General features: G+C 31.2%; 4 protein-coding genes and 1 pseudogene across 5 annotated transcripts; 1 reads left to right on the top strand and 4 right to left on the bottom strand.

Moving 5' to 3' along the window:
- Nucleotides 1–19,343: 19,343 nt before the first annotated feature.
- On the bottom strand, nt 19,344–20,117 carry LOC131615098 (calcium-dependent protein kinase 10-like; annotated as a pseudogene).
- A 310-nt stretch (nt 20,118–20,427) lies between these two features.
- Nucleotides 20,428–29,254, bottom strand: LOC131615099 (putative F-box/LRR-repeat protein At3g59160). The gene is made up of 4 exons (XM_058886603.1): nt 28,265–29,254; nt 28,017–28,178; nt 27,663–27,930; nt 20,428–20,807 (listed from the first exon to the last, which is right to left on the bottom strand). Exons 1-4 carry the CDS (start codon nt 29,252–29,254, stop codon nt 20,428–20,430), a joined length of 1,800 nt encoding a protein of 599 aa, XP_058742586.1.
- Nucleotides 29,255–30,480: 1,226 nt separating this feature from the next.
- LOC131615100 (F-box/FBD/LRR-repeat protein At3g14710-like) lies at nt 30,481–32,103 on the top strand. Its single transcript, XM_058886604.1, has 3 exons — nt 30,481–31,446; nt 31,546–31,710; nt 31,795–32,103. The coding sequence occupies exons 1-3, from the start codon at nt 30,481–30,483 to the stop codon at nt 32,101–32,103; spliced, it is 1,440 nt and encodes a 479-aa protein (XP_058742587.1).
- Nucleotides 32,104–35,334: 3,231 nt separating this feature from the next.
- Nucleotides 35,335–39,396, bottom strand: LOC131610730 (jasmonoyl--L-amino acid synthetase JAR4-like). Of its 2 annotated transcripts, none has more exons than XM_058882758.1 (5): nt 39,106–39,396; nt 38,156–38,458; nt 37,951–38,052; nt 36,779–37,581; nt 35,335–35,974 (listed from the first exon to the last, which is right to left on the bottom strand). In XM_058882758.1, exons 2-5 carry the CDS (start codon nt 38,446–38,448, stop codon nt 35,433–35,435), a joined length of 1,740 nt encoding a protein of 579 aa, XP_058738741.1. In that variant the 5' UTR covers nt 38,449–38,458; nt 39,106–39,396; the 3' UTR covers nt 35,335–35,432. The 2 variants fall into 2 exon arrangements, with proteins under 2 accessions (XP_058738741.1, XP_058738742.1); XM_058882759.1 differs by having other exon boundaries at nt 38,156–38,481.
- Nucleotides 39,397–51,045: 11,649 nt separating this feature from the next.
- On the bottom strand, nt 51,046–52,002 carry LOC131612918 (uncharacterized). Its single transcript, XM_058884658.1, has 2 exons — nt 51,616–52,002; nt 51,046–51,419 (listed from the first exon to the last, which is right to left on the bottom strand). Exons 1-2 carry the CDS (start codon nt 51,942–51,944, stop codon nt 51,401–51,403), a joined length of 348 nt encoding a protein of 115 aa, XP_058740641.1. The 5' UTR covers nt 51,945–52,002; the 3' UTR covers nt 51,046–51,400.
- Between the last annotated feature and the right edge of the window lie 3,251 nt (nt 52,003–55,253).

Raw genomic sequence — 55,253 nt, forward strand, 5'->3', positions numbered from 1 at the left:
TATATTGTTAATAGTATTTTTTATTTGTTATTACTAATTATTAATTTTTTAATAGCGATAGTTGATTATATTATTATGATTATTTTAATAGTGTTAGCGAAATATTATATTATTATTATTATTATTAGTTATTAGTAATGTAGAATCAATTTTAAAAAAATAGAATTTGGGTTAATGTTAGAGTAGCTATGAAAATGACATGTGTCTGTTGCAATTATTAATAATAATTAACTAGTGGGATACCCGTGCGTCCGCACGGGTACTGGTGTGGACTGCGCAATTGTCACCAATTTGTTATAGAAATTTAAACAAATTAAAAAAAATCAAAATATTATTGAAAAAAAGAAAAAATGTTCGAAAAGATAATTGTATAAATTTTTAAAAACAACTATTATTAAGAAAAATTATTAAAAACATACTTTGTTAAAAACAATTGTGAAAAATAGAAAGGAAATTTTTTTTTGGGTGATAGAGATGTAATATTAAAGTTTATCAAAGTAGTTTTATTTTTTTTAAAGAAAGAAATATTTTTAAAATAAAGACGTCAATAATATATATTTCAATTATTCATATATTATCTTTAAAATTATTGTATTTAAAATAAAAAATTATTTCAAAATTAAAATATTAGATACATAAATAATTAGAAAACAACATATTTTTCCCGTGTTTGAATTCATACATTATTTTTTATATTTTTATTTTTATTTTTTTAATTGTACAAATTTTGGCCTGATTACCCGTGCGTTCACACGGTATTGGTGTGTTACTCGTGCATTTGCACATATTTTTTTCAGCTACCTGTACGTTTACACGATACTGAATTCATACATTATTTTTTTCCCGTATATGAATTCATACATATTTTTTCACTTATAGTTCATTAACTTAATTTTATTCAATTTAATGTTATTCCATTTATAAGTTTAAATAACTAAATTACCTTTGCTTTTATAATATTAGTAATCACTTTCTATAAGTCTAAATAATTAATATAAAAAATAAGTGTAATAGTAATTGCAGTTCAAAAAGTTATAGCCAAAGAGATTAATATTTGAATGGAGCTTATTGTTTATATATTGAATGGAGTATATTTTTTTCGTTGGTGTTATTTGATACTGCATGAAAATTTAACAATATTTAATTATTTCAATAACAATAAAAATTGATTCTAAGAACCTAGTTCAGTTAACAATATCTATATATGGATAGATGTTTGTCACTTTGTTTTATAAACCAAAATAATAATAATAATAATAATAATAATAATAATAATTGATCTTTTAACTTTCTACAGTTTTGTAGTGCTTTGGACAATCTTGTGAGTGTATGGGTTTGAAACGGTATAATGGCTCCCACAGGGGAACATATATCATGCATCTTAACATCCGTTTTAGAATCAATTATTTGACCAGCACCATTTAACTAAAACCAAGAAAGTAAAAATGGTTTGCTGGACCAAATAGATAATAAGAAAATAGGCCATTTGATTACCAGCAAACTATGTAATGCATTTGTATAAAAAATCAGTCTGGTACAAACAGTTCATTTGACAATAACATAAAGCATATCACAATTTCATCAGGAACATTTAGACATTTCACTCAAGTTTTCCAGTTACAGTTACAATATGTTGTGAACACAAACACTAATTTCAAAATTAGATGGGGTATTCAAACCATGTTTGTGGTATCGTTAGGTCCAGTGTCATTCTGTCCAGATCATGCTCGAAATTTGCAAACAGGGCACATCCCTTGTTGCCGCAACCAAGGATCAATGCAATTAGTATGAAACTGGTGCAGGCAGGGCAAGCTAAGAACAGAAGCAGACGACGACGCTCGTGGCATTGATGAACTTATTTCTTTGGGGAATAGAGACCTTGAATTTGTGAACTGGAGGGGTGTTTATCTATTCTTTAGTCATAGAAGGTGCAGTAGAAACCTTACCTGGTAGATGAACACAAACCAATCCTGCTGCGGTTCCCAATATGGTCATACACGTAGGGATTCCTTCCGACAACACCAACCGAATGCAGTAATCGTGTTAGCTTGATGGACTGTCTAAAATTCTACAATACAAAAGAAGATGGATGTGAAAATATGAGTTTCAATATCATATCATGAAAACAGTCCACAAAATCTCAGATCCAATGCAGTATATTGTCATGAAAATCAAAAGAGTCCAATTCAAAATCATGTTTTTTCCCTTTTTGATATTTTGAACCAAGTGAAATAGAAGAAAACATACCAGAAAAATTCAAGTACATAGTGCCATGGTTCACACTCATAATTCCTGAAAAATAGGACGTTTAATCCACCTCACCAAAAGTCCTATTGTTAACATTTGAATCCCATAAAAGGCTATCATACATGGTATGATAAACCATGTCAAACCAAACCAAGTTGTTACAACAAATAACAGTAGATGTAATGCTTTCTCAAGCCTTTTGTTTGGGGAATTTGTTACAAACATTGAAATGAAATAAGGATATTATAATGGAAAAAAACATTGGTTCAAGTAAAGCACAAAATTGTTTATTTTTGCACAAATATATACATACACCATACACAAAAACACCTGTAACAGACTCAAAAGCTTTAGAGGTTGAGTATGATACCAAAATTCCATTACGTGCAGATTTTATCATAGTTATTACATTAGGGGAAATGACAATGTTCATACTACCATGACATATCAGTCCCAAAGAGAAGTTCAAAATAGATATGAATTCAGTTGCAGACACTGTTTATATATCCTTACATTACCAGAAGATGAACATGTTTATAAGGACATATAACATGTTTAAATCACTTGTTTTGCTTTTCAAGAGTTCGTTGAACCGCTGAAACACCGTCTACAAATTTTGTCCGAAAAAGAACATTTGCATTATTAAACATGCCTTCCTTTAGTGATACAACAATAATCACCTATAAGATTTCAAGCATTAAATATCAATTCAAGAGTTCAACAACAATCAACAACAATAAATGAAATTTCAGCATAACAATGCATACCACAACATAAGCGAAAAGAGAAAAGAAACCAGTTGAAACATTTTGTCAAACACGTGACGCGTGTCAAAACTCTTGTCAAATTAACATCCTTAATGTTGGTGTATAGCTCAAGTTCAAGGATGTTAAGTTCCAGGAAAGTTACTTCCAAAACTCTTGTCAAATTTGTTATTGACCTGCACTAAGAATGTTATTCTTGAGCTATGCATTGGTATCAATCAAAATTGAGATAATTGAAAAATGATAAAATACCCAGATAATGAATCATTCCATTTCTATTCCATTTATGAATCTGAAAGTGTTTTAATATATGAAATTAAACACCACCATCGCTCATACACCAAAACCAACAATTTTACATTACAAAAAGTAACCATACAAAATAACCTGCATGAACCAGCAATGTTTTTACAATGTTTTAAAACACCGACAACATTGTAAAAACAGTGAAACAACGACAACATTCAAGGTTTTAGTTAGACAATAGTATACAATCAAAATCTAAATTGAAGTAAAATATTTTAGATACCTATGTTATTCTCCAGTCCATGGTGTTCTTTTATTTGTCTCGTTACGACCGCCATGAAACGGGACCGGGTCTTTCAAACCTCAGACCATGAAACGCAGCAACGACAACCACTATGTCATTCCTGCTTTTCATCAAACATATGGAGGGCAAGCTCAGACATGCCTTAAATCGGGAAACTGAAACTGAACAGGTTGTCAATATTGCAAAAATAAACAAAATAGCAGCTCTCTTTCACCATCTCAACATGACCAAATCCAAAAACCATTCAGCACATATTGGAATATTGGTTAGGTTTGTCAATGATAACATAAAATCTGCAGATTTGAACATTTTCAATATCAAACAATATTCAAGGTAATCAACATGACATCAACCAACGAAAAAAACCCACATTATAAAAGGTCTAATCTATGTACTAACGTTTGAGTTGTCCATACCTCAGAGACCACTGTTCACCCGAAATCAGCCACAGAGAAACAAACAATGAAACTCTAAGATTTTCATTCTTCATTTTCCAGAAACCCTTCTCAAATTGTTGCAAAAACAATAACTGTTCACACAAACACACAACCATAGCCATAGAGATCATAATGAAACCCTAAATGTTACCGTCATTTTCCAAATACATAAAATCCTTTAGAAATTTTTGTAGAAGAAGAAAAAAAGACAACAGATCCGTAGATCCAAAAACACAAAGAACAAAAATCAGAAAAATCTCACCGAAGTTCTGGAACCATAACATCACCTTCATATCCTTCAACACATCAGTAAACTGAGAACATCAAAACCCTCTTCATCACCACTTAGTAACAACAAAAAACCCCAGATCTGAAGAAGAAGATGCTCACCTTATGTTCAGATAACCGCACCGTCGGCGAAGCTTCCCTCTTCCGCGTGAGTCAACACCACCAAACCTGAAACAACAAACACCAAAATCAAAATCGAACATGTCTGAAACTCAATAATAACAATGAAGAAGGAGATGGAGAAGGAAGAAGAAGATGAAGGAGGAAGACGAATAGGGAGAAGATGAAGAGAGGGAAGAGAGAAGAAAGAAGAGAAAGAGAGGGAAGAGAGAGAAGACGAATAGGGAGAAGAGGAAGAGAGGGAAGAGAGGGAACATTTCTTCTCTGCAACATTTGTATTGATGAAAATTTTATGGTTCAATTACATTACAATGCAAATTGGATATTGTACATATGTGGCCCAATTAGGGGTGGAAATAGGCTAGGCTAGGCTAGGCTTTAGAAGGCCTGGGCCTGGCCTACGATAAACTTAAAAGGCCTAAGCCTGGCCTAAGGCCTATCATAGGCTCAGTTTTTTGGCCTGGCCTGGCCTTTTTAAAAGTCTGGCCTGGCCTGAAAGCCTATTTAAAAAGTCTGTATCTCATTAAAGTTTTCAATTAATCTATATAACTTAATAAGTCTTGTAGGTCGGCCTATATATACATATATAAGTGAACCTATTTAGCATTTGTTATATATATATATAGGGTAGCCTATTTAGCTTTTTTTTCTTTCTAATATATATGCATACATGAACCAACTTATTTAACATATCTCTAATATATATGAAAATATAGGCCGGCCTATAAGGCTTCATAGGCTTTTTTAATAGCCTAAGCCTGGCCTATTAAATAAAATAGGCTTTTAAAAAAGCCTAAGCCTGGCCTCTTTATTAAATAGGCCTGGCCTGGCCTATGCCTATGTAGGCTGGGCCGTAGGCCCCTGTAGGCCGGCCTGGCCTATTCCCATCCCTAGGCCCAATGGTAACACAAACAGACCAAACCATTAGTTTCAATGTAGCCAAATTCTGAATTTAGTTACAAAAAGTAATTTGTAGACACATTTTGCCCCCAAAACAATTAGGTGTAATTTTTTAACCAAAGGGCATATTAGTATTAACCAGATACTTGTGTTTTCTTATTTTATAGATATGTAAAAATTAAATTAGACAAAAGTGGAATAATAAAAATAAAATAATAGTATAAAACAATATAAAAATTATTAGAATGAAACAAAAAAATAGAAGAGACGGAAGATTAGTGAAGGTGAAAAAGAAAAAACAAAAGAGTTGAGAGATTAGAGAAGAAGATGTGCGATAAAAACGAAACTAAGATAGGGAACATTTGCATAAAAATGAGAAGGTGAAAAAGAAATAATATAAGAGAGTAGAGATTATAGAAAAAGAGAAAAGATGTATGTGGCAAAGAAGGCGCGATGATGCTATTAGAGATTTGAGAAGATCGGGACTAAAATCATATGTGTAAGGATGAGAAAATTGTTCGTAATCATAAGGCTAAGGTATAATAGATTTAAGTTTGGGTTGGATGTGAGTTAAGCAAAAGTTACGTTGTAACATAATGCGGTTTGATTTGGTTTGGTTCGGTTTACAAAATACAAACCGCAAATCGAACCGGACCGTGCGGTTTTGTTAAAAGATGACCCAAACTAATCCGAACCAAATGCGGTTTTTTGCGGTTTCGGTTTGGTTTGGGGGCCAGCTCCATAGATTCACGTGACATATATGTCATCAATAACAATGTCAAAAAAATCTAATATTAATTGTTATTTATTATAAAATATTTTAAGGGGCTTTTATTAATATGATACACGTATATTTTCTCCTCCATATCATAAGTTCCTAATAAGTTCAAAATAATAAAATCAAATAAGTGATTATTTTGAAAATATTGCAATTTTATTACTTTATTTGTTAGTTGTTTTCTTATACATGTATAAATAACTCATATTGAAAATCAATTTCTTTTATTAAATACTAAAATTAAGTCAAGATTACGATAAATTAACTTATAAACTATAATTATTAAATATTTATATTAAAAAAAGGTTTGTAAAAAATAAATCTATTTTTGCATGACCGCTTTATACACACAAATTAATTCCAAAACAAAAATTAATTTCATTTTGAAAGCTTGAATTTTCTTATATATTATTTTTCATTTTAAAAGCAAGAATTTTGGAAACTCCGGGCTAGAAAATATTGAAATAATCTATTTCGAATAACTTTGGTAAATGTAATAATGACATATATATATATATATATATATATATATATATATATATATATATAAAATATATATATATATAAAGGGCATATCATATGAGAATGCCTTCTTTATATGAGAATGTGAGAATGAATCTGAACCATTAGATTTTAAAATAAATGGTGGAGATTATGTGTGAATTTTTTTTCTCTTCAATCTTTTATTTTAATGATGGAGGAGAGAGAAAAAATATTCACACATAATCTCCACCATTTATTTTAAAATCCAATGGTTCAGATTCATTCTCAATTCTTATATAAAGAAGACATTCTCATATGATATATATGGAAAACACTCCTGGTTAGTTCTAACCTCATGTCTTTCATAAATTTTACTAATGTTGATACATCAAAATATTATAGTACTACATACTCTACATCATCACGTGAAAGAGGATTGCTTGTCATATCATGACTATAATAATGCAAAGGGGCTGTGAGATAAAATGGAGAAAAATATTTGCAAAAATAAATTCAAATTTTATCATTAATTTAAATTAAAATTTTATGAATCATATTTGATGTGTAATAAAATTATTCATAATTGTAGTTAATGTATTATATCTTTTAAAATCATTTTAAAAAAATCAATAACATGGTCCACTTATAAGATTTAATCAGATTCAAATATAAAAAACAAATATTATAAATTAAATATCTTACTTTTTATGTAATAATAAAATATTGATTAAAATAGTAAAAATAAGATAATTGAAAATATAAGGTGAAAAATAATAAAGCATAACATGATAAATAAAAAATTAAGTCATTATTGTTTATAATATAAAAAAAAGTAAAAAATGATTAAAAAATCATAATATTAAAAATTAATGAGACTGGATAATAATATTATATTTTGCAAACAAAAATGGAAGAGTTGATTAGGATTTATGTTAGAGAATAATTAATAAAAGAAAATATGAAAGTAAAAAAAATGCATAAAATTGAGAAAATAAAGAGAGAGAAGGGAGAATAAGAGAGAGATAAGAGGGTTGAAAAAGATAATGAAAAAGGTAAGAAGTAGTATATAGGTTGAGTATGTGGTTAGATAATCTTGCATTGGGAAGGTAATAAAAATAATTTAATATTATATTATGACTTTGATATATAAGTTTAAAAAAATAGTGTAGAAACAAATAAAAAATAATAAATAAGCTTATACATTGGGTAACAAATAAAAGGAGTGCAATAACAGCATCCATGTGGCAGCCTAAATGAGTAGCTGGGCATAATTGGAATTTACAGAACTATCAATTTTCTTATATGATAGATAATATGAGTGTGTTCCAAAATGACAAGGAAAATATGCTATGATTTGAATTTTGAATTCGGACGGTGACAAACCATGTTGTGGGCCAAAAGTCATAACTCTTGGAAAAGAAATTGTTTCACCAAGGGTCGCTACCTTGTGAAACAATATCAGCATGGCCTATAAAAGCATAATTTTGGATTCAGAATTCATAACATACAAAAAATGCAAATCCTCTAGAATAATTCCAGAGCACTCTTCGCTACATTCGAGTTTTCGTCGGTCTTGCGCAGACTCAAGAAGGTTGAATTATCCTGGGTATTCCTGCATAGAAACTCTAAGACAATTTGAGAGTGCTTGAAATACTATAAGAAAAGTGATCCTGTCCACGATTTAGCCTCGATTCCATTTGATTGAAATTAATTTTCTAACAATCTTATAGTAATTTCCATAATGGCAATCTAGACTTTCATTTCAAGAAGTATCAAATGAGGAACGGTTGTGCCGTGGACATATTCTTAACACAAGAATAATTGCTATTATCAATCCGGGTATGTTTTATTCTTTCTTCAAGAAATTTATAGAATTGTGAAAATTATAATATCAAGATCAAAATATAAAATTTTATTCACAACCGGTACAGAACCTTAATTATCGATATTATGATTTTTCGGTAATAATTAAGATATATGACATTAATAAAATAGTTTTTTTTTTAAAATAAAAATTGTTGTAATAGTGATTGCAATATATATTATATTTTTTGGGTTGATATAAAATATGGCGTAATGCACCGGAATGAACATAACATGTATGTTTTTTTTAATATTTTGTTCCTGTAAATATAAAATAAGTATGCAGTGTTTTGAAAAAATTTCTTCAGCAATAGTTGAAAATTTTGTTTGAACTGTTGCCTATTGTATGTTGTATCATGAAGTGATGCGTCTTATACGGTTTATCGCTCCTAATATAAAGTGCAGTATATTGGTTTATTATTACAACCGTTTCATAATGCACTGTATGTTTACATTTGAATTTCATAGACGCTACATACTTATTTTGCTCATGGAAAATTTAATTGGATTTAAGGAGGAATTGACTTGTTCTTCTATTTAAAGTTTTAATTTTTCTTTAATAATGACATAGTGTATTTTTAATTTATTCTTCAATTGAATTCAGCATATATTCATTATTTTGGGAGGATGTCACTTGATTTTAAAATGCTAAAAATATCTATGCTTTAATAGGTGTGTCGGATGGATAATTTACAAAAGCATAGTGTACTGCTTTTTTTATTATATTTTATTTCTATTGATTGATTGATTTGTTTTAATACTCTTTATCAATTGCCATTTTTGGAAAGAATTCCACCATATTTTAATCATAAATGTGTAATTAAGATTTTGAAAATCTTTTTAAGTCAATTCAATTATTAAAATTTAGTATCACAACATGAATTTGGTCCTCGATAGATCAAATGTGTCTTTGTACAATATGCACTCAATAGTAAAGTATATAAACTTCTAAATCTGAAGTCTAATTTTGAGATGTAAAATTCTTTAAGAGCCTCATTATGGAGGATAAGGAATCCGATTTTTCCATAAATTAAGAACCCCGTGAGGAAGGTTCTCCGCGGATTGTTGAAACACCAATCGAAAGATCGTTAAACAAACAACTCAAACTTAGAATAAACAGAAAGTCTAAAAGGTTAAGGATCTAGGACCGAACAAAATCGCTTTTCGACTTATTTCTCTTGTGTAGAAGGAAATAGTAAAATTTTTTTGTTCATAATGGCCTTATTCTTCAAGTGGAAGATGATCCTAAGATTTATAATGAAGCAGTAACTTCAATGGAATCCTCCTTATGGAAGGATGATATCCAAGACGAGATGGATCCAAAAATGTCAAACCATACTTAATTGGCTGCGAGTGGATGTTTAGAAGGAAGTGTCATAGTGATGGTACACTAAACACCAACAAGGATAAATTAGTAGCCAAATGGTCCAGACAAAAGGAAGATGTTGATTATTTCAACACATATGCTCTAGAAGCAAGCACAATAAAATTAAAAATTTTGTTTGCATTAACTTCATTGCAAGACCTTATTGTTCATCAAAAGATGGTAAAAAAAGAAATCCCTAAATAGAAATCTCGATGAGGAGATTTACATGGAATAACCAGAAGGTTATATGCTTCCTGGTAATTAACAAAAGGTGTGCAAGTTTGTCAAATTCTTGTGTTGATTAAAATATGCACCGAAATAATGGCACCAAAAGTTTGGTTATATCATTACAAGATTTCCAAATTAAAAGGGAGATGCACAATTTAGGGGAAGACTTTTAATTCTTATCAAAACAAGGATTCAAATAATTTGTCATCATCAAAATGGGGGAGATTGTAAAGAATATCTTATATCTAGTTTTTATGAAGACAAAGGTTATCCAAGAATAAAAGGATCAAAAGTGTCATACATGTAAATAATGAAGTTGACCAAGAAGGTTTAACATAGAAATTCAAGAGAAGATTTGAGAGAAGTAAACATAACTAAGGTACTCATTGCAATTCATACTATTTATTTTAAATTGCTCATAATTTTATCTCTCATTTCATCTAAAAACCTTCTTGCATCATCATGCATGATTATCTAAAAACCTTCTTCATCTTATTCTTGTGATAAGTGTTTGTACACAAAGTTGTGTAAGAATATTGTGATATTCATTTGTCTCTATGTTGATTACATGTTGATCATTATCAAAGAGATGAATGGAATCTTATAAACAAAGAGGTTTCTAGCTTCCACAATCAAGATGAAAATCTTGAAATAGTGGACACTCTTTTCGATCAAAGTAAAGCGAAATAGTGGGGGTTTAAAACATAGTCAAACACACTATATTGAGAAAACTTCCACATTCAAGATGAAAGATCTTGGACTAATTTACACTCTTTTGGGGATCAAAGTAATGCGAAAATAGTGGGGGTTATGAACTTAGTCAAATACATTTTGTTGAGAAAGTTCTTGATAAGTTCGAACTATCACGTTTCAAAAAATGAATATTCAATTTGATCTTAGTGTCAAAATAATTAGAGCTGTCAAATAAGCCCTATATTTGAAAGCCCCACTTATTTAGCCCCATCAAAGCCCTAATATATTAAGCCCTTATTATTAGAGATTTATTTTAGGCCCTAAAATGTTAGGCCCTTTACATAATGCTTTCTTTTTTGGCCCCATTGAAAGGGCCCTATTTTATTCCAAAAACTTGCACAAGATTACTCCATTGTTCTGTTCAGCAAAAAAAAAATTGTAATTATTTATTTGTTAAACAAAAAGTACTTTTATTTCAAAGCATAATCCTTTTATTTTTTCAATCACATTTATAGTGGTAGCCATATCTTAATAGTATCTACATTACGTCGCACGTATACTTACATTAAGAATTTAAGAATTCTAATTATTCATTTGTTAAAAAATACTTAAATGTTCAATAGATTAAGAATTTAAGGATTATAAATGTTTATTTGTTAAACAAAACATACTTTTATTTTGAAGCCAAATTAATGAAAGAGATTAAAAGTACATTTGTTAAAATCAGTTTTATTTTGTTTTTGTTTATTTATATCTTTTAATCTTATTATGAGTGAAAGTAATATTTGTATTATTTTTTATTTGTATAATTGATTTGCTATTAAAAAAGGCTAATTGATATTACTTCATATAATATGATTATTTTATCGTAATTTATTATGTTAGTGAAGTTTTTTATTGATAAGATAATAGTGAGATTATCTTTATAAGTTGATGATAAATAAATATTTAGTAAATGCATACAAGATTATAACCGTACGGTTAATGATAATCTATAAAATATGAGCTTTATTTTATTTTTTTGAAAAAACTTTTTCTAAATCTTTTTTAAAAAATTGTTTGATTTTGAAATTTTTAATAGTTTTTTTTATTTAAAAAAACGGTGCCATCTAGAGTGAACCACCATCCAAATAGTTCATGGTGAACCATGAAAAATAACCATCAGATTAAAATGTTCTAGGATATCTTACAATGTTACCACACACATCATATAGTCTTACTTTCTTTCTATCTTACTCAGGTTTCCAACCACCACCACCATGACTCACAAATCATAATTTTACTCCTACTTTTTTTTTCTTTCTATTTAAATTGATAAAATTGAATTAAAATTTGTACTTGAATGATGTTAATTAGACCGGGATTGTACCACTTTTCTCTTCTATTATACATCTTAATTTTTTTTTGTTGTAAATTTACTAATAAAAATTGAAAATTGTGTTATTATAAGTATAATTGAGTTTTGAGGGATTATGCATTTGATGTAAAGTTTTGTTCAAGGATATGATTGTGTTAAAAATTGATTCAAATACCAATTGTGTTAATAAGAATTGTTTTCTTAAATTAATTAGTTAAAACATCACATAGGATAAAGTTGCTTTTTTTTCTATGGTATAAAGTGATTTTCTTTGTATTCCTCTGTGATGAGAATGGAAACAGTGATCATATCGTTTAATAGATTCAGTGGAGAATTGAAAATAGCAGTTTAGAAAAATATGATATAACCACTACTTAATGAAACAGATGACAACAAATAGAAAAATATCTCTCAAAGTCACCATGAACCATTTGGATGGTGGTTCACTCTAGATGGCACCTAAAAAAACTATTAAAATTTAGTTTTATTTTTCGATTTTTTTTAATTTTATTTTTCATAATTATGTTTTTTAATTTTATTTTGGCCTTATGGCCTCCTTTTGATTTTAGGGCCTTCTAACTTTAGGCCTTATGTATTTGAGGGCTTACTATTGTTAAACTTTTTTAGACCCTCTTAATATTGGTGCTGAGGCCCAAATTAATTGGCCCCTTAAATTGACACCTCTAAAAATAATGATGGAAGAGTTATGGCTATAATGAATACACAAGTGAAATTGGTTTCCTAATGCAATGTACTATATGCGATATAGCAGTTGCAAATAGTAAATGAGTAGATTTACTAGCAATCCAAATGGTGAGCATTCGAAGGACATCACAAGAATTTCGATTATCTTTTAAAACCAAATCTTGACTTCCGTTATGGTAGGTTTTCTGCCATAGTAGAAGGAAATACCAATATGAGTTGGATATCGAGTGTTGGAGATCATAAATTTACAACTAAATGGATATTTACACTAGTTGGGGTGAGATTTCTTGTAAGAGCAAGAAACAAACATGAACCACTCTCTTGACTATGGAGCCATAGTGTGTGGATCTCACTTCCACTACTCAAGAAATTGAATAGGTGAAGGACCTTCTGTTGGAAGTTCCATTGGCTAAAGACAATGTTTCAAAGGTGTTAAAACAATGTGATAGTCAAGCCATTTAGCAAGACAATTCAGATAAGTGTAAAATAAAAAGTCTGGGCACTGAGGCCTTAGACATTCTTTCGTGAGAAAATTGATTAAAGATGTAATCATTTCATTCACATATATACGATCGATCTATAATTTGAATGATTCATTTACTAAACTACTTGCCAGAGATTTAGTAAAGACAACCTCGAGAGGTGTGAGGTTGAAACTCCTTAAATAAGCGTTCCGACAATGATAGCAACCCAATCTGAAGTTAATACATCTTAACCTAAGATTCAATGGGTAACAACAAGTCGTTGATTTGGAAGTTAATGCAACATTTTGTGACAATGTTGACTATTACATAATTGAGGGTTGAGTTTTCTAAAACTCTTAATGAAGTTCTATATCAAGGAGGATATGTATCTCAAGAAATAGATACAAACTGAACTTCACCTATATGAATTTCAAGATGGTGTCGTCTTAAAGTGAGAGTTGGAGATTCTCTCATGAAAAATTCATGAAGAACAGGAAAAGCACATGGCCATAAATAGTGCTAGGCGAGATATGTAGGCGAAGAACCTTTAAAGAGTGTGTGTATAGTAACGCCGGTCTGATCACATGGGATAACGGTTCAAAGCATAGCTACCTAACATTCTGATTAGGCTTTGCGTTGTCTTTACTAAGGTTAAGTTCAAATCGAAAGATAGCTAACAGTATTAACACTCTTTTGCTTTCTATATTCTGGAATTAGACTTGTCATTATTAGAACAAGTGGGGGATTGTTGCAAATTATTTATAATAATTAATAATATGAGTGTGTTCCAAAATGACAAGGAAAATATGCTATGATTTGAATTTTGAATTCGGAGAGTGACAACTCTTTACGAAATGTTGCAGAATAAAACATGCAACCGTTGGTGAACCATGTTGTGGGCCAAAAGTCATAACTCTTGAAAAAGAAATTGTTTCACCAAGGGTCGCTACCTTGTGAAACAATATCAGCATGGCCTATAAAAGCATAATTTCGGATTCAGAATTCTCATAACACAAAAACGCAAATCATTTAGAGTAAATTCCAAACACTCTTCGCTACATTCGAGTTTTCGTCGGTCTTGTGCAGACTCAAGAAGGCTGAATTATCCTGGGTATTCCTGCATAGAAACTCTAAGACAATTTGAGAGTGCTTGAAATACTATAAAGAAAGTGATTCTGTTCACGATTTAGCCTCGATTCCATTTGATTGAAATTAATTTTCTAACAGTGTCTAGGGTTGTCGTCATGACAACCTTAGATTTAGATTAAGTAGATTAAATACTATACAATTAATATATTCAACATTCATCAAAACTTAAACTATTAAATTTTCATTTTATTTTCTAAAACATGTACTTATTTCAATAAAAAAATTAAATTAATCATTTATTTCATGACTTATCCTCTTGTATTACTCTAACTAAAAATCATTCCATATATATTCCATGACTTATCCCCTTTTAACCAAAAATCATGTATATTTATTGATTTATGTTGGTTGTTTCTTCATTCCACATATATTCCATGACTTATCCCATCTATTTCTCAAACTAAAAATCATTTCACATGTATTCATTTATCTCATTCTATTCCTCTATCTAAAAATCATTTCATATATATTCTTTATTTATTCTGTTATATTCCTCTAACTAAAAATTATTCAATATATATTCCATGACTTATCCCATTCTATTCCTCTAACTAAAAATTATTTATACTTATTGATTAATTTCTTTTGCTTCTTCATTCCAATCTAACTAAAAATCATTCCATATATACTCCATGACTTATTTCATTCTATTTCTCTAACTAAAAATTATTTATACTGGTTGATTCATTTCTATTGCTTCTTCAATTCACATATATTTCACGACTTATCCTCTTCTATTCCTCTAGCTAAAAATCATTACATATATATTCCATGGTTTATCACCTTCTTTTCCCCTAATTAAAACTCATGTATATTCATTGATTTATTTTGGTTTCTTCTTCTCATATTCATATATATATATATATATATATATATATATATATATATATATATATATATATATATATATATATATATATATATATATATATATATATATATATATATATATATATTGTACCACCACAATATTAGTCATTTTCTATAGCTTTAGTTCATTAATAATCATCAAGTACCTGAACCATATCATGATCCATAAAATTTTGAATTCTTACATTATTAAAAGTCAGTAAACTATTTATATTTTTAAACTTTCATTTAATTTAAGAGAGGTAGATGTGTAATTATTGAATAACCGTTATTTTCCAAACTTTTCTAAATATGTTTCTTTAAAATAGTCAAATAAAGGATAAATTTTCAATGTTTTATTTACTTTTGTTTTTCAGAATTAGGTACAAATGAAAAACAACTCTCAGAAAAGGCATTTAAGTCAACAATGTGCCACAACATGATTTGAAGTGCACCTTATTATTTTTGACGTTTTGACGCATAATAAGAACCATAATTGGTGATGTTGTTTCGGGTCTTGAAATAAAAATGAGCTACCAGCTAAGCTCAATTAAACTTAATAAGTGGGGTTAATCGGAATAATCCAGTATGTTATCCGAATTGTCCCACCCGCAATGGGTCTTTTGGGAGGATAGTAAGCTCAAAACAAAAAGTCTCCCAAAATTTTCTAGCATAATACATCAATCTCGTCTCAAGGCCTTTGTCTCGTAATGACTTACTCAAGGCCTTTGTCTCGTAATGACTTAGGAAAATGCATGCAAAGCAACGTAGGCCATTGTCTCGTACTACTTAGGAAAATGGATGCAAAGCAACGTAGGCCATTGTCGCGTAATTGTTTATGACGACATTTTCTATCGTTTTGGAAACGTTGACATAGACGGATTCATAAATTTTGATAAGTGGGGTCAATACTAATTATTAAAAATACTTATAAAAAATTATAAAAATGTATATTATAAAACCTATGAAACCTACATTTTTGTATATCAAAAAATTGAAGAGATTTCAAAATTCAAAATTTTTAATGGATTTCTAAATATATAATAGTAAAATTTGATACCTAAAACTGATATAAATTTGATATTGTTTCAATTTTTCTTCTTGGACTTCCTTTTGGGCTATCCATTTTCACTTATAATTTTACTATATTGGGAAGGGATCAGACTTTTTTATGATTTGAGATCGTCAAGCCATAATATGTGGGGCAACACTTTATTTATTTTTTTTTTTTTGGCGTTAACCGACCGGTATCCGCGGGGGAAAGGGGCCCCACGTGACTAATCCGGACCCGGGTTCGGAGGCGACGGCACCATGGCCCCAGAGCGTTTTTTACTCCATCCGGGATCGAACCCGGGTAGGGGCAACACTTTATTTTAATTGGGGTCAAAATATCAAAACAATTAATTATTTATTAAAATCAAATTAAACATGTGGGATTAAATGCCCCCAATTCTCAATACCTAGATCCGTCGTCCATGGTCTACACACAAAAAAATTATGTCAGTTATTCAACACAAGTTATTCAACACAGGACAAAAATGCGAGAATGGAGCCTTTAAAAGAATATACATAAAATTTCAAAGGGTGCAACAAACAAAAACAAGCGGATTAACAATAAAAACAACACCAATTATCAATCAAATAGTTATATAAGTGAAATAGCATAACACCTCTTTCAAAATTATCATTATAATTCAAATAGTTATATAAGTGAAATAGCATAACACCTCTTTCAAAATTATCATTATAATTTCACATCCACTATACAATAAAAACAAAATAAGAGTAAACAAAATGCCGTTATAATTTCACATTAAGTGTTCATAAATAAAGTCACAAACCCAAGGACAAGTTGTACTTGATGAATACATGAAATATAAGAAATGAAAAACTATGTCTTTTTTTACTGCTTTTGTTCATTAATAATCATAAGTCACTTAACCATACCATGATCCACAAAATTCTGAATTTCAAGCTTTAACTATAAGAGATGTAAGGGTGTGTGGTCATTAAATAACAATCATTGTGCTAGTGTTCAAATAATTCCAAGCTTTTTTAAATATGTTTCTTTAAAATAGTTAAATAAAGGATAATTTTTAGTATGGGAGAAGAATTAAAAGAGTTTAAGTAAAGAGGTACTTCATTTACTTTTAATAAGTAGTTTCATTTACTTTTGTTTTTCAGAATTAGGTCCAAATGAAAAACAACTCTCAGCAAAAACAATTTAAGCCAACATGCAACATCATGGTGTGGTGATTTGAAGTGCACCTAATTAGAATAATGTTTTTGAAGCAACTTTTTAAACTAGTGTAATTTGGACAATGACTAAAATATTATATGAATTATTAAAGACAAGAAGTTTAAGAGATAGAGTAACTAAATTGAAGACGAACCAGATCACGAAGAACACTCCTCCTAAACTTTTCAGAATTTGACTATCACTCTCAATATAGCCCGAAAGGAAAATGGATGGTTGTAAATTCAAGAACAAATTGAAATGACATGATCAGAGTACGAAAATGATAGGAAGATTCTATCAAAGCTAATAAAATTAGGGTTTCAACAATAAAAGAGAAAAGACATTAAAAATAAACTAAGAAAATAGATTGATCTCAAATGTCTCTATAAGACTACATTATATAATATTCTTAATGGGTAATAAACTAAAGGCCCAAATATTAATAAGAGCCCACTAAATAACAATACATAAAAATATTAATATAAATACTAAATTAACTTAAATAATATAAGAGCAATGCTATTTGACGCGAAAGAATTTTTCACGAAAGCCTCACGAATTACTGCCCAGCCAATGAATGTGAATGTTAGCCGAAAAATCATGGAAATTCCTATTCTTAATTTTATGGTTGAAACAATCATTTATTTTAATATGGCATGATAATTGATTCTAGTTCAATTTAATTATAATCAAGTGAGAGGAATAGTAAAATCTAATGAATAGTATACTGCCACTTCATTCGCGTGATTTTAACGAACTGTATCTTCGTGCTATATATCATTATTCATAATATAATTCTACTCTCTATCATTACTCACCCCTTAAAGAACAACCTTGAGTTGTAGACAAGTAACACCATTAAATACAAGATATTAGCTAAATTCACCTTCATTGTAACCCAATAGGTATGTGGAGTAAATCCCTATGGTTAACTTTTCCAAAGTAGAAACTATTTTACTTTATCAACCCACAGAGTAAAAATTATGTTATTGACTTAGAAAAAAAAAGAGCACACATGTAGCTACCATTATCCAGCATCTGCTCACATGTGTTTATTCCAAAAACTTCTTTCAAAATATCTTCAGTGACCTTACCAATGCCTCTAATCTGCTCACAAGTATAACACCAACCATTGCAATGAAACATTGGTAAAGTCCAAAGATAAACTACCCCTTGATTCATTCCCCAAACCATTGTTGCACTACGCGACATGAGATATGCTCCGCGATGATGCAATACCATGCCTTTCGGACTAGAAGTGGTTCCTGATGTGTAACTCAAAGTAAAGCTCTGCCACTTATCCTCGGGCGTTGTCCAACTGAACTCGGGGTCACCATTGTTAAGAAAATCCTTGTAATCAATGGCGCCGTTGCTCAACGTGAATCTAAGTGATTTAGTGTCCAATTTTTGTCACCAATCACTATTAGAATTGGAGGCTTGAATGATTTTGTTTTCTTAAACCATATTTTCAATGCTTCTTCTTCCAATGTAAAAAACTCTTGATCCATAAGCTATTGTGGATGCATTTAGCATAATATTCATTGTGTTTAACACACACCCTGCCATTGGAATTGCAAAATGAGCTTCAGAAATAGCTGGAACATTTGGTGAAATGACATATACCTTAGAAGGAGGTTGTGGAGGAGTGATGGAATTATTGATGTCGAAATTAGGATCCGGTGGCTTTGATGGCGGCGGCAAAGTGAAACATGATTTTTGGTTATCAAACATGGGAGCCACATACAGACACTGAACAACGAAAGTTACTGGTCCCAGTTTCAAATCATTGCGGAGCGCAAGACAAAGTTGTTCTTTAAGTGTGCAGAACTTCACTGTCGCCTTACAATTGCCATAATAATAACATTATGTGAGCATGAACATAAACACCACATGTGAAACATATGCTGAATCATAAAAAGTATTTTTGCACAAGGTCCATCTTTGGCAAGCACTATCCTCTGCTAAATTCCCATCAACACCAGCCACATCCATCAACAACTTTATCTCTGGCTCGGCTAGTTGCGAATCAACCATCTGCAAATCAGCCTTCAGTTCCTCATATGTGACTCTTCCATTTTTATCAGTGTCCATCAATGTAAACATGTCTTTAATTATTTTTACTTCTTCAAGAGATAAATGTTCTACAATTACCCGGAGAGATCTCTTTTTGAATTTATTCATCAACGAGAACTCCTTAAGCCTTGTCCTCACAATATCTCCTAATGGAACGTTCGCAGCTTTCTTTGCATTTTTTAGCCTAGGATGTTCAAGCACCTGTTCGGCAGTCAAGCGTACTTTAGGACCAGGTTCCAACATCTGTCGCACGAGGCTTTTGGAACTATCAGAAATCTAAGGCCAAGGCTCCCTCTTAAAGTTAATTACTCCCCTCAAAATTGCCAAAGCAATCCCTTGTTCAGTCTCATCCCAAAACGGAGGCACCCCGCATAAAAAAAAATATAGAATCACCACTGCACTCCATATATCAACCTCTGGACCATATTTCCTCTTGAAAACCTCTGGTGCCATATAGTGAGGACTCCCCATAATCTCTGAAAATTTCTCCCTAGTTTGAGGTGACACTGAAGGTGGTTTAGGTGTAGAACATTGATGCAAGTCTAATTGAAAAAACAACATCATATTTATGTAGTCTTGACTCAATGTGCTATGAGGAAAAATTCGTTCTGACTTGTGTGGGCTATTCAGAAACTCAATTTCCTTAGTCGCAAGTGATCATGGATCGTAGGTCATAGAGATGATGCGCAACACCTCGGCGGCAAAAAATCTGGAAGCATCTCGTTCCAGAATTTCATCAAATAGATGGTGAGTTGGTTTACCGTGATTGAATCAGGTGGCTCTGGAAAGGGAGACAGTCGTGACAATAGTGAAATTAGGAGCTCGAAATGCACTAACAGGTTCTGAAACCACAGTCGTGGGAGAAGGAATGTTTTCACCACTCAAGTGATGCATCTTTAGATCCACCATTATCAGCTTTGCTTAAACTGCCCTCTTTCAAATTAAATTCCAATTTCTTAATCAACTCAGACACGATCTGTTTCTCTTCCTCTGGTGACATCGACAAACAACTCGGGTCATTATCATTCAGGAAATCCGAGTCAGAATCCAACTCCGAATCAGATTTTGAACCCGAGGCTTTCTCTTTGTACTCATCGCCTTCCTCGTCGCCTCCTTGTAGGAAATCGTCGGCTAAGTGATCATCCCCGTCGGAAGACAAGTCTGAATTGGAGCCTGAGTCGTTACCGCCATTGTCGAGTTCGAGGTGCTGTGGTGGTGCTTCTTCTTCGTATTCGGAGGAGGAATCGGCTATGACTGGAACGATTTGTTGTTTTTTTTAGCTTTTTGAAGTTTGTTTGGTTTCGAGGATTTATTCTTAGTTGCTGGTGCCATTGGAGATTGGAAGAGTGTGAAAGATTTGTCTGTGTTTCGAGAAAACAACCGAGAAAGGGTTTTACTAGGGTTTTGGAAAGATCGTTTCTTAAAACTAGGACGAGAGACTTGCAAATGATTATTAGAGCCTCTTATATTTCTAGAATGGATTTGATATTGATGACAAATTGTGGAAGAAGTGTTTTTTGGTTGGAATGGTTGATGATAATTATTGTGGTCATATGAATAAGGAGATAATGAATATGAGTTAGGATTAGGTGGATGTGGGGAATACCCATTTGGATACAAATTTGGTGATGATGATCAAACATGAGTGTAACAAGGTGTAAAAAGTTCCCATGAAAAAAAGATGGAAATGAAGATGTGGTAGGAGATGTAAAAGAGGGGTTTGTGGGATAAGTAGGAGAAATACTCCATGAATGATATGAAGGTGTATGCTAAGGATAATCCATAGGAGGATTTGAGTGCATGGATGAAAGCACCAATTGATAGAAAGATTCCTATCAAAGCTAATAAAATTAGGGTTTCAACAATAAAAGAGAAAAGACATTAAAAACAAACTAAGAAAATAGAGATAAAAGATAACTTTGATTTTCTTTGATTGATCTCAAATGTCTCTATGAGACTACATTATATAATATTCTTAATGGGTAATAAACTAAGGGCCCAAATATTAATAAGAGTCCACTAAATAACAATACATAAAAATATCAATACATAAAAATATCAATATAAATACTAAACTAACTTAAATAATATAATTCTACTCTCTATCAGAAAATATGAGAAAAAACAAGAACACAATTCAAGAATTTATCAACAACAACTAATCCAATTTCACGGCTTTCTTGAGTCACATGAAACCACTTACTCAATTAATGGCTATCTTGAGTTAATGATTGTTATCATATTCTTGCAAAGTCTAAAAACCAAAAACAAATCATCTTCCTCAAAACAAGAACAATGACAGTACAATCAAGAATGAAACAATGATTTGCAATGAGGAAGAGTTTGTTGGGCTTGCAATTCGAATAGCTTGCGATACACTGAAAATTTGAAAGATGAAAAGGTTCACAGATGAACAGATTGAGAATGGTATTGTGTGTTTATTAAAATCTCGAAGTTTGCATAAAGGGGTTTGAGTCTATTGTTCAAATTTTCGTGAGATTGGAATTTGCAATTTTGCATATGAATATTGAGTTTCTCTGGCTTGTATTTAACTAAACTCAACGGATTTTAAATTTAAATTTTAGTTAAACAATAAAAAAAGCGGGAAGTAAAAAAATTGGGGAAATAAAATTATTTTCTTAATAAAGAAAATTAAAGGATAATATTAAAAAAAAATTAATTTTGTTTTTAAAAAGTTGTTGATATATAAATATCAACAATTTGTTTACGTTAATATAGAAATATAAATTGACGTCGTGGTAAAAGATCGAACCTTAGAGAAGTAGTTTATACCTATTGACAGTGTAAAAATATTTTATATATTTAGTTAATCATACTTGTTAAAGTTTTTTATGATTTTATAATTTTTTAATTTAATTGTATTTAAAGTATCATCTCTGAATGATTGTGATGCATCAGTATGTAAAATATTTTACATTGACGGTAGATAACAATTAATCTCATTACAAAATTGGTTAGATAGAATATTTAGTTTAGTTATTTATTTTAATTTTTTATATTCATTTAGAGAAAGTTTAGGTGGACTCTACTTTTTTTTTGAAATATTGAAATTCGGTCTTGCATTGGTTTAAATCAAGGAGATTAATAATATTGTTCACTTGCGAAAGAGTCATTTAAAGTCAGAACAAAGTCTTGTATGGACATAGCCCAAAACTAGAATAATTTGCATCTAGCCGAATTTGAACCTGAGAATTTAAGAGTACATTATCAGGACTCAAGCTTTTACCGCTATTAATAAATAAATATGAATATTAAAGAAATTTTAGTCTAATAACTTGCGATATTAATATGTCTTTTTTTTTAATAGGCAATGGAATTCAATAAAGAAATATAAGGGATACTCTGCCCAACCAATAACAAAGCGGAAAACTCTTTCTACTCGAAACAAATGACCGAAAAGATATTCCAAGAGTGAAAATTACAATTAACCACTAATTTGTAAAAGGACATATGCCAATTCCACGAAAGAAGAACAATTTCCGACATACATTCTAAGAAGCTAAAAGTCTCATTTTTGAAGATAATAGCGTTCCGCTTTAGCCACAAGCTCCAAACCGTAGCTAGCCAAATAACCACCATAATGTTCCTTCTTTCTAGTTAGCTTCTCTTTAAGGTCTATTTGGTTCAACATATGAGATGAGATAAGATGTATTTTAATGAATGGAAGGGAGGTGAGAGAAATATTTTAACTAAATATATGTTTTGTTCAAAAGAGGTTGGAGGATGTAAGGAAAAATTTTATTCAAATATATGGTTGATTTACAAGGAGATGAGAGAGATTTTAAAATTAATTTACCTTTTCACACTTAAAATCTTATAACATTCATCCAAGATAAAATAAAAAGAATAAACGTCACCAATTTTTGTAAATTCATAAATACCCACACCAAACCGATCCCCATAGTCCATGCAACAACACACCATTATTAAGGTAGTCTTAAAAATTAAAGTTTAATGAATAAAATCAGAGAATTTTTTCACCCACCTCCTAACCTTCTTGCTCACCCCTGGTGAATTTACAACACTACCCCTTGTTTCGGAAGTTCATTTTCGAAAAGGTACTTTTTTTTGAAAAAAAGGTGTTTTCGGAAATGAACTTCCGAAAACGTGTTTTTTTTAATAAAAAATATTGATTTCGGAGATGCATCTCCGAAATAAAGTTACATTTTCAGAAAATGTGGTGTTTCGGAAGTTCATCTCCGAAGTCACCCCCTTGGAGGAATTCGGAAATGCACTTCCGAAAAAAGGTCTGGACAGAAGAAAAATAACAAACAAGAACGATTCGTTTTATTTAATCGGATGAAGACGATGGAGGAGACGCTGCAACAGGTTAGAAAGTCCTGATCCTCTAGAAATCCATACCACATTGTAACTTACCAACATAATAAACAACAACAAAAAACTTATGAGCAAACTATACTTACATCATAGTGGTGTAGATCCTTATCAGCCACTCGCAACTGAAAATGATTAGCACGAACTTGAATTTTCCTTCCCAATTTTCCTTCCCAATTTTCCTTCTGAGACGACGGAGCCGACTCTAGAGTAGCCTTCTGTTTAACTTCGGCAGTCAGGCTCTCGATGGAGATCAGAGCCGAACTCAAGGAAGCAACCGGCGCTGCGACAGATGGAACAAACGGCGCTGAAACAGATGGACGAACAACCGGAGCTGCAACAACAGACGGAGGAGAGGTGACCGGGGCCGGAGCATATGACGGAGGAGGTGGATGTCCGGAGGAAGAAGGATTGGAGGTACGTCCACCGCGAGAGCCACGGCCACCACGGCCACGTCCTGATCCTGCAGCATTGATGGATGATTGTTGAGAATGTGCAGGAGATGGTTAACTCCGGCGATTTTCGGGATGATTTCCTCCACCGCGGCGAGACATTGTGATGAAAGCAGTAACAAGAGATAGAAAACGTTAAAGCAAAGAAGAAGACTAACGATCGAAAATAATTTGGGATATGATTGAAAAAAAAATGAGTGAGAGAGCGGTTTATAAATAAGAAAGTGTTTAGAAGGTAACCGTAGAGTGGTGGGGAGAAGGAAAGGCACCTCGAAATTTAAAAGATTTTTTTATTCTTTTAAATAGGGCGTGGCTGTGGAGCTTCCCAATTTTTGTTACGTAGGCTTTTAAGTAGGAAAGTGTTACCACATTTCTTAGAAGGTAACCGTCTTAGAAGGCTTACGTAGGCACATGTGTCCACATTTCTTACCTGATTGTAAAAAATAAATGAATTTTGATGCATTTCGGAAATGCATTTCCGAAATATAAAAAAATTTTAAAAAAAAAACTTCGGAGATGAATCTCCGAAGCAGGGGTAAGTTGGGAATTTCGCTGGGGGTGACCCCATAGGGAGGTGGGTAAAGGAATTTTCTAAAATCATTAGAGTCCACCTACATAACGCAAAGTTGACTCTATGGCCGACGTTAATGTTTTGAAGCTACATCACACTTTTTTGTATTGAACAACTAAACTTTTTTTCCAATAAAAGATTGATACCATAGCTGAAGTAGACCATAATGATAATGGAGGAAAAGCCAAAAGAAGAGCATGATGCCAAAGTATATAGAAGATTACATAACAAGAGGTGCACCAAATTGAGTTAGGAGGAGCCGAGCTAGCAACCCCTCATTGAATAGCTTAATGAAGTTATTATATGGAAGTTAGGCATGCTATTATTAGAAGTTCAATGAGCATCGACAGGAAGTGATCTGAGGACTTAATGTGATGGTATGACGACAACTTGAGGTTCTTAGTAAGAACCTCACTGGAAATTTAGTACTCACCCTACATAGCTTATTATTTTATTCAGGGACGAAATGAAGCAAGCAATGAAGGAATCAAAGACAAAAGATTAGAATTCATGGGATGTGTTGATCTTTATGCACGGTGCATAAATATTTAAATATTGTTTATATTATTCAAAGTATTATATTTATTATTCAAAATAATATACAGATTACTCAAAATAGTATAAATATTACTCAGAACAATGAATATATTATTCAAAATAGTTAAAATTCGATATTACTCAGAATAGTGTAAATATTACTCAGAATGGATTATGATATTATTGTTTCTAACTAAAATATTACTCAGAACAATTTAAATATTACTCGTACGAGACTTATGCACCGTGCATAAAAATATACCTTATGCAGATTGATCGATCACCATTTCTACCTAGTTTGGTAACACTTTGAGTTGTTTATTAAGAGTTTTCATTGATTTCCCTTTGTTTTGTTAATTAGCTTGCATTATGTTATTTATTTTATAATCACGTCTTTTTAGATGTTTTTGATCTCTCTACTTGGTGGTTGTAGTTTAATTCTAGATCAGATGGAAATTTCACAAGTGTTGGTGTAAAAAAAGCTGAAAATCGTGTAGTATTTTGATCATAACTAAAGCTTCGTAACTCGGAATGACGCGGTTCCGGTGGCAAAATTTCGCTAACGAAAAGGGCTACAACTTTGTTGTTGAAGTCAAAGCCAAATTATGAAGTCAGAGGCTGACACGGGCTGCCCGTGTCAGATGACACAGCCGTGTCAGACCTTCTGAAGAACTCTCCCCAAAGTGGCAGAAGCTGACACGGTCTGCCCGTGTCAAGTGACACGGCCGTGTCGGCTGTGCGGGACAGAAATTCTGATTTTTCTGTTTTGTTATTTTTAAAGTACCAGTGGCATTTTGGGTGTTTTGTCTGGGACCTGAAAACCTAGAACAAATTAAAAGTGATTTTGAGACAAGGGAGAAACACTTTTTGGCAGAATACGATAGAATTCCAGAGAGAGGGGAAGATAGCTTCATCAAGGGTTTCGGAGACGGAGAGATTCAACGGTGGACACCATTGAAGATCAAAGTTTCCACTCATCTTTGTAATGTCAAAACTATTTGATTTGTGTTTCTTGAATATTATGAGAGGTTAAACCCTCAGTGCTAGGGGGTGTCCCTGATTTCATTTGTAATAACTCTGGATTTCGTATTTCGTTAATCAAATGTTCGTATTATTCAATTCGATTGTATAATGTTTTTAATGCTGTCTTTATCGGTACACCCCGATTTCATTTGTAATAACTCTGGATTTCGTATTTCGTTAATCAAATGTTCGTATTATTCAATTCGATTGTATAATGTTTTTAATGCTGTCTTTATCGGATCAATAAGGATTGTTCTATGGTTAACAATTTGTAGGACTACGATTGTTAAGGTTTGTATGCAATTGAACCGTATAGTTATCACGTAGGACTAGGGATACCATATGATTATTTAGAAATTCTTGATTAATAAAAGATTTGGTTTTCTCCTATGTCTCTAAGGACTTAGGTAATAGGATTATAAACCAAAAGGTTTTCACTAAGGACTTAGGAAAAATATCCTTAAGAATAAATATCCTTAAGAATAAATAATTGAATTCTATGAACTTGTTAAAGAGATCTTAATCCAGAGGAGTTATAGAGTAAATCACACACCTTACCTTGGCATTTTTCTCATATTATAAAAAGCTCAATTTTCATTTCAACTTATTTGTATTATTTCAACTTATTTCATTGATAATCAAAAGCACCCTTATGCTCTTTTGTTTAATTGACTCATTATAATAACTTATATTTTCTACGCAGTTCTCGAGATCGATACTTGGGATAAACCCATTATAACTACATCGGTGAAAATAATACACTTACTATTTTTCCGATCACAGATCAACCTGACCCAAATTTATGCATTATGTCTTAAAAGTTGAATTGCCGAATTTATGCATTATGTCTTAAAAGTTGAATTGCTAATCATGTAACTAACTCTACAGGTGGCCTTTATTTTTGATTTCCTCTAAGGTGGCCTTTATTGATTGAATTCCAACTGACCATCTCTGAATATGGTTATGCTTGACATTGTATAATAATTTCTTGATACATATTGTACGGTAGCCGGACATATAAATACATCTCAATTAATATCTTTAAAAATTATCAAAAAAAAAATTGTGATTAATATATCAATCACTACAACTGTACAAGTAAAACACAGAGAAAAATAATTATGCATTCTTATATGACTACTAGTTTTTCTCGTCCAACTACTTGTTCACTTTGAAAATTTTCACTAATCCTTTGACGCCCATTTTGAAACCATGCAAGATCAGAACTCCAATCCAAAGATTCAACAACAACTCTCCAATATGGACTCAAAACTATTCGCTCAAGTTTGTTGGCATATTTCATAACATTCATAGCAAACTCAACTTCATACCAATTGCCAACACAACCTCTCAACTCAATAACTTTGACCTCTTCATGAGAGAACGCTTCAATATCCCTAGCAACTTTCTGATTTTCAATAATCTCAGGATACGTGAGCTGTAAAAAGTAAAATCAAAACTTATACAAATGAATGAAAATCAAAATATCAAAATCAATCGTGTATGTTAACTATGTCCACTCACCATGACTGAAAGTTTCTGCAAAAGTGGAGAAGCTTGTAGGATGGTTAAAATCCCTGAAAGACCAAACTCTAATTTCTGTGGGGTGTCGAACAGCCGGTGAAGAATCAAGTTCAACTCTTTGAGATGTTGGAGTCGTTGAGTTATTTTTAGGGAAGATGGGACCTAAATAAGAAAATATAAGATTCATAAAATATCATTCAAAAGATAAACAATTCATGTTGCAACATTGTATTGTATGACTAACTAACCATTGAATAAAGATCCAAGTGCAGAATCTCAAGTTTAGGAAGAGTTGCCAAGAGTCTAAATGCATTAAGATGTTCTTCCCTATATATAAAAGGGAGCTGAATGTTGTTCAACATAGGTGTATTAAAGTTCATGTTGGGCAAACAATGTCCATCATAGTCCAATGAAATGAGTTTAAGGCAATCTAGTGATGTCAGGTTTACATCCTTCTGGATGTTGCCGAATAGGACATAGCATAATGAAACTTTGAGATCAAGTAAGGAAGAACTCACTATCTTGAGTGTTAATGATTTGAATTCACAGTAAATTAAGTGAAGCTCTTCAAGTTGTTTACAGTTAGATAATAAACTTTCAAAGAAAATTTCATCCACTTTTACCCTTTTAAGTGAAAGGAAACTCAAGTTTTTGAATGAACTAAAGTCATAGTTAGTTGGATTTGGATGGTAAAGAAGACAATATTCAAGACGCAGATGCTTCAGAGTTGAAGCATTAGTCTCTAGAAATAAATGGAAGGGAAATCTATAAGGTCTACGCGGAAGGCCGCGAAGTGTATAAGGGCTTCCAATAAGGAGTAAATCAATTCTTCCAACACCTCTAGCAATTACAAAACTTATCCATTCATCAATGGTGCTTTGTTGTTGAGAATCTAAATAGAAGTTGAGCAAGAAAGAATCAATAGTTGTGGCATGTTTGAGAAATTGATCTACACGTTTCACAAATGGATCCCTACTAATATTCAAATTGAGCCTTCTCTCCATGGAAGAACTATAACTAGTATGGAGAGGGACATCAATAAGATACCCCTTTTGTAGTAGCTCCTCCTCAGTGTTTTCAAGGACATTCAAGACATCAAAGTAAAGATCTCTTCTGAAACTAGAAAGGTTACGCCACCTTTTAGAGAGTATAGTTGTTTTCAAAAAATCTTTGATGGATAACTTTGTGAGAATGTAAGATAAGATGCAGTCAGGCAATTGGCTAATATGATCAAACATTTTAATCTGAAATATATATATAGAAACCATATAAGAAGCTAATAACATGGATACTACGAACAAACATTGAATACTATAAAACCTAACCGATGAAGCAAACGCAGAGAGAGTGGATAATTTACCTTCTTCAAATTGATGTGGGCGAACGTTGGGAGTGGGAGTAGTACCTTATATCGTTTTTCTTCTTTCTCTTTCAAATTAGGGTTGTATTTATTTTCATTTTTTTTAGTGCTTTTTAGGGTTCTATTTAAATAATGTAAGTTTTGAATCAGGTTCTATTTCAATAATGTAAATTAGGGTTCTATTTAATGTAAAATTTTAATTTTGATAATGCCTTCAAACTTTTGAATCGTGGCAATCAAATAATAATAACCATAGTATATAGCTGAGTGGTTTATTTTATAAGCAAAGATGAATTTTGAATTTTTATAATGCTTTTTTAAGGTGCTAAAGAACTTACCTAAAATCAATCCAAAAAATTAGGCAATTTCGGAAATTCTAATTTGCTACACATTTTGTTGCTCAAAATAAGGAATAAAAAGAGTTATTCTGGTAACAAAATAATATTTTTATAATCTATTCATAAAATGATGTTTTGTATTTATATATAATATTGTTATAGGTGAATAAGGCAAAACTACTTTCATGGTTGTGGAATGTAATTGGATCAATATCCATTGCTTTGTGGCGCCAATCTCTATTGGAATTTTTAATTTTAAATCCACTCTAATATTTGGGTGAGTATCCCTTGTGCTCTTAGTGATATTGAATTTCATTGGCTATAAAAATAAAACGATAAAGCCCTAATTTTCGAGAATCAATAGCCCTAACTTTGAGAGAGAGAGAAACGCAAAAGAAAAGGTAGAAGAACCATGTCAGGTGTTACGATGAAATCCAACATCATCGGCAGCATCAATTTGAAGAAGGTAAATCATATACTTTATGTTTATTATGTTGTCTCTGCGCGGTTTGCTTTCTCAGTTAGGTTTTATAGTATGGATAAAGCTAACATGTGTCCCAAGGGCACATGTTAAAAAACCTAAATATAGTAAATTTGTATTGAAAAACGTAATAAACACATTAATTATAAATTTTTTATGAAAACAATGCACAATTTTTTAGAAAAAAATTCTACATTAACATGTGCCCTTAGGGCACATGTTAGCATGATACTATAACCTTATAGTATTGAGTGTTTATTTCAGGTGGGCTCAGAGACCTATGAAATGTTTGATCACATTAGTCAATTGCCTGACTGCATATTGTTCTATATCCTCACAAAGTTATCTATGAAAGATTTGTTGAAAACTAGAATACTCTCAAAAAGGTGGTGTAACCTTTGGGCTCTAACAAGAGATCTTTACTTTGATGTCTTCAATGTGTTTGAAAACACTGAAGAACAACTACTACAAAAAGGGTATCTTATTGATATCCCTAGTCGTTATACTTCTATTATAGAGAGAACCATCAATTTGGAGATTAGTTTGGATCAATTTGTAAGACGTGTAGATCAATTTCTCATGCATTCTCCTGCCACATCTATTGATTATTTCTTGCTCAACTTCTATTTAAATTCTCAACAACAAAGTACTATTGATGAATGGATAAGTTTTGTAATCAAAAGAGGGATTCGAAGAATAGATTTACTCTTTGATGGAAGCCCTTATAAGCTCCGCGACCGTCCGCGCAAATATTATAAATTCTCCTTCAACTTATTTTTAGAGACTAATGCTTCAACTCTAAAGCATTTGTGTCTTGAAAGTTGTATTCTTTCCATTCCCCCTAACTGCAACTTTATTCCATTCAAAAATTTGAGTTTCCTTTCACTTAAATGTGTAAAAGTGGATGGAGTTTTTGTTGAAAGTTTAACACAACTTGAAGAACTTCACTTGATTAACTGTGAACTCAAATCATTAACACTAAAGATAGTGACTTCTTCCTTACGTCGTCTCAAATTTAAATCATGCCATGTCCGCAATTCCTGGAAGGAGGTAAACCTGACTTCACTAGATTGCCTTAAACTCACTTCGTTGGACTACGATGGACATTGTTCGGCTTACATGAACTTTAATACACCCATATTGAAGAACATTCAGCTCCCTGTTTATGATAGCGAACAACATCTTTATGCGTTTAGACTCTTCGTATCTCTTCCTAAACTTGAGATTTTGCAGTTAGATCTTTATTCAATGGTTAGATAATCATACACTATAATGTTGGAATAACATGAATTGTTTACCTTTCTTTGTTGTTTAAATGATATTTTATGAATCTTACATTTTCTTATTTAGGTACCAACTTCCCTAAAAATAATTCAACCACTTCAACATCTCAAGGAGTTGGACTTGATTCTTCTCCGGCCGTTCAACACCCCGCAGAAATTATTAGAGTTTGATCTATCACGCATTTTAACTATCTTACAAGCTTCTCCACTTTTGCAGAAACTTTCGGTCATGGTAAGTGGACATATTTAACATACACGATTTAGATATTTTGATTTGTGTGTTCATTAGTATAAAAATTGATTTTGCATTTTACAGCTCACATATCCTGAGATTATTGAAAATCAAAAAGTTGCTAGGGATGTTGAAGCGTTCTCTCATGAGGAGGTCAAAGTTATTGAATTGAGTGGTTGTGTTGGCAATTGGTATGAAATTGAGTTTGCTATGAATATTATGAAATATGCCAACAAACTTGAGCGAATAGTTTTGAGTCCATATTGGAGAGATATTGTTGAATCTTTGGAGTGGAGTTCTAATATTGCATGGTTTCAAAATGGGCGTCAAAGGATTAGTGAAAAATTTCAAAGTGAAGAAGTAGTTGGACGAGAAAAACTAGTGCTCATATAAGAGTAAATAATTCTTTTTTTCTTTCTGTTTCACTTGTAGTGATTGATGTATTAATAACAAAGTTTGTTTAATAAATTTTAAGATATTAATAGAGATGTGTTTATGCTATCGGTTGTAATACGATATAATAAGTATTTACAAATAACTATATAATGTTAAATATGATTAACAAAAATAATTTTAAAAAAAGTAAAATACATTAGTGGAGTTTTTTTTGACAGAAAATAAATAATATTCATTCATTCAAATCGATAGAGTACATCGTTGCAATACAAATTCAAAATCGCCAAAAACAAAAAGGATGAATCTGCGAATAAATCCACAGCATCCATGTTAATAGCATAAAACGGCAAATTGCATATGCCTACAAATATTAATGTATTGACTGTATTGAGATGTCCGAAATATTCATGCTTCCGGATCTGTAGCGTTGACGACACCAAAGTCATTGATTGAATCTGCACTAGATCGAAACTAATCTTTCAACCTGAAACAAATGAACACCGCACAAAAACGGAAAAACAAAATACCCGCACAAAGACGAGAAATCAAAATACACCACAGAAATATGGGAAATCAAAACAAACGATGACCCACGAAATCACAAAAAAGACAAAAAGAAAAGGTGTGAAAATCACTTATTTAAGTAATAGATAAACAAAAACGATTTGGAGGGGTGATTTTGGATCAAAATTGATCCTCAATCACCCCTCTTTGAGAGAGAGAGAGGAAGGAAAAAGAAGAAAAGTGACGGCTAGGATAGAAGAAAAGAAGAAAATTGATTCCTTACTTGCGACATCTTGACGGTCCTAAATAAAATAATAAGCAATGTGGGGTGAGAACTAAATTTTCAATAGGTTCTCTACTAGGAACCTCAAACTGTCCTCACATTATCAGAGTATTATAAAGCGATTCAAAGGAAGAGAAGATACAAAATTTTAATGATTAGAGAAGATGATGGGGATTGGATTGATATGGCCCCTTGGAAAGGCTTAAGGCAAGTTGATTCAATGTCACCTTACTTTATTGTGATGTGCATGGACACGCTGTCCCATATTATTAGTGATCAGAAGATAAGAAGACAGCTCCTTCACCTTTCAGGTTTCAAAGAAACTAAGGAGATGTCAAAGTATCTGGGAATACCTTTGACTAGAAGAATCCCAAAAGTAAGAGACTATCAATACCTTGTTGATCAAGTCAAAGCAAAATTAGCAACATGGAAAGGGTATCGGTTATCTTTTGCTAGGCAGAGTTTCACTGGCTAAATCAGTTATCAAAGCTATTCCTACATACCCAATGATGAATGGATCAATTCCAAAAATTGTTTTAAAAGATATTCAAATAATTTAGGGAAGTTTTCCATAGGGGGACATTGGAGACACCAAACATATCAATTAATACAGTCAGGTGGAATACTATACTATAGCTAAAGATAAGAAGCAATGTAGCCTAAGATTGGGAAACTTAGAGGACATGAACAAAGCCTGTATCCTAAAACATGGATGGAAGGTCATGAATAATGACAACTCTTTATGGTAAGCCAAGTATGTAACGAATACAAACCAAAGGTCTGTGGAAGCAAAATCAACTGACTTTAGCCTGTGGAAATGACTGTTGGATCACTCCAGGTATAAAACTCAACAGTGGGATATTCAGCTTATCTGCAGAGCTCTCAAACTTGAAGGTGTCTTATTTGGTTGATAATATGGGGAAGTGGAATTGGGAGTGGTTGCAAAATCGTCTGCCACAGGAATGCTTGAATAGGTTGATAGCAATCCCCCCTCCAACACCTGATAATGGAGATAATTTATGCTTATGGAGTGGTACGAGTAAAGGAGAATTCACTGTTTCTAGTGCTTTTAATATGTTATCTATATTTTTTTTCCTTTTAAGAAACCATGTATAAATTAATTCATCATTATATAATTATATATCTTAGTAATCAAAATAATGAGAAAGAAATTATAAATTTGAGAGAGATATTCCAAAAATGCCCCTATATTTCAGAAGTGCATCTCCGAAGTCACTTTTTTATGAAAAAAAATGTGGTTTCGGAGATGCACTTCCGAAAATACCTTATTTTTTCGAAAAAAAAATGTGATTTCGGAGATGCACTTCCGAAAACACCCTTTTTTGAAAAAAGGGAGTGTTTTCGGAGATGCATATCCGAAAAAACTCAATAATAATTAAAAAATTAAAATCAAGGTGAATCAATATAATTAATAGTATAATTAATTGTATTAATTAAAATATATTATTAAATATATATCATTATAATCAAGATATAATAATATTAGTCTAATAAATATTTAAATCAACACCTTATTTTTAAATAAAAATTAATAATTATAATAATAATAATAAAGATATTTATTTTATTTTTTATGATACATAAAAAAAAAATTTCATAAACTAATTTTCAAAAACAATTTATAGTTAAAAAAATCATTTTATAAACAAATTTTTCAATTTTAGAGTTAAAAATTATTATAGAAATATCAACCGTATAATTATCATTATTATTATTCATAACTTATAAATTATATCAATTTTATGATATCTGAATTAATCAATATCTCAAAAAATTTAATTTTTTAGGATTTTCATTAATTATCCGAAAAAACCTCTGATCATTTTTTGGGATTTTTTCGGATATGCATATCCGAATTAATCAAAATTCCAATTTTTTTTTTGGTATTTCCGGTGATGTATCTCCCAATTAACTAAAATCCCAATTTTTTCAAAGATGCATTTCCGAAGGGTATTTTCGAATTTTCAGCAGGGTTTTCACCGTTAGGGGGTCCGTAAAGAAATTTACAAAAGTTTGTTTATAATAGCAACGTTAATCACATAAACAGAGACATGAACCAACAAGCCCACTATACAGCCCAATTAGCAACTATTAGGAAAAACCATATTAACATGTACAAGCCAACAACAATGATGTAACAAAGGCTTTCCAAGCCATCTTTGAGTAATTATATGGTAATATCCTTCTCAAAAAAAAAATATAGATATTATTTTAGTAGTTTCTCTAATATTATCATTTTCAATTTTATTCTATTTATTACTAACACATATTTAACCGAGTATCATTTGAGATTATATGATATACTAGTATCTATTAGCATATCAAATATCATCAATCATCTGCAAAACACCAAGACAAAAAGTTAGACAAAAATTCAAACTATGGAACCATACTAAAAGAGATTAACAAGAGCTAGAAAGTTGCATAAATGTAAATATACATTTTTCTTATAAAACAAAAGCAAATTTATAGATGACATGCTATTACCAATGTCAAATATTATTACTCTTATCGTTATTCAGTTAAAGGCACTACTGAAAAATCTATCAACAACATTTTCACTCAAGATTTGCAACACATTATTGTGTGTTGGGCCTACACATCTTGGTGTCTTATACTGACTAACAGCAGTTCCTAATCCAAGATAATGATCAAGAATCTTCTGGAACGTTCCTTTTCTAACAACTCGAAGCTCCAACGCGCCAATGGCGTTAACTTTGCGCGAACTAGTGTAGCCTGCATCGACGAAAGACTTGTCCAAACAGTTGCAACATTCAGACAACACTTGTTCACTTGCTTCGCCACTGATTTCCCAGAAGATCACGTAGTGTCCTGGTTCCGAGGATAAATCAACATGGCTTGTGAACTCAACAACTTCTAGTTTCTCTTGTACTAATAACTTTGCTGCTGCTTCCACAGCTAACTGTAAATCTTTCTCGGTGTTCTTGTCGATGTTAATATTCAGAAGAAGAGTACTCCTTCGAATAAATTTGAGTTCTGGAGTTGAGTTATGGAATCTCATAACCTTTACCACATCGCCTAACCTATATCTGTATAAGCCTATAGCCACCAAATTTAAATTATTACCACCATTATTAGTTACGAAAATAATAATAATAATAATCTATAAAACACAGACACACATTAATATGACAATACGATAATAATTTAAAAAATATTTAATAAATTAAATATAATTATAAGTGTCGGTGTCTGATGCAGACGTGAACACGTCTTTTTTAAAAGTGCCAAAGATGATAGCAACTAGTTTTATTTTCAGTTTTCCACATGTGATGTATGTAACTTGTTTTATATGTGAAAGCAACATTTTTCTTCCAATATGAATGAAGAAAAAAAGTACAGGTGGTCCTTAATATTGAATCAGCCATTAATATAACAGTACCCAAAAAAATGTAAATGATACAGACACTAATGTATAATTTCCGTCCACTTTTATTTGTCGTTTTTTAAAATAAAGTTCTTATGTATTTATCGTTTTTCAAAGGCCACGATGATGACATTAGACACAAACACTAACAATGTTCAAAGGTCTCAGACCCCAAACACGCTTTTGTTTACGGTGTCATATATCAGATATCAGACACGATTTTGTTCCGAGGTATCAGACATTAGACACCACACATTTTTGTTCAAAAGTGTCAGACATCGGACTCACGTCTTTGTTCAAAGGTGTCAAACACCAAACATGCCTATGTTTAGGGTGTCAGACATTAGATACCAGACCCGACTTTGTTTAAAGGTATTAGACATCAGACATCAGACATCAGACACTAGATACATCTTTGTTCAGAGGTATCGCTAGTAAAATGACGGCTAAAAAGAATCTAAGAAAGTAGTAGTTACCTGAGAAAGTGGTCATAACAATTTCATACTCTTCACCAATCTTCACCTCAGTGAGTCCCACTGGTTGAAGATCAACACAAGAAAAAGTATTATCATTCTCAAGCTGTGCAAGAGGAATGAACTCAAAATAAGCAATTTGAGGAAGCACAGCATAAGTTGCCAATTCAGGTGGAAGTTTTGGATTAACATTTGCAGCTATCCATCCTTCAGAAGCTCCATAATCAGCGGTCAACAAAGGTATCACACCTGCATAATGTCTCAGTTTTTCCAAATACGGTTCCATTGAGCCTGTCATGATTCCATAAATATACTTCGCGTTCGGAAAAAGCTCTGGTATCAAACCATACCAGTTGCTTAATCCCGAACATTTTTTATGGATTACGTTTGCTAACTCTGGATTCGGTTTAAGCAATTTAGACATAGCTGTACGAATGGATGGAACCGTGACTCTGCTAGAAAGAACACCTTCTCTTATATCATTACAAAGGTCTTCCCAAACTTGTTCAAAGGCTCTGAAAGCATGAACAATGCTATGTGCAAATGTTGAAGATACTAACTGAACTTCTTCGCGGAAAATTAGGCCGCATAATAGATGACAGTATAACGATTGGAAAAAATCGCCGCCAAATATCACTTCATCCGGACTGCAACATTGGGATTGAAGTGATTTCATCGTAGGTTTGTAAGATGGATTGCGGAACACGTTTGTTGTAGCAGTTGTTGCTATGAGTCCCCCTTTTGTTTTGAACTGTTTGCTACCATATATAAAGTTTAAAGCCTTTCCATTTTTTATAGGAAACTCTCTGCATAAAGGAATTGAGTCAAAAATCATAGACAAACTCCAACACTGATACATCGACAAAATATAGAACACAGATTCATCGATATATCTAAAATAAAATAAAAATATATAAAGCATTGATATTGATAAATCATTTTTAGAGACACTTATACAAATTTCCCGACACATGTGCTATAGATGTCAGACATCTACATGTATCAGACACTAACGTATATCAGATACAATATCAGATACAGAGACACGCCTAATTGTAAAAATATTTTTAACCAACAAATAAAGATAGTTATGCATTCAATTTGTATATAATTTTGTCCCTAAACAAAAAAGCTATTCAAGAAACAAATATTAGAAATGAAATGAAAATGAATACCTGTTCCTAAAGGCAAAAGAGGTTTTATATATCTGCATTGTGGACTCAAACAATTCATCATTCCATGGTATATACTTTGGCTTCCCCTGAGTAGTACCAGAACTGCAAAAACAAGAATCATCAAAAAACCAAAAAAATTCAAATTCATGGACAAATCAACATGGAAGGAAAAACAAAATTAACAAAAAGTATGTCAAAAAACAACCTTAAAGACATAGTAGTAATGGATTTTCCAGTGAGAATAGGAGAATCATCACCATCAAGAATCCTATAAATAAAAGGCTCCAAATCCTTATGAGTAGCAAGTGGAACACAAGCCTTGAAACTCTCAGGATCAGTTCTTCCATTAAGACCCAAATTCTGCAAATATTCAGCTGATGAATTATTCTCCAAAATTCTTCTCAGTGTTTCTCTCTGAACCTTCTCTGCTTCCTTAGTCATTGACTCAAATTCTTCTATAACTTTCTCCATGTTAATCACTTCAACTTTCTCTAACATTCTCACAAACCTTGAACAGAGATTTTTAGCAATCTTAATGAAAACAAAAGTGTCACAAAAATCATCATTTTAATAGAAGGTGCATGAGTGAGGAATAGTCAATTTTTTGACAGAAAGGATACACAAAGGAGTCCTATAAACAAAGGCAAATGCACGTGCTACACGTAGAAAGAAACTTTGTGATAAAAAAACACCAAAAAAAGAAAAATATATTTTTGAGAAAGTAAATAAAAATTATTAACTAAATTAGGCTTAGTAGAGATCACTCACAAAATAAATTATTTGTCTCATAATTTTTGTTTTATTTTTCCCTTTTTTAAAATTATTTTCCTTATTATGGCAATTTTCATGTAAGTCAACTCACTTTTTACACACAAGAAGTATCAAGCACTCTCCACATAAAAAATTCTATAAAACCAAATCAATATATTTTTCCAAATAAAAATATATTTATTAAATAATCAATAAATCAAATTTATATTTAATCGAAATACATTAATTATTCAATAAATTAAAATAATTCTATGTTATTGCAGAGAAATTTCTACTGTAAAGGTAATAAAAAAGAGACAGAATATAATTCTCTGTGATTTGAAATTTATAGCCATAGGTCTGAAAGAAAGAAAAAAACAGAAGTAAAAGGACAGAGAATTTTACCCAAAGTTTGATAATATGTGGTGTGGCAGAGAATCTTGATGAAAAATTGTGCAGACAAGTGGATGAGAAAGAAGGTTGAGATGTATTTTGGAGAGTTGAAAGCAATTAGGAGTAGTTATAGAAAGAAATAGTGGTTGGATGAAAGTACTATTAGGTAGAAATGGGAAATAATGAAATGAAGTTTGTGACTTGGCACATAGCTAGCTAGTAGAGTGAAGTTTTGTTGGAGAGTGAAGAAATAAATGATGGATTGGGTTGAAGATTCTTTCTTGGGAGATGGAATAATCAAAGTATGGATTGTGGAGTGGTTGAATTAATGGTTTGTTTGTTGTCTCTTGATATTTTTGTTTGGTATGCCGATAATGCCCCTTTTGTGTTGCGATATTTACGAGGGAATATTGTGTTTCTTGTTTTGTTTTTTGTTGGGATATCACTGTCCCTTTTGTTTTATTAAGACGAGTTAATATGCCTTTACCGTCCATTTAATAGATTCTTTTTTCTTTAATGAAATTAAGTACCCTTTAGTTAAATTTATATAGAATGGATTTGATTTGAAAAATCTTTAGTTAAACTAATTTTTAGATAGTTGTGCAAAAATATTTGTTTTAAAAAAAAATTAAATTTGTGCGATATTTCACTGAGTTGTAAATTTTAGTGATTTCACTGAGTAGTATTAAACAAAAAAAAAGTGTAAAAATATTATCTTAAAAAAGTTAGAACATTATTCATCCGTTTAATCCTTTTATTGAAAAAGATCTTGAAATTTGGTTGATGAATTTTGAAAAAATTTGGTGTAGACCAATATTTATTTACTTTTGAATTTTTATTGCGAAAATGATTTAATAAATTTATACAACAAAAATACAAATACATTTACCAACAAATCAAATAAATGTATGTCAAAACCATGATAGTTCTTTATCAAATACAAACAAATTCATATCATATTTAAAATGATAGCTTACCATCAAATACAAATGCAATCTTCGTAAAACTAAGGGTATGCGTGAAATTTGTTTTATTCCTGTAAAAAAAATTTGAACCACCCTTTTGAAATGTAAAAATCTATGTCTTTTGTCCCGTAAGTGCACAAGTTATTCTTTGAAAAAAATATTTTTTATTTATCTCCTCTTATTTAATTTGTATGCTTAAGGGAGAATCCAAAAATATATATATATATATATATATATATATATATATATATATATATATATATATATATATATATATATATATATATATATATATATATATATATATATATATAGCAGGAGACACTGTTTTAACAATCGGACCGGACCGGCTGGTCGAACCGGAAACCGACCAGGTAACCGGTCTGGTTCAATAGTTAGATTGGGAATGTCATTGAACCGATGTGAACTGGATAGCTAGATCGGGAATGGCATTGAACCGATGTGAACCAGTCAAAACTAGTGTAAACCGCTAAAACTAGGAAAACCGACGGTTTTTGTGAACCGGTGATTTAAAAGCATTTTTTAATTTTTTTAATTTTAAAAAATTAAAACAATGTCATCTTGACTATTTTATTAAAAATTAAAATAAAAATAAAAATAATAATAAAATAATAAAATGGTTGTATATGCGGTTGATTTTGTTACAGATAATTTTGATATCAAAGAAGGAAATCCCAACATTGAAACAATTTTTCTTTTATTGAAATTAAAATTAGTAGACAATGGAATTATTTTGTTATAAGTTATTCAATTAAATTATGTTGCGATTAAACTTTTGTTTATATTTTATAATTATGTACTATTTGATTATTTGATTGTGTGTGATACCTATGTGTAAAATTTGAATTTTAATTATGAACTTGTGAAGTTTTTTATGATATCATGTTTTCAAATAAATTTAGAGAATTTCTTCACCCACCTCCTAACCTTCTTGCCCACCCCTGGTGAATTTACAACATTACCCCTTGTTTCGGAAGTTCATTTCCGAAACGGTACTTTTTTTTGAAAAAAATGTGTTTTCGGAAATGAACTTCTGAAAACGTGTTTTTTTTAATATAAAATATTGATTTCGGAGATGCATCTCCGAAATAAAGTTACATTTTCAGAAAATGTGGTGTTTCGAAAGTTCATCTCCGAACTCACCCCCATGATGGAATTCAGAAATGAACCTCCGAATTTATGTCTGGACAGAAGAAAAATGAAAAACAACAACGATTCGCTTTATTTAATCGGGTGAAGATTACAACGATAATATTACTGAAAATTAAAGTTACATATTGTTGAACACGGGTAGGTGGGGATGAGTCAACATTTTGATAACGTCGTCCGCCGATCTTTGAAGGTTGGCGTCCAACTCGATCGGGCCTTTCGAAGAAAATCGGTCGAACGTTGTCCACATAACCGCTAAATCTTCGTCGTTCTTGATCTCAAAAGGTGTGATCATCAACCCTCCCTCGTCATTAAGCGATGGCGAGCGGTACTCGAGCTGACAGTTTGAAAAAACTACCTACGACATCAGGAAATAATGATATACTTCTGGCCGATAAGGAAGATGTTTTTATTCCAGATAACCTTCATATGAAGAAGCTTTTTGAGAGCGAGAAAGTTTTTGTATGGTATCCTAAGCATAACATGACACCATTGTTCAAGAGTAAACTATCTGATATTTACAGAAAAGTTGGTGCTAGAAATATCTCTGAGTCACTATCCAAAGAAGAATCATCTGTTGTGAATGATGATGTTGAACTCGAGCATGTTGATCCAAATAATATTCTCAACTTAAGGGGGTTGGTTAAGCTTATTCTTGGTTTTCTTGCATGTTGTAGCCTGAAAATGGAACAAAGTAAGAGACATGAATCTGTTCAAAGTCTTGTCAACTTGAGTTTCCGCGAGACAAAGGAGCCAATCAATGTAAGCTATAGTTTATCATTATCATCAGGGGACGTCATTACAAAAAAATCAAACAAAGGGGTGCGCTGGGAAAGTCAAAGTTCTATGTTTATAATCCAGAAGATGGATAGTGTTCGCGGCGATGAAATGAAACATGCTTCAAATTTCTCTGAAGCAATATCTGAAGGCGTTTTACGCGAGAATCATGATCATGTTCCTGCACTCGCTGAACTAATCACATTCGGTTTCTTTCTGAAATTTAAAAGCGAAGAACTTGATTTTCTAATGGAATCCAAGAATCTACATATTGAGCATGAAGATGAGATGTTCCTCAACTCTGCCTTCTCTTCTGGCTAACTCTATTGCCGCTGCTTACTGGTTTTTCTGTTTGAATATGCTTTTCGGAAGTTCATCTCCGAAGACACCCCCCATGAGGTGTTTTCGGAGATGCACTTCCGAATTATGGAATTTTTTTTAAAAAAAAAAGCGCTTCGGAAGTTCATTTCCGAAGCAGGGGTATTTTGGGATTTTCGCTGGGGGTGACCCCCATAGGGAGGTGGCTAAAGAAATTTTCTAAATTTAAGTATTAGTTATGTTTTGTAGGACTAAATCATCTGATTCGACATATTTTATACCAATATAATTTTGTTATAACGATCGGTCTATTCAACGAGTTATTCAGTTTAACCCGGTTTAGTCATGTGGTTCGACCAGTGATCCAGTGGTTCGATTAGTAAACCAGTGACCCAATACCTTCACCGGTTTGATGTCCGGTCTGGTTTTTAAACACTGGTAGGAGATAAAGCGAAAATCGCTTATATATTTATTTTTTTGCAATTTATTTTGGTTTAAAATTTTAATTTATTCATATTTGTATGATCTGTTTATTCCCTTGCATATGTAACATACTTATTTATATTTAAGAGTGATATAAATTTCAAAGAAATACTATATGACATGCTTCATTCCTATTAATTGGACGGTATATTATTATTAATATAGCTATAAAATCCAAACAAAGATATCACACTTGATGCCAGAACTCGCCCCCGAACCGGACTAAACCGGTGGTATAAAGCCAAAAAAATGTTATAAACCGTATAAACCAAATAAAGAGTATACAGTATTGGATTTTTTTTCAGTTTGTTTAATTTGGATATTTAATTTAATCGGTTTTTTTCAGGTTTGGTCAATCAGTTCTGATTTACATAGGGCCAGTTTGTTTCAGCTTTAAAAAAATGGATTTTTTCTTTGTATTTTTAAAAATAGATTTTTCAAACCCGTTTTTTGAAATATTACAAGTTTTTTTATATTCGTTTTTTCTAAAATAAAACACTAATTTTGACATTGTATAACATAAATATACATTATTGAAGACCAAAACTTAGTCAAAATCACAATTTTTTCTAAAAGTTGTATTTCAAAAATAAGTGATTTATTAAAATTTTGATATCCAATTTTTATTCATAAATAGATGAAATACCTAAAATCATATTTTAACAATAACTATTCAAACAAAATTTTCATTTGAAGCTTTTATAAAAAGTTTTTTTAAAAAAATTTTTTTCACAAAATTATGTAACACTATCAAAATCATTTTTTAAAAAAGCCAAAACAAACAGACCCATAGTGAACTGAATTGAATTCAGAAAAATCAGACCGATTCGTCTTTAGTATAGCTCTTTTCCCAGATCCAAATAATTGGTTTAATTTATTTAGTTTTGTATGATCTGCTTTTGTCCCTACATATGTATCATACTAATTTGTAATCAAGAGTGCTATAAATTTCAAAGAAATATAGACCATGCTTCATTCCTATTAATTGGACTACACATTCTAATTAACATCGCTATAAAGTCCAGAAATATACCACGTGCTTCATTCATATTAATTGGACGGGACATTGTAATTAACAGTGTTATAGATTATGTCATAGGCTATATTCCAATTAGGGAATTTCTTTTTTCATTTTTAGAGTGTGACTCACACATTTGAAAACTCGAAATTATCTTTATGTGTTTTTGAAGATGAATTTACGAATTCATCTTAGATTATTTTATCATTCGTAAATCAATCAGCCACTTCATATTTTTACAAAAATTAGTAACAAACCCGTGCATACGCACGGGTTCTGGTCTGATACGCGCATTTATTTATATAATATATTTATTTTTTCGTATATCAAAATATTTAGATCAATAATAATTTTTTTCCTCTTATATTATTCTTGGATCATAAATATTTGAATCATAAATATCATCTTTCTTATATATAAATATGTAGACAAGAATATATTTGTTCCCGTATTCAAATATTATTTATGTTTAGATATCATTAGAATGAAAAGTAAATTTACGTATAAAAAAATATTTAGATCAATAATAGATTTTTTCCCGTATATCATTTTTGAATAAATTTTTTTTTATCATAAATTCCATTTTTCGTATATAAAAATATTTAGATCAATAATAGATTTTTCCCGTATTTAAATATTATTTATGTTCAGTATCATTTACAAAAATATTTGAATCAATAGTAAATTTTTTTATATAAAAATATTTAAATCAATAATAGACTTTTTCCCGTATACCATTTTTGAATTAAAATTTTTGGATCATAAGTACCATTTTTCATATAGAAAAATATTTAGATCAATAAAAAAAAAATTCCCGTAGACAAATATTATTTATGTTTAGGTATCGTTTACTAAAATATCTGAATCAATAGTAAATTTTTGTATATAAAAATATTTAGATCATTAATAGATTTTTTCCCGTAAACCATTTTTGAATTAAATTTTTTTGGATCATAAATACTATTTTTCATATAGAAAAATATTTTGGCAATTATAGATTTTTTCCCGTATACAATATTATTTATGTTTAGGTATCATTTATAAATATATCTGGATCAATAGTAGATTTTTGTATATAAAAATATTTAGATCATTAATAGATTTTTTCCCGTATACCATTTTTGAATTAAATTTTTTTGGATCATAATTACTATTTTTCATATAGAAAAATATTTAGGTCAATTATAGATTTTTTTCCCGTATACAATATTATTTATGTTTAGGTATCGTTTATAAATATATCTGGATCAATAGTAAATGTTCGTATATAAAAATATTTAAATCAATAATAAATTTTTCCCGCATATCATTTTTGAATTAAACTTTTTGGGATCATAAACACCATTTTTCATATAGAAAAATATTTAGATCAATTATAGATTTTTCTCGTATACAAATATTATTTATGGTTAGGTAATGTTTACAAAAATATCTATATCAATAGTAAATTTTCGTATATAAAAATATTTAGATCAATAAAAGATTGTTTTCCCGTATACCATTTTTGAATAAAAATTTTTGGATCATAAATATCATTTTCCGTATATAAAAATATTTAGATCAATAATAAATTTTTTCCGTATACAAATATTATTTTTGTTTAGATATCATTTATAAAAATATTTGAGTGAATAATAAATTTTCGGATAAAAAATATTTAGATCAATAATAGATTTTTTCCTGTATACCATTTTTAAATAAATTTTTTTTAATCATAAATAATATTTTTCTTATATAAAAATATTTAGATCAATAATAGATTTTTCTGATACAAATATTATTTATGTTTAGGTATCATTTACAAAAATTTATGAATGAATAGTAAATTTTTGTATACAAAAATATTTAGGTCAATAATAATTTTTTCCCTTATATTATTTTTTATTAAAATTTTGTGGATCATAAATACCATTTTTTTTAAAGAGTAAATGGAGTATAGAGAGATTAGGGTAGAAAACTAAAAAGGTGAAGAGAGAGAAAGAATTGTGAAAATAAGTTATAATATAGTTGAATAAAATATTAAGATATAATGGACAATTGTGTGGATAGACCAAAAAACCAACAATTTTAATAGGTGTACAAAAAGTAAGGATGGGTAATTTTGTAAAAACCAGAGCCACTTATTTTCTTATATTATAGATTAGTTTGAAGAAAGTTTGCCGAAATTTTATGGGGTGTATTTAGAGATGCATCCTTAAAAACACCACTGAATTCATTTACTATGCGTTTTTCATTTAGCTTCTTTATTTAACTGTTCAGTGATATTTTCGGAGATGTATCTCCGAAAATGTCAAGCGGGAAATTGAATATAGTAACATCTTGCAAAATCATGTCTCATACACTTCATACCACCTCCATAACTCAAAAGAGAGCAAAAGAAGTTGTCATTTAAGGTAAAGTTCACTCATTTCATCCCTCTTTTCTTGCATTAATCTTGTTCATGAACTGAAAAAAATATACTTTACGTCCGAATGTGCATCTCTAAATTCACATATGATTTGGAGGTGCATATCCAAAATTTTCTGTAACTGTGAGTTTTTTAAACCATTTTTCTATTTTGACTCATATTAGATATGGTGCACCTGAATATGTTTCCTAAAGCTGCTGTAAGTAATGATGTAAAATTGGATGAAGCGAATGATGATGTCAAACCATATGAGGTGAAGGATAATGTTAAAGCGAATGAGGTGGAGGATGATACAAATCGGTTGTTATCGAGATAGATGTTGGTCAACACTTTATAAATGAACAATTGTTTACTGCTCGTGAACATATGCTTCAATGTGTTCACATGGAGGTCAAGAAATTGGGATTTGACATTGTAATCGGAAGGTGTAACAATGGTTCTAATAGAAGGACAAAAATTACAACTATGATATGCAAGAGAAATGGCATGTATGTTCCATTGATTCAGAAGTTGAAACATGTTGACATCAGATCGAGAAAATGTGTCAGTTTAAATTCCTATGATACTGTAAGGTGAATGATACATGAAAATTTAATGTGGTTTCTGGTTCACATAATCATGCCTTGAAAATCGAGCTAACCAGTCATCCCGTCGTATGTTGCCTTAAACCGGAGGAGAAGGAAATTGTTTCAGTCACGTCTTTAATCAGGGTGGTGCCAAAAAACATACTTGCAGATTTGTAACGGAAAAAAGCTGAAAGTGTTTCAAATATCAAACAATTATACAATGCATGTTATCGAAACAACATGGTGATAATAGGTCCAAGATTCGAAATGAAACAACTTTTAAATTTTTTGAAGGATAACCATTATGTTTCTAGGTACAGAGTTTGTGAGAATAAAGTCATTGTTCGTGATATATTTTGGACTTATCCCGAAAGTATCAAGTTGTTTAACACATTTCTCACTTTCCTCATAATTGATTCAACGTATAAGACCAATAAGTATAGGCCTCTGCTTTTGGAAATTATTGTTGCTACTACTACAGAGAAGACTTTTTCAGTGGGATTTGCATTCCTGGGATCCGAGAAAGAGGTCAAAGTTACACGGGCCTTGAAAATGTGCAACACTTTATCGAAATACCAAGTAAATACGCCAAATGTAATTGCACTGATCGAGACACCGCACTAATGAATTCAGTTGCAAAGGTGTTTCCTACATCCTACGCATTACTTTGTCATTATCACATTACAAAAAATGTGAGAAGTTGACTCAAATTTGCAGTAGAAACTAAACAAATCAAGGTTAATGACGGAAAAATGGTCAAACCTGGTATGGTGTTGGAAAAGATAATAGATGTATGGAATGGTATATTAAATTCATCCACAAAAGACTTGTATTTTGTCTCTGTAATGCATTTTGAGAATATGTGTCAAATATCCAGATTTCCATAAATACATTGAAATTACTATTACAGACCAAGTGAAGAAGAAGATTGTTTATGCTTTGACCGATCAGGTTAGACACCTCGACAACACAACAACTAACAGATTCGAATATGCACATTTAGCACTGAAGAAATGGTTGGGATGCCTTGAACCAAATGCTCCAAAACCAACATAATGAAATACAAACAAATTTTGGTTGGAGCATTGTTGTGTTAGAACGTGGATTCAAAGACAACACTCTCTTTTCGCAGTTAGTTGGCAACGTTTCTCATGCGAGATTGAATTTCATTTTTCATGAAGCGAAGCGATCAGAGAAGAGAGGTTCAAATAGTTTGAAGTGTGGATGTATAGTTAGGAAGAGTTGCGGTCTTCCATGTGCTTGTCTCATTTCAAAAAAGAATAATCTTGATGCCAGATACGTATGGATGAAGTCAACAGTTATTGGAAAAGGGTATGGCTTGGTGATGATGGTGTGATGAAGGATAGTAAAAAAAAGGTATAACTATCATGACTGAGTGGGAAATAATCCAAGATAAATGTCTAAAGTAGATGACACGATGAAATTGTACATCAAAGAGCAGTTGAGGAAGATTGCCTATCCAGAAACCATAAATTTGAAACCCCATTCAGAATCGGTTAAAACTAAAGGTGCCCCTAAAAAGGTCAAAGTGACACAAGATGATAATTCAAAGAAGCGGTCTCCATTCATACTTTGAATATGTTAATTCATATTTTCCAGATTCTCCAACTCCAAAGTCTCAAAAAAGTGTTTACAAGGGTGATCGCATTAGCAAACCACCTTCTTCACCGCCGATGCCGAAAATAATCTTCATTGAAAAAATGTCACTTTTTTTTTGCACAAACACATTGAGCGGATTGTAAATGTCAAGGATGATGATAATTTTGGTTATCAGGTCGTATTAGGCTTTTTCGCCAACAATTTTTGAAAGAGTTGACGGCGCATTAAGAATTCTACACATCTCTATATGAGGAAAAAACATTTGGATGCTTACTCTTTGTGTTAGTGGTCCCACACTGTTTTCAAAATAGATATGCTTCCTTGAAATGGAGCATCTTATAGTAATTGCATATAACATGGTGAGTATTATATGGTTTCTCAAAGATATTTTTCCACTTCGGAGTGGCCCACCTAAAGATCCTTCCAGATTAATCATGTCTATTGGGTGGCTTTTAAAATCGGTATATTTTGTTGAGGTTTATTTGAAACAGGGGTGTCTTATACCAAGCACATCATTAGATGGACGACATATTCCACTAAAGAGGCAGAAACTTGGTCTGATCACTTTTTGGAAAGGATGGAAGAGTTCACCAAATTAACTGAGTTAGAAAGAGAATCAAATAAGGAAAAGTCGAAGGAGAAACTAGTAGTAGATTGATGCGGTCATTCATCTTTTGAAGCATTTTAGATTCTAATCGATACATTTTTTTGAATGTATTATCGTCAACAATATAATCTTGATACGATTTAATACATAAGTAATATAAAATCAGAAATGATGGTGTAAATGTCGACTGTTTCTGTTTACAAACTTTATGGTTTACAATTCTTGTTTATGTTTACCAATTTCTGCTCTATTTCTGGTTCAGTGGTGATTCCATATATGCCTATCTTGATAAACTCATACTAAATAAAAAAACATGACACTTTATGGACGTTCATATATGTAAACACTATTTTTTTCGTAAAAAAATAGGGTGTATCCGGATATGCATCCCTGAAAAAATGCCATGATGACAGAATAAGGTTTCTAAGGTCAAAAGTGATCCAAAACTTGTATAAATAAGGTGTCTCTCATCCCATATTTTCTATAAAACACACCATAACTAGAGGATGAATACATATCTCCATCTTGCATTTGTGTATTTAAATGGCGAGAACAGACCTCTCGCCGAGGACATGCCTCTCACCGATATGATATCCAAACTGAATATTCTCCAGCAATATCCAGAAATTCGAAGTATTGTCAAGCTCGAGTATCATTCATGCTCGTTTGACGAAGGGAATATATTATTCACCAACGTTGAACTGAAACAGATGAAGATTTATAGGTTATGTGGAGTACTTTTTGTCGTTATACAATTAAGGGTTTGATTGAAGTGGATGCGAAGATCGTAAGATCTGTCGAAGATATTATCAATATGATACCATATGTTAGAACAAACACAAGAGCAAGAACACAATCATTATTCACATGAGTGATGCACACACACTTGAAGTGCTTAAAGCTTTGTTCCTACACTCACACTATTGATAATTGAGTGAAGAGATTAAAGATTGGAATGCGAGGAACAAAATTATTACACTAGTAATCAAATTTAATATAAAATTATTTTGGTTCCTAAAAAATATTTATATGGACCAAAAACATATTTAACCCTAGAATTTTCCACCTTTTACTCGTTTCTCAAGTAACACCAAAAACAATATATTTAACAAAAGTTAAAAATGTCATAACCACGTATCATCTCGTAGACTATCTGACTAAACCTCTCTCAAAAGCTTCTCATGAGGGGGCGTTGGACAAACAACTCAAATTAAGGAAACAAATAAAATTAGATACATATCTTTATTATAATGCAACACATACCTCCTACTAATTGTTATCATTAATTTATTTTATTTCCCATCCATTATAATGATTTCTTTTCCATTTTTTTTTTGTAATTATCACTCATAATTCACTTGCCTTGTCTTACTCCATGGATCGAAAAAACTTAAGTGTTTTAATCCATACTTAAATTTGTCTAAATATATAACTTCATATCAAATAAAGATATACAAAAATATCATAGACATTACAATTTAAATTAGATAAGAAGATAATAAACACACATTAACTAAACAAAGTTAAAGAAAAAAAGGAAAACATAACACTTGCCTAAAATAAAAAGAACTATTACTTTAGGAAACACTCCATATGATCAAAAATCTACATCAAATAAACAATGATCATCATTTTTGATAGCCATAAATCATTTTCAATATTGAATCTAAATAAACTCGATGATACCTGACACCTCAACAATCGAGTCTTAAAATGTTATACCAATTAAAATCAACAGATGCACCAAATTATCAAATGTCAAATTAAAGTTAGACTTTTGCCTCCCTTTTTATTCACCGTAAAAGAACTTAAAACCCTAATAAAATATGTAAAGCATATGGCATAAACATCACCACACACCTCAAATAAATTAAAATAAAGGATAATTCACATCTTGAAAATAATGTAATTATGAATTTTTAGCTACTATAACATATAACGCAACTAGTAACATTTGCAAAAGGGAGTTTGAACAATAATTTTGAATGTAAAATTACGCTTGAAATAAAAAATAATACAACTTATAATATAAAATTACAATTAATTCTTGAGACAAAACCAATTACACTAAATAACATTCAACATATTAAAATTAACTCGATATAATCAATTTCGACACCTCTAAAAATAAAAATAAAAATATACACTACACCTGCTTTGATGGTCACAAGTTTATAAAGATTAAAATACTTTTTGATCATGCTAAAGATTAAAAAAAATATTTATATACCTTTATACAAACAAAACATCGGTCATCACAAATTTAGCTTTGAAACAAATATTGGAGATACACTTTAATTTGTTTGCTTCATCATTTATGTATAATTTTCATCCATCTTAACGTGTTAGGTTCTTCCCCGTGGATTAATTTTAGTTTTACATTTTTCTTCCATGCCTGAAATAAGAATAAACAATGTTTAATGTTTAATGTTTAATGTCTGTGCATTTATAATTGTTACATCGTAAAATGAGTTAGCATATTCCTGTTTCAAAAATCATGCAATTATGAAAATGATTGAAAAGTTAACTTGATTATGATATTTTTTTTCTTTCGATGATCAGAATTTTTTATGAGGAAATTTTAGACTTACCTAGAATCTTTTATGGTTGTTTGAAATCTTGATGAAAATGCTTTCTTCCCAATCAATCTAGGTTCATGTTTCTCTTTTTTCTTGGCTTCTAATCTTGATATATATGTTTTATTTACATCAGCACGATCTCTTATTATATGATCATTCTCCTCATGTAAATTATCAACAGATGAAGAGTTAGCCGAAGAAAGAATTACAAGCAACATATTTAGCTCAACAAGAGATGTGTTTGAAATTTGTGAATGACATGATGTTATATTTTCTTCTTCCCCTTCATGTTTTTCTATCCTATCTATCCCATTGTCTATTTCTTTCTCGGTTTCTGCCATATTTTGAACAAAAAATGTCACATGAGATCAAAGTTTCAATTTGATTAGAATCTTTGTATTTATGTATTGACATACACATGCTTGAAATTATTTTCTTTAGGTATATTAATAGATTAGACATGTAAATAAAGAAAAAGAAATGAAAGGGTGCAAAAGAACTACCTAGATTAAAGATGCTCAATAAAGCTATTCGTCTAATTTGAGCTTAAATTTATATATTTCCCCCCTTAACTCATTATTTTAACATGTGAGGTTACTGATGATAAATCATGCAAATTCTTTATCATTGGCTAACTCATAAAATCGATTAACTCATAATATTCTAAAAATATTAAAGGTTATAAATACATGAGAAAAGTTGAATAATGACTAATTAATTTGTTACGAAGACAAATGTAATATGACCTATTTGTGTTGTTTTATTAAATTACTCATTTCTTTCACTATGTGTGATGTAGATTTGAATACTCTTATATTTAAATCTAAGATAACGATCGACTTATGTGATAATCTAATTATTTTTAATAGGAATATCATTTATAATTATTTTATGTTGAATTTGAATACATAAGAGGATTGAAATTTATATAAGTGTGATCGTTTTGAAATAATGTTTCATAATAATAAGAAGAAAAATATCTAAAATCTAATTTAGTTCATTGTCAATTATAAATTATGATAAAAATCATTATATTTAAAGATATCAAATATTTATAAAAACCGTTAATCCAATTTGAAGTGTGTTTAAATGTTAAAAAGTTATAATCATATGAGTAAATTGTATTTTTACATTTATTTTATGCATAACTTATTAATATAAAATTTTCATTCATAATAAGTAAATGTTGATCATGACTTTGTGGAAAGAATTATAATATTTACGACGAACTTAAGGAGAGCTTGCCCACAATTGCGATTGTGAGTTAGGAAATTTTTTTTATCAAATCGATTCTTAGTTTGAATGAAAGAAAATTCATCGTGAGGTGGTCAGGTGTCTAACTTACAACATCGGGTGTGTATGTAAATTATATATGAATCTTGCTTTGTATTATGATATGCAATTTGATATTTTAAATGAATTTTTCCTTATTATGAATATCAATTAAAAAATTATTTATATACTTGATCTAAGTTGCATTGTAAAGTATCACACATTATGCACTAGCATATAATTGTTGGTGTAACAAGAAACAACAAGTAACTAAAATATAAATATATATGCAACCAACTGACAATCTTTATTCCCTTTGTGTTTTCATCTTCAATAATATGGATACTTTGTAGTAATATCCTCTCACAAGTTGAAAGTTGGTATATGTACTCCATATTCAACTTGAATAGCAATGTGTGGAATGGTCATGGAAGTAAAGGTTTAGTGAACAAGTCAACTAGTTGATCTATGGATGTGACATATAAAAGCTTCGTTCTGCATGCAACTTGTTTATCTCTAATAATGTGACAATCATTATCTAAGTGTTTGGTTCTCTCATGAAATATATATTTGGTTGAATGTGCAAAGAACTTTGGTGATCACAATACAAAGCTAGTGTTTAATGCAAGTAGCTTCGAGATCTTTGAGGAGGTGGAGTAACCATTGAAGCTCGCGGCTGCTAATGCTTGATAATCAACTTCAGATGAATGTCTTGAGACTGTGAGTTTTTTTTTGTTCTTCATGGAATGATTGACTTCCCTAAGAAGAAATATTGATCTTAAATTGATTTCTTTGTGTCTAAGCATCCTGGCCAATCTACAATAGAGCATTCATTCAATTGGATGGTTGAATCTAAAGGGAAGACGATGTCACGACATGGACATGTTTGTAAATATTTCAAGACTTTAGTTACAACATTAAGGAGAATTATGGTGGGTTCTAAAAGAAACTAGCTTAGTTGTTGTGTTCAAAATGTTATATCAGGCCTTGTTGCATTCAAGTATATTAACTTGCTAATTAGTCTTGTGTATGAAGGAATGTCAAGATATGGAATGCTCGAGTCTTAATGTAGTTTAGATGATGGATCATATGGTAATAATACAGGTTTGGAATTGTCTAACAATGAATTATCGGGCAAGTCATGGAAATATTTTCTTTGACTAAATGAAATTCCATTTTTTGAATGTGCAACCTTAATTCCAAGGAAATGTTTAAGCTGGCCTAAATCCTAAATCTTATAATATTGTTGTAGTTATGATTTAATGGAATTGAATAAAAAAATATTGTTACCAATTATGATCACATCATCTATATAAACCTAAATAATTTTGAATGAGGAAGATGTTCTTTTAATGAAAAGTGAATGGTCTGAATCAACTTGTTTATATTGGTGTTGAAGAAGAAAAATGATAAGTTTTTAATGGCATTTTCTGACAGCTTACGTAATTTAATAAAGGAAATTGACAAGCTTACATATTGAGTTAGGATTTGATATGCAAACACCTGGTGGAATGATCATATAAACATCTTTTCGAAGCACACCATGCAAAAATGCATTATTCACATCTAGTCTATTGAATGTCTAATGGTTTAAGAAAGCTGGCGTAATAACAATTATGATAGTGGCGAGTTTTGCAATCGGGGAGTATGTTTCAAAAAGGTAAAGGCCTTTAATTTGGTTACACCCCCTCTCAATGGTGCCATAAAATTATGATAGTGATAAAGTTGTAGGACACGCATCGGTGCAGAGGGAAAGATCCTAAGCCTCCCAGACACCTATTATTTCTAGCCCGGTCATTCTAGAGGTGTCGACTTTTAAAGGGTCGACATCTAGGGGTCGTGTATCTTCGACTACGCCATCTCGTAGGAGACATGTTTACCTACTGATGCACAGGAGGCACCCGAGGCCCCGTAGGAGGCACTTGAGGCCCCACATGAGGCACTCGAGGCCCTGCAAGTGTTTCGGGGAGGCCTATCCAACTTATCATGGTTTCCCCTATACCCAAATCATACTGCCAGACATGTTTGGGACGACGGGGTATTCATCAACCATGGTCAGAAGATTACGAGTATATAGGTGCCTAATCAACAGTGGTTTATGGATGTGTTATGATAATTCGGGCTGAGAGGTTTGAGCAAGACCGATTATGTTACGATTAACCATTGTATGCTATCTGCGTTTGTAGAGAGATGACACTCAGAGATGTCATCATTCCATCTCTCACATGGTGAGATGTCTATCACAAGGGACGATGTCTCGTGTTTGCTGCATCTTCCGATCAGGGGGAAATTCTTATATCACAACAGGATCAATAAATATGAGGTACTGGTGATGCTGGTAGACTATTTGGGAGCTGACCTAGAGGAAGCCATGATGG

This window comes from Vicia villosa, linkage group LG6 (assembly GCF_029867415.1).
Source record: "Vicia villosa cultivar HV-30 ecotype Madison, WI linkage group LG6, Vvil1.0, whole genome shotgun sequence".
Taxonomy (NCBI): domain Eukaryota; kingdom Viridiplantae; phylum Streptophyta; class Magnoliopsida; order Fabales; family Fabaceae; genus Vicia; species Vicia villosa.

Bases quoted from the DNA above. Each gene is read 5' to 3' on its own strand.
- LOC131610730 (XM_058882758.1), bottom strand. From the start codon at position 38,448: ATGTTAGAGAAAGTTGAAGTGATTAACATGGAGAAAGTTATAGAAGAA. The intron at 38,053-38,155 runs GTTGTTTTTTGA...TTGTTTTTGCAG, and splicing joins ATTACTACTATGTCTTTAAG to TTCTGGTACTACTCAGGGGA. The intron at 35,975-36,778 runs GTAACTACTACT...TGGTGGCTATAG, and splicing joins TGTTATGACCACTTTCTCAG to GCTTATACAGATATAGGTTA.
- LOC131612918 (XM_058884658.1), bottom strand. From the start codon at position 51,944: ATGGCAGAAACCGAGAAAGAAATAGACAATGGGATAGATAGGATAGAA.
- LOC131615099 (XM_058886603.1), bottom strand. From the start codon at position 29,254: ATGTTTGATCATATTAGCCAATTGCCTGACTGCATCTTATCTTACATT. The intron at 27,931-28,016 runs GTGAGTGGACAT...TACTTTTTACAG, and splicing joins TGCAGAAACTTTCAGTCATG to CTCACGTATCCTGAGATTAT. The intron at 20,808-27,662 runs GTGAACAAGTAG...AAATCGTTCCAG, and splicing joins GATTAGTGAAAATTTTCAAA to TCATAGCCGATTCCTCCTCC.
- LOC131615100 (XM_058886604.1), top strand. From the start codon at position 30,481: ATGTTTGATCACATTAGTCAATTGCCTGACTGCATATTGTTCTATATC. The intron at 31,447-31,545 runs GTTAGATAATCA...TTTCTTATTTAG, and splicing joins AGTTAGATCTTTATTCAATG to GTACCAACTTCCCTAAAAAT. The intron at 31,711-31,794 runs GTAAGTGGACAT...TGCATTTTACAG, and splicing joins TGCAGAAACTTTCGGTCATG to CTCACATATCCTGAGATTAT.